Source organism: Anoplolepis gracilipes, chromosome 2 (genome assembly GCF_047496725.1).
Source record: "Anoplolepis gracilipes chromosome 2, ASM4749672v1, whole genome shotgun sequence".
In the NCBI taxonomy this organism is placed as follows: domain Eukaryota; kingdom Metazoa; phylum Arthropoda; class Insecta; order Hymenoptera; family Formicidae; genus Anoplolepis; species Anoplolepis gracilipes.
The window spans coordinates 9,484,541-9,556,629 of NC_132971.1; the positions used below are offsets into that span (position 1 = coordinate 9,484,541).

At 40.9% G+C, this 72,089-nt stretch overlaps 1 protein-coding gene and 1 pseudogene across 1 annotated transcript; both read left to right on the plus strand.

Moving 5' to 3' along the window:
• Nucleotides 1–29,585: 29,585 nt before the first annotated feature.
• On the plus strand, nucleotides 29,586–38,513 carry LOC140674803 (uncharacterized; annotated as a pseudogene).
• A 21,854-nt stretch (nucleotides 38,514–60,367) lies between these two features.
• On the plus strand, nucleotides 60,368–61,090 carry LOC140674807 (uncharacterized). The gene has a single exon (XM_072908610.1). It carries the CDS (start codon nucleotides 60,368–60,370, stop codon nucleotides 61,088–61,090), a length of 723 nt encoding a protein of 240 aa, XP_072764711.1.
• Nucleotides 61,091–72,089: the final 10,999 nt, after the last annotated feature.

A 72,089-nucleotide genomic window follows, 5' to 3' on the forward strand; every position in this document is an offset into this window, starting at 1 on the left:
GGATGGTCCTGTACCCCCGGATGACTCTGATGGCCAGCCGCCTCTGCACGTCCATTAAGACTTTTTTGCAGAGGCGACTCTCTCTGGTCTTTTCAAGCCACACAGGGGCCCCGTACAATGCCATTGATTGGACCACTCCCATGTAGAGACGGTGCACCTTATCCCCAGGTCCCCCGAGATTGGGCATCAGCCTGGCCAAACTGTTGGCCGATGTCCTTACTCGAGGAGCCATCTCTCAAAGTGCGGCACGAAGCTCCAGTGGCTGTCAAGAACGAGATATTTTAACTCCTTTCGGATCTCGACAGCCACTCCGTCTGTGTTCAGCTGAGTCTGTTGTGGTCCTTTTTCCGAGGCTCGGCAAAGCAGACAGCCTCGATTTTCTCCAGGGCCACCTTGAGACCCAGCGTTCGGATGCGAGACATGACATGCCTCACCGCCACCTCCGTAAGGAGGATGGCGCTGCGCCAATCCCTCTCCCGGGCGATCACTAAGGTGTCGTCTGCGTAACAGACCAGCGATACGCGCGGGAGAAAGGCCCCGCGGAGCACCCAGTTATACCCGAGGTTCCACAGGAGTGGTCCTAAGACCGACCCCTGTGGAACCCCCCTGTGGATCTCTTTCCAGCCCACTACTCCATACCGCCCCGGATATGCGATCCATCGGATATCGGTCCCTTAGATAGTCCCAAACCACCTCCCTTATGTACCCGGGGACTCGGTGAAATTCTAGGGCCGCCCGGATACACTCCCACGGGAAGGAGTTAAATGCGATGTCCAGAGACACCGCCAATGCAACCCCCCCTCCCGCGACGTCGCTTCTTCCGAGAGGGCCCGTACCCGCAATATTGCAATAGTGGACCGGCCCTCTCGGAAACCAAATTGACTCTCTGCCAAATCAGGACCATCTCAGGACAAGTGTCTCCTGATATAATCGGCTAGTATTCCTTCAAATACTTTGCCTAATTCGTCCAGGAGACATATGGGGCGGTATACTGAGGGTAGCTCCGCGGGCTTGCCCTCCTTCGGCAACAGCACCATCCTCGCTTCCTTCCATATGGAAGGGAAGCGCCCGCTCCTCAAACAATTGTTAAAAAGTGAGCGAACGCTTCCCCCAAGGACTTCCATAGCCAAGGCCAGAGCCTTCGCAGGGACGCCGTTCGGCCCCGGAGCAGTGTTCTTGCTCCGGAGCCTTCTGGTAACCCTGCCCATCTCAGCCCCCGACACTCCGTGTTGTTCTTCGGATTATTGTACATCCTGAAGTATCGAAGGCTGTCCCAGCTCCCCAACCTCTCCCTCACTCTGTGGAAAGAGGGTTGTTATCCCCTGTTGGAGAAACTGGAATTGGAGACGCTCGGTTAACAATTGACCGCCCCCACTCAGCTTCTTTCTTACGAGCTTATAGGGGCGGCCCTATATATCTCCGTCGATCGTCTCCAATAATTCATCCCAGGCTCTGGCCTTGGCTTTCTTTATAGCCCGCCGGAGGAGCACCTTCTTCTCTCTGTATTCCTCCTCCAGCGGGCCCGCCATCGCTAAACCGCCTCCTCTACCCCCGCGGCGTTTGACATAACGTCGCCTAGCCCTGTTGCACTCCTGACGGAGCGCAGCCAGTTTAGGCGACCACCAGTATGCCGTGGGTTTCCTAAGGGCGTCCTTGCACCGGGGCATTGCCGTATCACAAATCTCTGTCAATACACCCCGGAGCTTGGTAGCCCCCTCGTCTACGCTCCCTAACCTGTCCTCATCTTCGGACCATGTCCAGGCTTTGGCGATGGCGGCTGCAGCTAGAAGATCCTTGTTCAGCTTCTTTCTGGCCCATTTAATGAACCTTTGCTGGCCTCTCCTTTTGCGCACCTCCTTTTTAGTTGACCTCTGGAAGGGTCGGCGATGTCGAATCTTATATACTTATGATCTGATAGTGTCACCTCCTCCTCCAGAACTCACCATTCCCTCACCATGCGTGCGGCCAACGGATTTCCAAGCGTTATGTTAATAATTGACGCTCCGTTGTGCCGCACGCATGTAAAAGTTCTGCCCCGGTTGAGCACCTCAAGGCCGATCTCCTCTGCCCACTCGACCAGGGCCACTCCCATCACATTGGTCACCGGGGAACCCCATTCACCAGATTTAGCATTGGGGTCCCCGGCTATTACGACTGGGCGGTGAAGGGAGCGTCGAACCACTCCCCCCACCTTGTCCAAAAGTCCCTCGAGGACTGGGAGGCCCCGGCTGGGTGAACAGTATATACCCACCACAACCGTCTCCCCCACTCCACTGCCACGTAACCATCCCCCCTTCCAGTAGCGTGAAAGGGGGAGAGTTGGGTCCGCCTCCATTCACGATAGCCACGGAACCCGACCCGTCACCCAGCCAATCGGCACGGCTAGGGACGAAGTACGACTCTGCGACTATCGCCAGACCTATGTCCCACTCCGCCACGTTTTGGCAAAGCAAGTCCTGTGCCGTGGCGTCATGGTTGGCGTTTATCTGAAGGACTCGGAGGGTCATTACTCCATCTCCATGGGCGTGTCCTCCGAGCCTTTCACTTCCTCTGCCCGGTCTGGGGTTGGGGTGATCGGGCTTCTCCTCGGGGTTTCCTCCCTGGAAGATGCTTCAAGGGGGGGAGCGTTTTGGATGCTCCTTCCTGTTTCTTTCTTTTATTCTTTTCCTTCCAAGTCTTGATTTTGGGACTTGGCTGGGAAGGGTTGATTGGCTGGGTTTGGGAGTCCAGTCTTCGTGTCTTCTTCTGCGGAGCTTTTTTGGCCAGAGGGCAGGAGGTCCCACCCATCCTGTGCGCCGCCTTGAGACCCTTATCTGCACATACTGTGCAGTGAGGGTTCCCCTCGCATTCTGCCGCCGGATGACCCTTTTGCCCGCATCGGTAACAGCAGTCACTGCGATCTGTCTCCGACTTACATTCCTGCCTGGTGTACCCGAATTCCAGACATCTATAACATTGGAGTGGGCGGGGCCGAAGGAGCTCAATCCTCGCCCTCACCTACCCCACTTAGGGGTCACCACCTGTACCTCGTCCGCCGTGCAGCCTCCCGCTTTAGCCACTGCGCGTGAGATGGCCTCCGCGTCAACCGACTCGGCATGGGCCCGAGAGTCTTATTTCGGCCATCTTCTTGGGTCTGGAGACTTTGACCCCCAAGCCCTCCAGGAGCTTGGAAAGTTGCCCCGCCAGTTTATCTGCCTTTGGGATACTTTCCTCCCCCGGGATCTCTAATAACAGACCTCCGGTAATGGTTCGCTTGGGGCGGAGATATTCGATGCTCATTTCCCGGAGGGTTGATATTTTTCGTTGCCCGGGACATCACCTCTGTCATGGTGATGTCTTCTTCCCCCGTAGATGGCGGCAGTGTGATGGTCACTGCCGCCGATCTATGGGGGATTTTCCTCTTCCTCTTCCTTTTCCCTTTTCCTAGAGCTGGGGGCTGGGTTTTCTTCCACCTCCAGAGTTTCCCGCCGGCGGTCCAGTCCGAGCTGGATCTCTGGCTGGCTTTTGCTTGGCCACTTCCGCGAAGGTAAGCTTGCTCGGCGGGTTATTCTTGAGGAGCTCCTTATTCTTCACAGGTTTCTTTTCCTGTTTCCTTTCCTTAGAAGGAGGAGGGTTTGGGGGAACAGCCTTGCTGCCCTTCTTCTCCTTTTCGGGTTTAAGGGAAGGCACAAGTGCCGTTGTCTTGGATCCCTTCTTTTTTTTCCCTAGTTGATCCTTTCCTACTTTTTCCTCTCCTTTCCCTTTCTCTTCCTTTCTTTCTCCTTGGAGAGCCCAGTTGAGAAAGTTGAGGCATCCGTCCTGTCCCTGGTCTTCTCATCACGGTCAGGGTCGGTCTTAGAGGTCTCTCTGGGAGGAGAGGGACTCTCTCCTCCAAGATCTCAAACCTTGCAGACACCATCTCCTGTGTCTGCCTGAGGACAGAAACGGTCACACTTTCAATAAGGTCCTTCTTCATCTTCTCCATGACCGATCTTATTATGGCCACCATGTCTGCGTTCCCACCTTTGACAGATGCCATTTTCTCGCCCTCGTTACTATGGGGGGGGGGGGAGAGGAGGAAAAGGCAGCACCCTCTCTACCTCCACCTCCATATTCCCAACCCAGCTCTCATCCTCGTCGCTTGGGAGCGGGACCTGTTGGGGGTTATCCATTTCCCAAGCGATTTGGGATGTGGGGGGGATGCGTCCCTCCGTTTCCCTTCCTTCCTTTTCTTTTTCTCCTCCCTTTCCTTCCTTCTCTTTCCTGGTATCACTAAGGGGTGGGACGAAGAGGCAGCATCAGAAGGGGCGGGAGGGGTTGGAACTGGGAATGAGGCTTGTTTTTGAAGCCTTAGTTCCCTTATTTCCCCCTCCCTCTTTTCCAGCTCTTTTTGGAGGCGGGAGAACCGACTCTTAAGGTTGTTGACTTCTGCCTCCAGTCTCCTTACTTCCTCGCTCGCCACAAGAGAGCCAAGCTCCATGGCCAAGTCTTTTATGGTATTGACCGCATTCTGGAGGGCTTTTTGAAAGGTGCCCTTTAAGTTGCCAGATTTTTTGGCCACTTCTTTGACAGCTTCCACGCTGTCGATCAGCTCCCTCAGGACTATTTGCCTTCTGGCCTCTTTTATCTTCTCGCAACCGGAGGGGGGGACCAACTATTTTTAGTCCCCACTCTCTCTTAAATGGTAGACGAGTCTCCATTCTCCTGCGATCGGACTCGAAGAAGTGCAACTCCGCTTCAACGCGCAACTCTTTCTGGCGCGCCACCGCGAGTTCCTGTTTCGCGCTAGCCAGCTTCGAGTATTCGCCCGTTTTGATTGGGCGCCCTCTTGGCCGGCTAACCTTCCTCCTCTTAACCCTATTCTTTACCGCCACCCTGGGTCTCTTGCATCCCCAAGGGGAAGATGTCCCAGCTCCTTCTACCGAAGGGGACGAGACAAGGCAAAGCAGACAGGAAGGGTTAAAGGAGATGGGGATGGTGTCCCCCATAAACCTTGTCGTCCTCCGAGGAGATGCACCGATCCTCTTTTGGTCGCACTCTCCCTGAATCGACTCGTCCTAGCCGTACGCTGGGTTTCTGGGGACGAATCTCTGGAAAAGTGGTTTGGCCCTTCTCGAGGTCCCGTTTGATCTTGAGGTCTTGTTTTGGACCTAGGACTTGGCTTCCTCAATTTTATGGGAGGATCTACTGTCTCCACTTTGGATACAGTGGGCTTCTCCTTCCCGGCCGGGTTCGTCCCGATGACTAAACTGTCATCCGACGTATTCCCGTTCTTTGGGGCCTCCTTTAACATGGCGCCCGCCAACATCACCTTCTCCACCATCATGTCTATTTGTCTTTGTGCGCAACTCATTTGTGATTGATCTCACGCCCCGCTGCGGCTCCGCCACCCAGGGTGTACTCTTACTCGCCACAAAGTGTCCCGAAACATGACCGGCAACACTCCACGACGGGTCCCCGAGTTCCCCCGGCGAGGTGGCATCCGACACGGGCCGGGGGATGGGCATCCCCGGCACTGGTCCCCAGCCCCTTACTCCCCCGTGGAGGTTTTAACGCCTCCACGAATTTTCGGGGATTTCCGGCCTCCGACCTCCGGGATACCGTAGCGGGTGGTGCCAACCAGGGGGCCCCATGGACGGTTGGGACTGGGTCGCCGCTCCCCGGCCCAGTCTTACCCGCCATGGCAGCCAGCGTACCGTGTTATCGCCCTCTCTGAGATAATCCTCGGAGAGGGTACCGGCGGTGCACCGCTTCAGAAGGGGAAACGGTCCCGATGCACCGTCGGTGGCACCCACATTCGCTGCCAAGTTCTGACCTCGGAATAAATCCGAGCGGCCCTGGCAGCTGGACCGACCCGGAGTCGTTGGGCTATGCCCGTCCACGATCCGCGCCGATCCCTCCGCCGTCCCGACCCCGACCTCGGAATAAGTCCGAACGGCTCGGGACGGCCCAGCCCGGTAGACCTGGGAGTTCCGGAACCATACCGGCCCGTCCGGCCCGATGGGCCCGGGAGTTCCGGGACACCATCGGCCCGCTCAGGCTTCTCCTCGAGACCGCGCATTTAAGGGTAGATCACCCCTAAGCCGCTTGTCTATGAGGGAGGAGCCTCCCCCTTTGTGGGACACCGGCCGAAGCCGGCACCCACATCCCCCCCGAAAGACGCTGAGCGGCGGGAGCACTCACACACTCAGCACCCTCATGGGACCGGAAGCACCCAGCCGTGTCGCGAGCGGGGAGCAAACCTCCCCCAACGGTGCCTCGCCACCGGGCAATTGTACTCAAGGCCGCCTACCCCTACCAGCGATTGGGACGGCACTTTAAACCACCCCGAAGGATGGGCGCAGTCCCTGAGAGAGTCGCTGGGTCTCCCCTTGTACCCTTACTAAGGGTACTGTGCGCTCTTAGTTCCCCTTCCACCCCGGAGGTTCACCCAACTGGCCAAGGCCGTGTGGGTGTTCCATGGGGTTTCAGGGTTAAACCTCCTCACCACGACAAGGTGGCACACGACGAGGAAGTGCACCCCCTGTGGAACAGGGGGCCGATAGATGGCCCCATAGCGGTCCGGCCGCGTACACGGTGGTGCAGGCCTTGCTGTTTGACCGGACCGGGGCGACATCCCTTTTGGCCCTAAACTCGCCCGGGCCAGCCACCTCTTTGGCATCCCCCGGGTGACACCCCTGGCTCACGTTTTTGCTTCCGGTGTCCACCCTCGGAGGGTAGCCATTCGCGTGCGTCTTTCGGTTATTATAGTGGTCAAGATAAATTACCACTAGGCGGACTCCTGTATTGGCGGTCCGGCCGCACTTCATGGATCCCCACCTTGATGAGAACCTTCCACAGGGCCCTGATTTCACAGAACCTCTCCTGGGTTCCATTACTAACAGGTTCCCGCTTCCAGTCCCCGATCAACTCCTTGGACGAGTTCCCAGGGAAGGAGTCGAGACACGTACTAGCCCCAACGGCAGTTGGCCCGGAGGGGTCTTCTGTGCAACGACGCCCCAATTCAGCGCGAACCGGTTTCCTCGGTCACGCACCAGCCATTTCATAGGATGTTATTGCATTGTCGATCAACATCTTGCCCCGAACGCCTCCGTGTTTTGTACAGGGGTTAGGCGCACCCTTGTTCGAGCCGTGTGTAGCATCGGGACGGTAATGTCCTTCAATCCACATCGGGCTTCCTAACCTAACCCGTGTCCCCGCCTCCGCGTTTTTATACGAAGGGGAAGGCGGACCCCTGTACGTACCGTGTATAGCATCGGGACTGCGGTCCTTCAACCTACATCGGGCGACCTGTTAACCGATCCGTCTTTTGAGATTCCTATACAGGGGAAAGAGAACCCCTGTTGCGGTGTTTGGTGACTTTGGGATTCAAATCCAGCCGAAAATCCCTTCATCACCCACCACCAAAACCCGAATCAGGGGGGAGCAACCCCCTGATGCCTTGCCCTGCTGTCAAGCCAACAGGTCGATTTCCTACCCGAACCCTGCATCGTAGGGTGACAATCTACCCTACAACGACCAAAGCGATGCCGGCGAAACCCGCCGCCCCCGAAGAGCCGGCGGATCCCCCGACACCGAGATGGCCCGGAAGCCCCGACCGTCCCAGGAGGCTCGTCGGCACCCGTAGGTCCGCCTCCTCCCAAGAAGCCGTGCCCCGAACGCTCGCTTCCCGTCTTGTTGGGATTTGCGACGCGTAAGCCTTACTTGAGGATCGACACCCGGGGAGCCCGATCAGCATCGGTTGCCTCTCCATCCGATCGGCTCTTCTGAAGAGGACTCCTCCGGAAGGGAGGACGCTCTTCAGGCGGGCACGCTAAGGCCCTCGTCTTCGTTACTCCTCAACCCCCGCACAGCCACGCTCCGGCTTAAGGGCTTTCGCCCCCGGCGTACTATGTGGCGTTCACCATCATTTGGCGGCCTCAACCCTTTTTAACTCTGACCAACCTTTTATATATAATGTGTGCATTCCCCTTGAGGCATGCTTTACTAAATAATTTTTCTTTTCTTTTTCTAATTTTTTTCATTATGATAATTAAGAAAATGCAAAATTTATAATTGATAAATCGATTTTTAGTATGATTTGGTATTGACATACTAATATAATAGTTTTAAAAGTATTATTGTTACGTTCGCATAATTTATTTATTGGATTTTAACGATTCTGATATTATAGTAACATATATTCTTATATATTTTAATAGAGAAAATTTCAACTCTTATTTAGAGAGTCAAATGGTAAAGTAGTCTAATGGTTGCAATTATATGATTTTCTTTACTGATAAGGGTCAGTATTATTCTGTTAACACTATGTAAGCAAGTAATATCCAATTTAATAGCTATATAATATTTTGCTCGATTAAATATTTTATTGCGCGAATTTGAGAGATATACGTATATTTCATATCTTGTGTTCATATTTCTAGCGGTACGTTTATATTTTGAAAATTTTAATTTGAAATTTTTGGCGGGACGTCACAACACCTAGGTAGACGATAACAGTGGGTCACTGCACGTGACACTATAAATTGGATTAAGGTTTCCAATATAACTTCAGGGTCAACAAAGGGTTCTTGTTGAATTTCAGAGTCAGTTGTCTGAGGTCTCATTTATTTTATTTTATTTGGAAAAGAAGAAAAAAAAATTAAGAAAGTTGGAAATAAAGCGACTAAATTTATGGTGTATGTAGTTGAAGATGATTAAGAATATTAATTAGGCGCGTTGAATCCCGTTATTGTATATTTGATATAGCCTGGTAGTCAGAATACAATTCACTCGGCACTAACGAGAGGCTGAGGAAATTTTAGGAACTCCATGACACCATGACAAATATCGCATATGCAATGAACGTGACGCACAATGACACTTGAATCAATTAACGATAAGAAAACAAAATTTATAATTATATCTGCAATAGTTCTGAATTTATTCAATTTTTAAGTTAGAGTAATAATTATGATTAATTAGAAAATTTCAATTTTGAAATAATAAATACATTGTGATTAATTTAACAAATTTTCAACTATATTAGTACTGGGACAAGGATTATGGTGATACGTGATAGTAATTATGAGGGATTACGTACTTACTGTTGTTGTATAGTAGAATTCACCGTCGGAGCAATTTCAAATATATACTGATATTGAAAGTTTTAATCTACGACTTGTATAAAGTAAGAGCAAATTTCTCATTAATTAATGACTGCTTTAATATGAAGAACAAAGTTAAATTGAGAAATTTAAATAATTTGGATTTGTATTAAATGTAGATAAATCTTTTCTTAAGAGAAAGTCAACTGTTGTAATATGATTTTATTTTTCATGAATATCGTTGATGCATCTATTCATGTAATAAGAAAAGATTATTAAAATTGTTATTGCTCTTATGTAGATGTATATTTATATTAATAAGAGTATAGCTCTTTGCAGGTTCAGCACTATATGGTGAGGTGTCATATAAAGAAATGTACACTGGAATATGGTGTGGTGGAGGCCAGCGATATAATTTATTGTTTCAAAATCACTGTCTCCGATGGAAAATAGGAAGAGGAGATTAAGCAAGGGATGCTCCGTTATTTTATTATTAAATTAAGTATAGCGAGTAGTTAATTCTTTAAAGTCTCCTATATTAATAAATCGATAATTTCATTCAAATATTGTAAATTTCTTGATATAGTATTTTAACTTAATAATTCTTGAGGGTAGTATCAGAATGTGAGTCAAATTGCAATTTTATAAGTGTCAATAGCATGAATTGTGAGTTATTCAAAAGAGTGAGATATATATATATATCTATAACTTGTATGTATGTCTAGTTAACTGTATAAAATTTTTATTTTGGAGGGTGGAACAGTTTATTGGATTAATCGTAAAAGCATGCGTCTAGATTGTAATTATAATTGTTTTGCAAAATAAAGGTTGTTAGAGTAATATGGTGTCATATAAATGTCAAGTACGATGTATTATAAATAGTAGTTCAATTCGGAATTCTTTTCCTTTTATTTTCTTAGAAAATGAGTACGTTTTTTAATAATAATACCCTTCTTGATTGGACATATGCGAGTGTGGGTGTGTGTATTTGAAATAGTGACTTACCTTTATTAATTTTTCTAGTTTTGCTGATTTTCCTGGGCCTTTTCCTCATACACTGAACGTCGTGGATCTCCCTCAGAGATGTCAGCGGCAGAGGTTGAGGCAGGATGCAGCTTGATTTCAACCAAAGATCCAGACCAGCCAATAAATTCGAAAGTTCTTCGCGAGATGGGAACTTCTACTGAGTCAGATGCAGGAAACTGATCGAAAAGTTCTACGACAATTCTTTGATTGTCCGGTACGTTAATTGAATTGTCTTTTTCTATTTGGCTGAGACCGTTATCACTGTTCGAAATTTATCTCTGTCGGCGTAAAGCGGCACGTAGTTGTCTATGTCGTTTACCTGCGCGACGGGAACCAGGCATTTACTATAAGTTATAATCAAAATTTTATTCTAATTTGAGAAATTATTATTCATTATAGGCTGACAATCTGGATCAAGCGACATTTAAGCAGCTCATCGACTAAGTCTCAGCTCTGCTCGAACTAACACGAGGGGCACGTCACTCTGCTCTATCCCACGAGTCTTGCTAACGCTCAAGATCCAGACGTACGTTAAATATTTAATTGATATTAAATTAATTATAGTAAATACTGGTTGAGGGTGAAGAAACACTATTTTAAAATAATGAACTTGTGAATATTGTGAAATAAGCAACTATGTATTTTAAAAGCTTGAAAATTTTACAGAGATTGCAAGTAATGATTATAGATGTTGGTCACAATTCGAATGTAAAAGGTACAACCGCACTGTACCAGAAATTGGAAATTAATTAACACTAAAGTAGTAATTCTAAATTATAATGTAGAGTGAGTCGCAGCTCTAAATTATAATATAAGACGAGTCGCGAAGACGAGAAAGTAAAGTATTATTAAAAATCTACCTTGACGACACAAAGTAGCTGACGAAAACTAAGTTAAGATTTGATTTTAGGACGCAGTGAATGTATAAAGACACAGAGACGACTTTTCACGACTTCGGACTAACGTTTCGGAGAGATGTTGAAGTGACTTAACCGTTTGAATATTTAAAAGCGACTTGAGAACTGAACGGTTACAATGGTATTTTGCGACTTGTTGTTTCGGAGGGGTATTGGCGACTGTTCACTTCGGATGTTATTATGCGACTTGTTAAGATGACGGGTTGTTAGCGACTTAACGGTTTGAAGATTGGAAGGCGACTTCTCTTCCCGGTTAACTGTTTAGCTGATGGTGAGCGACTGACTCTGTCCGCAAACTCGACTGACGCCAAAGAACATACACTAAAGAGAAGCGCAAGCTCTATAGTAAACGATAGAAACACGCGAGATCGACGCGACCCTAGTGGCCTGGCCTTGGTACTACGGGATTCTATATATAGTACGCATATATATACATATACATTATGTTTATGACCTGTCTACTTTATTTATTTTCCAAATATTGTTCTTTGATTTGATACTTTTGATAAATTATGCACGTTGTTAAAAAAATATAAGATTATATATATATATGTATATATGTAAAATTACATGAAAGTATATATGATTTTATATTATCATATATTATATAATTTTATATAAAAAAATATATATATATATAATCTTATATTTTTTTATCAACACGCATAATTTATCAAAAAAATGTTGAATCATATAAAACATTTACATAATATTTAAAAATTATGTAAAATATGTTAAAATATTATTTTTGTTAATAAGTGGGAGAATGTTGTACATACACAATTAAGAACAAATTAATTATATAATATAATATAAACATTTTTATTTTATTACCAGTATTGAATAAAAGTAATTTATAATTTTTATTCATAATTAAACTTATTTAATATTGAATGAAAAACAAATTAGTATTCTATAATGTAATTAATCATTTATTTTTACAAGTTGGTACATGTATAATTATTAATTTGTAAGAATAAATTGGTATATAAAATTTTTCGCTGAAAACGGTAGTAATTTTATATATAAGTTTATAAAAATAGAAGAAACTATGGAATGGAAAAAACTAAAGAGAGAAAAAACCGAAAAAAATCATTTAAAATAAAAAATAAGAGCAATCTTTTTCTCTCGAATAAAAAATAATACTGATCGCTATACATATATGTACGAGTTATATTATTAGATTATAAGAAGTACAATCTAATAATATAACAGAAAAGAAATCCGTAAAACTAGATCTTCTAAAACCAAGCATATTTCAGAAAAACAAAATATATTAATAAAATTCAAAATAGATAATGAAACTATAATGATTTAAATTGCTTGGTTTTTTCATAGTGACCCAAAGTTAGTTGTAACGGATTATTCTGAATTTTATTTTTAACATACTTATATATTAGAAAGGCTAAACTATTTTCGACGATCATATTATCACATCTATGATCCAAACAAAATTCACTGTTGTAATTGTTAAAAATATCTTTTTAAAAGTTAATTCTAAGTTTGACTTGTGTCCATTTTCATTCAAAAAATGAAATAATCTATCATGTATTTTTTGTAATAATGTCATAACTTTATTGCTTGCATATGTTAATAAATTTTTGTCGGAATATTCTTTAAAAACCGTGTACAGATGATGCTCTTGTTGCATACAAAACAAATCGGCATGACAATTTGAACAATTTTCATCAGGAAGTTTTAATTTTTTTACAAGATAACCCGACACGTAAGAAAGAGCTTGAGAGGCATCAGTGTTAAATATTTCGAAATCGATCCATGGAAAAGTGCAATCGTTGCTGTTTTCTGATAATTCACTTTCGCCCTCATTAACGCTATCACAAGCATTAGTTAGAAATTGTTTAAAATTGTTCAAATTTTCACAATTGTCGCTTTCACAATTTGCAGATGTAGAGACTGGTGTAACAAGATTATTTAATATTACGGTTTTTAATGCAGCTACAAATTGATGACAATCAATAGGGATTGGAATTTGTAATTCCATGTTGACGAATTTGACAAAACAAATTTTCTAATGGATCTTGATTTAGATTTCTCATATTTAAAAATTTGAAATCGAGAGCTTTTAATTGATGTCACAAATATATGACTGATCTGATTATTATTATCCAACCTTTAATGAAGTGATATTGATTTGTGACATCTTTTCCGGTAGTTAAATCAATTAATTTCCACTTAGTCATTTCTGGTAATAATGCGCTATATAATTCTAAGTGAGGTGAACTGTCTTGCAAACAACATCTGTACTTCTTGCCATCATCTGGGTTTATTGTCGAACCATTTAAAGAATCGAACAGATCATCTATAATTTGTACGAATTCTGCCGTTTGTATTGATTCAACTGAAAATAATCCGTTTAGATTACAAATACTATAAGAATGAATAGCTGCAGCAACCGACTTAATTTACGCGCTGCAGTTTTTACTATCATCTTTATAAAAGAACCTTTAAAATTAAAATCATTTTTCTTTAATTTATAAAAAGTTTAAAGGGAAAATTTTGTTCTACGTCGAAAGCATTTTGAATAAATTTAAATTTTGCTTCTTTATTTTCTGCAAATCTAATCTTGCACCGTAGCAAAGCGTTTCGAGTACATTTCAATAAATAAGGCACATCATAAATAGTTACAATAATTTCAGACTTAACGACAAACGTGTAGCAAGTTGGGTCTTTTTTATTTTCTACGCACAATGCAGAGATAGCTTTTCTCTGAGTTGAACCTTGATCGCAAACAGTTGCTTTTACTTTGAGCCCAATTTCTTGTAATTGTTCAATTACATTTGTTATAATATATTTTTGATTGTTGCCCAAATTGTGTCAGTTGTGAAATAATATGCTATTACTTGCTTCCAAGATTTTCTCAAACCGCGATCATTAAAACGAGAGCATGATTTGCTGCTCTAGAAGTTCGACCCAACTCACCCAAATCTTCAAAACCTGAAATTATTTGTTTATTTGCTTCATAATGAAAACCGCGACTTAATGAATTTTCATCAAAAACTAATGTGCAATATCTATCTAATTCATGCATCTCATTACTTTTTACTTTTAGCTGTTTTATAAGAAATTTATTTACACCAGTATCGAATGGAATTTTTGATAGTATGTACTTCAAAGTACGCGATGATGGTAGCTGGAAATAAGTGGACAGATACTTATAAACTCAAGGATTTCGCTTATAAATAGATAAAGCAAAAGCCTTATCTTCTTCTGTCCATCGTCTTTCACAAGGAGTACAATCTACATTACGTAGTTGTGATCGAATAAAATCATTGGTAACTTCGTTGAGTTTTGTTTCTATGCAGTTAAATATATTCTTATCTGACATATTTTTTAATTTTTTTAAAGAATTTCTTTCGTTATTTAATTTCTTTTTCATTTTATACATTTGTGCAACGGTTTTGCGATGAATTTTGTACATGATACTTTTTCGTGGTGACATGGTCTTCGAAGTTACTCCCGCTTGGGTTAAAAATTCTGATTTTTTTTCTTCTGTAGAAGTTGTAGAAACAGAATGTAATTCTACAATCTTATTTAAAGTGCATTTTTGATCTGTATAATCTCTTTTTTTACAAATGCAAATAGACCTATTTTCTGCATTAAGTCAAATTTTAAGTTATTTCCAGGCAGAGTCTCACTATCATTATTATCACTATTATCAACCTGAACATTTTTAAATATACTATCATAAAAATCCGAAGTTTTCTCAGAAACAGTGTTATTATTTACCAAAGTATCATTAACATTAATATTAATTGCATTATTGTTATTTAAATCATTACAAACGGCAGATTCATAAATTATTGGCTGACAATAATTATTATCTATTGGATCTTTCTTAAAAGCAGCAGATATGTGTATTAGAACTAAATTATCTGGAATTTCGATATATTTTGGTATGACATTCGGCTTTAACAAATATTTTGTAAAATTAACAAAATCTTCTTTTTCAAAATGATCTTCGCAAATGTACATATTCCGACAATTCATGCTAACATCTATACCAGAAATCATTTTCCATTTTGTAGAAATGTCGGGATTCTTTGGAAATCTATAAAAACGTCTATTTATGACTTTATTAACTTCACCTTTTGACCAATAATAACTATTGCCACATTTAGGAAATTTGCAAGAATATTTCTTTCGCGAAGGCATTATCATTATAAAAAAATTATTAATTTATATTAATCTTAACATTTACAAAGTTAGTGAGTAAAATTACAAGAGAAGTGACATTAATTTTATGAAACTGATAGGAACGGGCAGTCCAGTGTACAAAAATTATTAGTTAATCCAATGTTCAAAAAAAAGGAATAGAAAGATATTATTGTCGTATGAGTTTACGATTCTATCCTTTTCTTCAAGATAAGATTTCTTACAAATAATACAAAACACATCGAAATACTTATATGATCGTCGAATCCTATCTTACCTAAGCGTATCACATTATATCACTTATTGTATGACTAGCCTGCAATTTCTCCTCTTTTCGCTCAAATATGCTTCATAATTCTTTCTCTCACATCTCATACTTGCATCTCTACTGGTAGGTTTTTTTCGCTGATTCTTCTTTTCATTACAAATTCTTCTAAGCGTCTTTGATATTGGAAGCTGTATAAAATATTATGACATAATTACAATATTTATCACGTTACCAAATTTGATATACAATCAAGTATGTATATTTATACAATTTCAACTAAGACATACCTTAAATTCTTCAACTGACAGATGTTTCTAACAAAAGACTTTGGATCGGTGTTGACTTTGACATTGTACAAAGTTAAAGACACTAAATTTGGTATTAAATAATAAAATTCAAAAGTGTCAATGTCAAAACTATTAGACAGATCCAAGTGCGTGAGATTGGTTAATCCTTTTAAAAGTACAGCACATATTCAAATGTAGATATTCCCACATAACCTAATGCCAAACGCCTTAAATTTGCAATATCCGATGGCCCTTTTGCAATATCCGATGGCCACATCTTTCCTTTACCGAGATGATGTCGAAGTTCTCACAGATGAGCTTGAAGCACAAATCAGTGAGCCGTTCAGGGCCTATATATTAATCCGTATCTAGCTCGGTCATTCTCTCTCGATTATTTATTAGAAATCATAAGGAAATCACCGAGATGATTGACCAAGATCACGCATGGAAGATGGCCGCGACATATACCTGCACACATGCGCGTGATGCGCGCGCATACTTTTTATCCCCGATTCTACCTGGCCCGTGTTTCCCACTTCTCGATATTACTTTCACTTCCGTGACTGACGCTCCGCGGTCCGTCCTCACTCTGGAGTCACCTCCCTCTAGGCGTCCAGTGGATCCAAGACTTCCCGGGTTGGCTACTCGTCCGGGAGGAGATGGATTCTTGATCTTGGTGAAGGAACTCTCCGCCTTCGAAAACGTCAGAAGCGGCGAGCTCTTCTTAATCTTAAGTTGATATTCAGCGGTGAATATCAAAAGCACGTTGCTGTAATATTTAGTTTCGTCGAATCGCTGCGTCGAGAGATAGGCATAATATTCGGTTTCACTGGTCTCTGCGTTGACATAATATTTAGTCTCACTGAGTCTCTGCGTCAAGAGATAAGAATAATATTCGGTTTCATCGGGTCTCTGCGTCAAGAGATAAGAATAATATTCGATTTCACTGAGTCTTTCTCGCCGCCGCCTATTGTGTCATCATGCGAATGAAAGGCTCTTTGTATTATAAAATAATTTCGCACTCTTATATTATAATTCTTTTTACAGCAAGAGAGACTTATTAATTTAACTATAGCAAGAGTTAATGTTCATTCTCAAAATTATTATATCTCATCATTAATATTTCTTGTTTTCTTTTCACTTATTAATTTATGCTTTTATATTTAAATTTCCTTTAATTTTCTCTCTTGTTGTATCACATATTTCTTATTGACATATCTGCTTTTATAATAGTATCTATATGAAAGATTTAATTAATGCAATTTAGTACTGTTATTTTTAATTTATAATTCCTTTCTATCGTGATTCCTTATGGTTTTACTTTAGCATAGGAGGCTAACTCTCTTTTACATATATATATATATATATAGATATATGTAACGTCGGACACTGCGATCAACTGATTGCTACATGCGATGTGTCTCTCAGCTGAGCCGAAAAATCAATATATCGATCGGTCTGAAATCGCGATGACAATGTCGAAGGAGCGTCGCCGTCGCAGAGATGGTTATTTCTCTCTCTCTTTCAATCAATCTGTCTCTTTCTTTTACGCACACACTCAGACATACACATCGTGTGTAGCAATCAGCTCATTGCAGCGTCCGACGACCGGCGATCCGGAACAACTTTTGGTCATTAAAGTAACGTTATTTTAAGGAACACTTATTCCTGACGTAATTATAAGACATTTTCTTCTTTACCAAAATTTTATTTAAAACATAATTTTATGTTATAAGATAAAATAGTTAGCAACTCATGCGGCGGTAATCACTCGTTGGACGGTCAGCTGCGCCCGCGCTCGCGGTGCGCCGCGCCGCTCCTATCTGCCTTCTGTACTCGACGTGTGATTTGCTAACTATTTTTGCTTATAACTCAAAAACTACGCTTCAAATCAAATTTTGGTAAAGGAAAAATTGTCTTCAAACTGTGCCAGGAATACGTCATTTTACGGAAGGTTGTTCTGGGACACCCTGTATATAATACAGGGTGTCCCCGAATTGGCGGATCAACTCTCGTGGGTAGATAGAACGTGTTAAACTGAAGAGAAAAATCTTATATCATTTTGCTAAATTCGCAATAATTAATGAGATATAAATTAATAAAGATCGGCCAATATGTGCCAGGATAAGCGCGCGGCACGAAGAAGCCTCCTACTTGTTACTTGATACTAGGCGCGCGGCGAGACAGTAAGCGGAGCGCTCTACAAAGGACATACAAAGAACGTACAAAGGGCGTACTTAAAGAGACACGTACAGTGCGTTCTGCGTTTACGTCTTGCCGCGCGCCTAGTATCAAATAACAACTGGGAGGTTTCTTCGCGCCGCACGCTTATATTGGTACCGATCTTTATTAATTTATATCTTATTAATTATTGCGAATTTAGCAAAATGATATAAGATTTTTTTCTTCAGTTTAACACGCTCTATCTACCGACAAGAGTTGATCCGCCAATTCGAGGATACCCTGTATACAGGGTGTCCCAAAACATTTGTACCAAAACGCGTGAGTAAATAGAGAACATTAAACCGAACAGAAAAGTCTTATACCATTTTGCGAAATTAGCAATAATAATGGAGATATTAATTATTAAAGTTAGGCGAATAAAAATGCACCGAGACACAGGAGGCAAGCGCTCGAGCCGCCCGAGCTTGTAGGCCGACCCAGTGTATTCAGCATTGGCCGTCGGCGTGCGGCGAGGGGTGAGATAAGCGCGCCTCTGCCCATGGTTACCGCGTCGTTACCGCGCCTTTCTTACGTCTCGCGACACCGCGCAAGAACTCAATGTCTAATATTATTAATTAATAAACGCAAATAAAAATAATATTTCGATACAACTAATGAGGTAACGATTATAACTTGTAATCGTTATGTTCTACTTGAGATTGTTTTAGTGTCTGTTGTTAAGTTTGCACGACGTGTTTTACGAATTTCGGAAAAATAAGAATTCTACAACTTACAGTTGGCTGCAGTCGGAAATAAAAAAATAACAATAAGAACTCTAATAGTACAAAAGTACTATTAAAAAATAGTCTTACAGTTTCTGACAAAAATTAAAATATTTTTTACATTAAGAAAATCGAAATTAATCGAAAAGATGTGCTATTTTCGCGAAGAAATTTTTAGCACGACACCCTTCTCTCTAAAATATTAAAACTCATTAAATATTACATTTTTGGCAAAAATTCCTAATAGTTCTATTCAACACAAACATACGTATATGCAATTTTAAAACAATATTCCATTAATTTATAATTTTTATTCAATTTTTGAAAAAAAATTGTTAATTGGCGGATTATCAATTTGAAATTGCATTTATGTGCTGAATTTGAACAGAACTATCGGGAACTCTTGCCAAAAATGATAATATTCAACACGTTTTAGTACTTTGTTAGAGGAGAGGATATGTCGTGTTAGATTTGCGAAATTAAAAAACGATATTCTTCAATTTCAATATTTTTAATATAAGAAATGCGAAACTTTATAATTTTTATCAGACATTAGAAAACTATAAAAAGTACTACTAAAACTATTAGTTTGTTTTTTTTTAATTCGTAAAAAGTCGTGTCAACTTTGCAGACAGATTTTATTCACATCTGTAAGAAATAAAAATTATTTTATGTGAAGAAACACTATCGTTTCCACACCACCTTGAGGTAGATAGCTTGGCGCGTTTTTTTACAGTGGTATCCCCAGTAGGCCTAATCCACTCTCATAATTTAATTCAATAATTGTTCGAAGTGCCTTCCTCGTGCTTGTAAGCAGAGATCGGCTCTTCGAACAATTTGTCGCGTCGCACGGTGCGCCATGTTGGGGGTGATTGTGTTGAAGGCTGCTAGAATAGCCTCGTGTACTTCATCTTCGGTACCTTCGCGACAGTATTCTACCGAAGCTTTAATATATCCCCAAACAAAATAGTCCAGCACGTTCAAATCTGGCGAACGTGGCGGCCAATTGATTGGGCCCCCTCGACCTATCCATTTATCTGGATATCGCGCGTCTAAAATTTCCCGTACTCGACGGGAATAATGTGCGGGAGCTCCATCGTGCTGAAAAATCAGCATTTGTCGCGTACGGAGATCAACGTCTTCCAAAAATACCGGCAGTTCATTTTCAATGAATTGTGCATACGTTTGTCCGTTGATATGTGGCGGAAGAAAATAAGATCTGATCTGAAAATCATCAATAGATAATAGATAAATTATGATTACGTTACGGGCGAAAAGATTTTTAATTTATAAGAATATTTACCACTCTGTTAGCGATTACTCCTGCCCATACATTTATCGCCCATCGATATTGGAAAGCGCACGGACGTATGGCGTGAGGATTCTCCTCTTGCCAAAATAAAAAGTTACGAAAATTAAATACGCCATTTGGCGTAAATGTAGCCTCGTCCGTCCACAAAATGTAGTCTGAAAATAAATTATTTCGCCGACATTGTGTTTTGCGGTACATCGTATTTTGAAAGAGAATGGGTTGCATCCATACCACTACCAACGGGTACAAAACTTCTTCCACAAGACGCAATACCACGCGTCCACTTTTGTGAAGGTATATTCATTTTTTTAATTTCAATTTTTTTATATTAAATTTACTGTAACATTCAATAATTATTTTAAAAAATGTGCAGGATTTCTCGCACAATGTCGGCGAAATAATTTATTTTCCGACTACATTTTGTGGACGGACGAGGCTACATTTACACCAAATGGCGTATTTAATTCTCGTAACTTTTTATTTTGGCAAGAGGAGAATCCTCACGCCATACGTCCGTGCGCTTTCCAATATCGATGGGCGATAAATGTATGGGCAGGAGTAATCGCTAACAGAGTGGTAAATATTCTTATAAATTAAAAATCTTTTCGCCCGTAACGTAATCATAATTTATCTATTATCTATTGATGATTTTCAGATCAGATCTTATTTTCTTCCGCCACATATCAACGGACAAACGTATGCACAATTCATTGAAAATGAACTGCCGGTATTTTTGGAAGACGTTGATCTCCGTACGCGACAAATGCTGATTTTTCAGCACGATGGAGCTCCCGCACATTATTCCCGTCGAGTACGGGAAATTTTAGACGCGCGATATCCAGATAAATGGATAGGTCGAGGGGGCCCAATCAATTGGCCGCCACGTTCGCCAGATTTGAACGTGCTGGACTATTTTGTTTGGGGATATATTAAAGCTTCGGTAGAATACTGTCGCGAAGGTACCGAAGATGAAGTACACGAGGCTATTCTAGCAGCCTTCAACACAATCACCCCCCAACATGGCGCACCGTGCGACGCGACAAATTGTTCGAAGAGCCGATCTCTGCTTACAAGCACGAGGAAGGCACTTCGAACAATTATTGAATTAAATTATGAGAGTGGATTAGGCCTACTGGGGATACCACTGTAAAAAAACGCGCCAAGCTATCTACCTCAAGGTGGTGTGGAAACGATAGTGTTTCTTCACATAAAATAATTTTTATTTCTTACAGATGTGAATAAAATCTGTCTGCAAAGTTGACACGACTTTTTACGAATTAAAAAAAAACAAACTAATAGTTTTAGTAGTACTTTTTATAGTTTTCTAATGTCTGATAAAAATTATAAAGTTTCGCATTTCTTATATTAAAAATATTGAAATTGAAGAATATCGTTTTTTAATTTCGCAAATCTAACACGACATATCCTCTCCTCTAACAAAGTACTAAAACGTGTTGAATATTATCATTTTTGGCAAGAGTTCCCGATAGTTCTGTTCAAATTCAGCACATAAATGCAATTTCAAATTGATAATCCGCCAATTAACAATTTTTTTTCAAAAATTGAATAAAAATTATAAATTAATGGAATATTGTTTTAAAATTGCATATACGTATGTTTGTGTTGAATAGAACTATTAGGAATTTTTGCCAAAAATGTAATATTTAATGAGTTTTAATATTTTAGAGAGAAGGGTGTCGTGCTAAAAATTTCTTCGCGAAAATAGCACATCTTTTCGATTAATTTCGATTTTCTTAATGTAAAAAATATTTTAATTTTTGTCAGAAACTGTAAGACTATTTTTTAATAGTACTTTTGTACTATTAGAGTTCTTATTGTTATTTTTTTATTTCCGACTGCAGCCAACTGTAAGTTGTAGAATTCTTATTTTTCCGAAATTCGTAAAACACGTCGTGCAAACTTAACAACAGACACTAAAACAATCTCAAGTAGAACATAACGATTACAAGTTGTAATCGTTATCTCATTAGTTGTATCGAAATATTATTTTTATTTGCGTTTATTAATTAATAATATTAGACATTGAGTTTTTGCGCGGTGTCGCGAGACGTAAGAAAGGCGCGGTAACGACGCGGTAACCATGGGCAGCGGCGCGCTTATCTCTCCCCTCGCCGCACGCCAACGGCCAATGCTGAATACACTGGGTCGGCCTACAAGCTCGGGCGGCTCGAGCGCTTGCCTCCTGTGTCTCGGTGCGTTTTTATTCGCCTAACTTTAATAATTAATATCTCGATTATTACTGCTAATTTCGCAAAATGGTATAAGACTTTTCTGTTCGGTTTAATGTTCTCTATTTGCTCATGCGTTTTGGTACAAGTGTTTTGGGACACCCTGTATATATTATATTATTTGTAAAAATAATTATAATAATTAATAACAATTAATTATAATAATTAATAATAGTGTGTAATGTTTTGTCAATATTCATATTTGTTGTTTATGTCGCATGTTTCGTGTGTTTAGTTATTGTTAAATAGTGTAAAAGAAAAATATTTATTTTTTTAGATGATATATAATTATATTTATTTTACATAAACCGTTAAAAGAAAAGATAAGAAAAGTAGAAAGAAGAGAAAGAGAGAGAGAGAGAGAGTGAGTATTAGATACAAATAATATATATATAATATTAGATAAATAATATTGATATATGTAATATATATATATATATATATATATATATATTATATATATATATATATATATGTATGTTATATATGTGTATATATATTAAATGTTTAAATATTATTAAATTAAATTCTTTAAAGTTAAAGAAGACAAGAAGAATAAGCAATAGAAATAAATAAGGAAAAGAAGAGAGAATATATAGAAAGAAGAAAGTTTTAAAATTAGAGAATACGGAGAAGTTGGAACATAACCGGTTAGAGACTTATATAGGAAAAGAGTGGCAAACTCGATTAATCCCTCATTTCTTCTGATTGGATAGAGGCGTTAAAGCTTTTACTGAGCATTTTATAATGTGCACAAAACATGAAAAACTGAAAATAATATGAATATTTGCAGCTTTATATTTATTTTATATAAAAATCAAATAGAGAGGTTACGTGATTGCGTGAGTTTGCCATTCTCCTAAGAGGCTCTATACGCCCGAAAGATTCGTAAGTTTTGTCGCATGGTGCGCTGGTGTGCGATTTGTAAGAAATGGATGAATGACGAATTTTGCGTTCGTTTCCGTTTTCCGTCCTTGGACGAGTGCGAACGTGTTTCTTCTGCGCTTTTACGCGTTATTTTTTTGGATTAATTGTAAGTAACTCTTATATTTTTTATATTATATAATTCTTCCATCACTATTTCACGTACTTATACATATATTTACTTTCATTATTTTAATTCTCTTATTATTTCAATCTAGCCACAAAGTAGGTAGACCGGCTAAGAGCTATATGCCATAAATCAGTAGAAAAAGAAGAAAATGGTGTGTGTAGGCCTCGCCTGTGTTTGCCGCTGTCTTCTTCTATTGATTTTGGCCCTGACGAATATATGTACGTCTTATAGCTATTAACGGGTGAAAGAAAATTTATATTATATTCTAAATTTTCTTATTTTATATCATCTATATTCTAAAAAATATAATGCGTAACAGCGCAAGACACGTCCAAACTCATCCAAGGACGGCAACGAACTTCGCCGCTGTCTCATCTACTCGCGCATTGTGTCTCGTTCTGAGAGTTTCCACGAGGAGATCCCTGCGTGCGACACTCAAGCCAGGACGGGCGAGTCTCGACGGAGTCGCGTTTCTCAGGAAGCGCGTCGTCCCATGGTAGGTTACAATTCTTTACACTCTTCGAGTCCACCTCGACTCAGGAGAGGTATGTTATTGTTAATATACAGCAATAACTTAAAGTTTATTGTTGTAACAATATTATTAAATAAATTAAGTAGCTTCAAATTTTTGTTAAGGATAATCTTTTGATGTCTTGTATTATTTTTTATATGAAATTAAAGATTATAACATTATTATAGTTACGTTATACATTTGCAGGCATACAAGTAATCTATCCGTCCTTGAAGGCCAGGAGATACCTTCAAATATTAATCAGTTTCATAACTTTTAACAAACCACGTAACTACAATGATAAGTTGAGACAGAATTCTGCGAGTGTTAGCAGTGGAGTAAGTTCCAGCATACAGAACGTAATTCCAAACTTTTAAAATCATAATCCTAATATGCATGGCCAAATTTAACTCATTCCGGATCAAATATACCAAATTTATCATTAAATTAAATTAATTTAGGCAAAAAGGAATATACAACCTAAACGCATATTTCAAAACTTAAAATGTAAATTGTAACATTAGTTTTCTTCTCTTTAAAAAAAAAGTAGGATATATGTTTAACAGATATATAATACATTTATTACATTACATAAATTATAATTAATCTAATGATAATATTTAATTTATAAGATTCAGTTGTGGAAGTATCGAGAAAACATCAAATAAACTAAAATGTGTTATTATACAAATTCATAGCTTTGCCAAGACCGTTGACCCAATTAAGTTGACATAACATTAATAAATATCCTTAGGCTTATAATATGTCTGAAAATTCATCAATTTCCAGTCATATCTAAAAAAACAATGGAAACTTCTAAATCAATGCATATATAATTTATAAAATTCAAGCACGTTATCCATCAATATCAAGAAGATCAAAATCAAAACATGAAGAGTGTCGTTTCATCAGGCTGTTGATACAAGTGAAAATAATATCAACAAGCAAACAGAGCAGAGACTTACGTATCAACAATTTAGGGTTCCTTTACAGGTAGGGGTATGTAGAATTTATTTAATATTATTGTACTATTATTATTATAATATTTAATTTTAGCGAATGTGTATAATTTAAAAAGCATTTATATTTATAATTTTTTTCCATAAATTAATTAAAACATATACAATCTAAACAAATATTTTAAAAATTTTGATGGGAATTGTAACATTAGCTTTCTTCTATTTTAAGAATAGCAGGACATATATTTAACGAATATATGACACATTTATTACATTATATACATTATAATTAATGTAATGACAATATTTAATTTATAGGGTTCAGTTCTAGAGGCATTGAGAAAACATTAAGTGAACCAAAATATGTTATTATACAAGTTCACAGTTTCACAAAGACATATGGCACATGGCAAGTAAAACTGTTAGATTTCGGTTTCTGTGCTAAAGTCTCAAGAATTATCAAAGCGAAAATTTCTTATAGGAACCTTATATTGAATGAGTCTTGAAGTAATTTCAAGGTAATTTATACATTTATATTACTTTTAAGATTGAATGATATAAATTTTATTTTTTTACTCTTTCATTTTTAAATCATTATTAATTAGTAATATATTAGAATTAGTATAAAAAGATTAAATTTTAATGGAATACAAATTATAAAATATAAAAGAATAATTTTGTCATGTTCTATAAAAGTTGACATTTTCTTAAAAACGTGAACTAAAGGATAGTTTCTATCGACTAGCGTTTTAAGTATTATGGTTAATTATATATGTTTAATAAATATATAACACATTTATTTTATTACATAATTAATGTATTGATAATATTTAATTTATAGGGTTCAGTTGTAATGGCATCGAGAAAACATCAAATGAACTAAAATATGTTCTTGCACAAGTTCATAGTCTCGCAAAGACTTATGGCAGAGTAAAACTGTCAGATTTTGATTTTTGTGCTCAAGTCTTAAGAATGACTGAAGTGATAATTTCTTATGAGAACCTTATATCAAATGAGTCCTTAAGTAATTTCAAGGTAATTTACACATTTATATAACTTACTTTCAAGATTGAATGATGTAAACTTTATTTTTTTACTCTTTTTCATTTTTAAATCATTATTAATCAATAATATACTAGAATCACTAGAAAGATTAAATTTTAATGCAACATAGATTATAAATACAAAATGTTGTATAAGATATTCAATTTGATATATATATATAATTCTTAGTTTTATTATTATAAGATAAGGAAGATAAAAAAGAATTAATAAAAATCTTTTAATATGAAAAGTGCATATGTAGTGCATGAAGTTCATCTGTATAGTAATTAATGAAAAATTCGTCATTCTTTTTTTACAGAAGTCTCATAGCAATAAAGTTTCCATAACAACAAAATAAATATTTGTGTATCTAACGTTGATTCATTTTGGTGATGTGAATGTACAGTGACAATAAAAGTATATTGTAAAAGAGTTTCTAAGTATATGAGCGAGAAATGCATCCTTATCACAATTAATTTTTGATATTTTGTGTTTTTGATTGACTCTTGAATCTACAACGAGTTTTGTTGATTAGTTGACATGACAGTACACATATATATTTATATAATTATATTCATAAATTTAAGCAATAAATATATTAAACTTGTATTAAAAAAATTAATTTTAATTTTTACAATTATTTATCATTTCTTGTGCACAAGTTGGATTACATAAAATTCTTTTTGAACAAACATCTGGTATTTTAAGTCGTATAATGATGTCGAAAAATAATTCAAAGCAACTTCAAGGTAAATATATTGAATATATTAATTATTATATTTATATAAAATAATATATTATTAATACATTAACCCTCCAATTAAATACGTGGGTCGTTGGCATCTGACCAAAATAATATTTAAAGTTTGACTTTGCATAGTTGTTAGAAGATCATATAAAGATCACTTTCAATTTTTTTAAAATAAAACCTATTTTTTATTACATGTGCTTGTAACATATCTCGTGAGCTTGTAATAAAATTGTAATAAAATAAATAAAACATTGTAATAAAATATTCTTTTTTGATTATTTTTCGAGTTACAAGAACTTAAAAGTTACAGTATTTGGACAGAATACAAAATATCTTCTAAAACATTCAGTTTTTAGTAATCTTATCTTAATACTTTTATGTAGAATAATAAGACAAATCCATTGATGTATAGAAAACACATCACTTTTAAAAAAAATAAGATTGCATGCTGCCAGTTTTATACTTTTTCTTAAAAGCAATTATACAGGGTGTCCCCAAATTGGCGGATCAACTCTCGTGGGTAGATAGAGCGTGTTAAACTGAAGAAAAAAATCTTATATCATTTTGCTAAATTCGCAATAATTAATGAGATATAAATTAATAAAGATCGGCCAATACTACCAGGATAAGCGTGCGGCACGAAGAAGCCTCCTATTTATTACTTGATACTAGGCGCGCGGCGAGACAGTAGGCGGAGCGCTCTACAAAGGACGTACAAAGGGCGTACTGAAAGAGACATTGTACAGTGCGCTCTGCGTTTATATCTTGCCGCGCGCCTAGTATCAAGTAACAACTGAGAGGTTTCTTCGTGCCGCGCGCTTATACTGGCACGGATTGGCCGATTTTTATTAATTTATATCTCATTAATTATTGCGAATTTAGCAAAATAATATAAGATTTTTTTCTTCAGTTTAACACGCTCTACCCATGAGAGTTGATCCACCAATTCGAGGACACCCTGTATATGTTTTCTTTATATCATTGGATTTGTCTTATTATTTTATGCATAAAAGTATTAAGATTAAATTATTGAAAATTGAATGTTTTATAAGATATTTTGTATTTTTTGTCAAAATACTGTAATTTTGAAGCTCTTGTAACTCAAAAAATAGTTAAAAAAATATTTTATTATAATATTTTGGAAAGCTCACGAGATAAACTACAAGTACATGTAATGAAAAATAAGTTTTATTTAAAAAAATTTAAGGTGATCTTTATATGACTTTCAAACGACTATGCAAAGTCACATTAACAACGTTTATCTTATGTTCCCCTTGAAACTCTATTTTTTTCTAAAATTTTATTATTTCGAGATATTACCCTATTCTAATTAAAATTGGAAATCCTATATATACAATTATATGAATATTATACAAATATAATCCTCACAAACTTATAAATATATAAATTATAAATTTGTATTTAAATTATATAATAAAATGTATGTTATCTTCATTAATATTCTATAAATATTATGAACAGAGATATCATGTAAAATCCTGATGTCAGAATTTTTTATTAAGAAACGGAAAATTTATTAAGAGACGGAAAAATTTACAATTTAATCGTTTGACAAGAGATGATATCAGTGACACTCATATATTGATTTTATGATAAGTGACTGTAATTCAATAATTTTATTGTATAAAAATAATGACAGATGTTTCACAGATGACAATGTGTTGTAGATTTTTAAATTACGTCTACATGAATTATTTACGTATTGTAAACAAATATTAACAATAAATATAAATATGTATATTAATAATATATTAATATTAATTTTACAGATTTATAATATTAATATATTTTTAATATACATTATTTATATTTATTATTATGTGTTTACAATACGTAAACAATTCATGTAGTCGTAATTTTAAAATCTACAGTACTATAGGTCTGTTCGTTTTAATTACACTGGCTGTAGTAGTTCAGAGGTTGTTTTTTTTGCTCGCCATTAGAAGGAAAAAGATAACCTGTGAGCCAGTGTAGTCAAAACGAGCAGACCTTATGTCATCTGTGAAGCATCTGTCATATCATTTTTACACAATAAAAAGATTATTAAATTACGGTCGCGATTCATAAAATTGATACGCAAGTGTCACTGATGTCATCTTTTGTCAAACGATTTAGTTGTACATTTTTTCGACGTTTCTTGAAAAATTCTGACATCAAGGTACTTATTATAAAACTGTTCAAAAACGTTTTCGATCGGAATAATTCCTTTTTTCCCTAAATACATAATAGAAAATTTAGGAAGAAACGAAATTATTTCGATCGGAAACATTTTCGAACAGTTTCATAATAGGTACTCAGGATTTTACATATCTCCGTTCATGATATTTATAGAGTATAAATAAATATCATTTTATTATATAATTATTATATAATTTAAACTCAAATTTTTGATTAAACTTAACAAGAACTCAATCGGCTTGTTATTACCGTACATTTATTTATGAGGACTTACTTATTTTTTAAATGATGAGTGTTAATATATATGTTGTAGTCGTGCGACTGTTGTCTACGTCTCCTTGTGTTTATATCTCGATTCTAGCGGTCGCATGCTCTCGTTCGAACCGATTGTCTCAAGCGTGTGAGTCGAAATGCGGAGGTGTCAACCTCCACCAACGCACTGACATCTAAAATAGATAGGTAATTGGCCCGATTTTTGAAGGGGAGAAAAAGACTAGGATTGTATCATATATAAGGAGGCGATACGCAGAATTCAGGGCTATCTCGCAATTCTTTTGGAGTTAGAAGAAGATTGAGACCATTATTGAATCATCGCACTTGTTTCGCAAATACACATATTATTAAAACGTTGAGAACTAATAAATTTATATTCCCGTACTAAACCCATCCTGACGAGACGGACAAAGACTCCTACTACAGCTTATCAGAAGTGGGATCCGGCCTGGCCTTGCGAATTTTTGTTTGTCGGTTTGTCTGAGGTAAGCGTTTTGAATTTCTAACGGCTCTCGGAGTTATTGACAAGGACGAAAAGAAACGACGTGAGTTATGACATCGTATCAACTAGGTGATTTTACCGTTGCGGAATTGAAAGACGTTCTTCGCGAGAAAGACCTATCCACGAAGAGAACAAAAACTGAACTTATTCAGCTGCTGGATGCACTGAACGACCCGAATGTGTGGAAAGAGCTTAGTGAGCAACTAAGATGAACGGCGGGTTCGCGTGGCGTTTCATTGTCGGCCGGTGTGTGTCCGTCTGGCGAGGAGCGTGATGCCGTCGAGAAAGCGGAGACTGCTGACGGACCGCTGGAACCAGGGAATGGTCCAAGGGCGACAGCGTCTGGATCGGAGGAGTGTGGCGCGTTGCGGACGGAGCTCTCGTTGCTGCGTCGGGAGCGAGAGATCCTGGAGCGGGAGCAGCAGTTGCTCCGACGGAAGATTGAGTAGCTGAGGAGTTCACCCACCATAACGGCGAGTAACAGTGTCATTTCTATGGTTGGCGGCGTAAGAAGCATCAAAGAATTGCTGCCTGAATTTGATGCAACAGACGGTACCTTTTGGAGGTGGAAGCAACAATTTGAACTGCTGAGACGTACGTATCAGTTAGATGACAATTCTGCAAAGATACTAATAAGTTCGAGATTGAAGGGGCGTGCGTTGTCGTGGTTCTATTCTAGAGTGTCCGAAGAGGGATCGGCTTGTGGCGGCTGGAATAAAAGACTCTGCGGAAACTGCGTCGACTAACGTTGTACAACCGACCGTACTATTGAAACCGTATATGGTTAGCGTTAAAATTATAGTTAGGAACGAGACTGGCGGCTTTGATAATTATATTGTTGACGCGATGATCGATTCGGGCTCTCCGATCAGCCTGATTAAAAGTGACGTAATTCCGGGCAAATCGCATTTGCTCGATACTGAGGATGTTAGTCAGTTTTGTGGAATCAACGGTTCGCGGTTAAGAATTAACGGTATCGCTCATGTTGAGTTAGAAGTAAAAGGCGTGCGTATCAAAATCAAATTTTATACGGTGCCACGCGATACAATGGCTTATAGTGTTCTGCTTGGCAGTTAATGTGTGAGCCGTTCCCACGAGTGGGAAAGGCCCGTGCTACCTCGCCCTTTCAGGCATACGCCACATTTTTACATCCACTGTCTATCGGAACCGCCCCGAGACGGGCGATGGAAAAATCCAGTAGCGCCTGCTGGTTCGTGTGTGCAGGATGGACAGTTTGGCCACGACGAATAAGCCCATCCTTCCTTCCTTAGGGTGACATACACTCCGCCGGCTGGCATTCGCCACTATCCGACTCCTTCACCCCGCTATCTTATCCGTCGTGCCCACGGGGACCACGGGGAGGCCTGTCCATTTGCATCCCGACCTGGATGAACGCTTCTGACCCTGTCGGGCGATGGGAATGGTGGGATAGGTGGGCGTTTTAGGGTATATGGAGTCCTACCTAATTTCCTCTAACGCGACGCGAACGCTGCTCGAGAGCGTGGTTGTCCCGAGAAGATTACGGGATCACACCCCCATACCCGAAGGCTCCGACCTCTTCGGTTGAACAACGGACCTACCTAATATATTATCTACGTTTCGTATCCCTTCAGCCAAAGGGATTCGCGGCAAAAATCGATGAATACGGAAAGGGCCTCTGGGTTTGACACGAAGAAGCGTGCCACATCCGGCCACTGCCATTCACCTTCCGGTACGACGCTTCGCAGTATCTCTCTCTGCGCGTCAAAGAGGGGACATTCCAGCAAGAAGTGCTGGACTGAATCAATTCCACCTCCGCAAATGCACACGTCACTTTCTACGAGACCTAACGACGCGAGTCTTTCTCTAAAATCTCCGTGTCCAGTGAGAACCTGTGTGCTCCAATGGTTTATTTCTAGCGAACGCGCAGCTAGTCTATCTCGCACGTCCCTAAAGAAGGCGAACGTGGTACGACCCTTACTTGAAGAGTTCCATCGGGTCTGCCACATATTTATCGCCTCATTTTTAATTCCTACGACCGCGGTTTTTCTTTCGGTTCCGGCGGGGATCTCAATATTACCGATCTTGGCGTCTTTTCCCGACCTAACGTTATATCGCGCGGCACCTTCGCGAAGGACTATATCTACAGGAGTCGCTCCTCCGACAACGCAAAGTGATTCCCACGAAGCCGTGCGGTATGCGCCAGTCATTGAAATTAAGACTCGACGCTGCAGGGCTTTCAGAATTCTAATGTCTCTCTCCGTACACAGGTCGGCCCACCCCGCAGCGGCATAAGCCACTGTCGGTGCGAACACGCCCCGGTAGATTGTGGAGAGTGTCCTAAAACGCAGGCCCCACTGGGCTCTCGCTACTCTACCTAACTTCTCGAACAGCGGCCCGACTTTGCTGTTTAAATATTCGCAGTGCGATCTGACCTTTAAATTTCTATCTAAGTAGACGCCAAGATACCTAACCGTTCGCTTAAATCCTATTTTCGTTTCACCGATTTTAATGATTGGCGGTCTATTCTCGAAGTTGACGGTTTTCTTATTTGTTTTTCGCTTCCTATCCGGTCGTGCTCCTCCCCGTCTACCTATCAGGTTTCTCGCGATCGCGTCGGATTTCAGAAAGATGGCTTCAGTTTTACGCTCGAAAATCTGAAGTTTCGCGGACCTACACCATTCTGTTATTATGTTAACTACACGTTGGCCTTCTGTTTCTAGTTCTCTTCGCGAGTTTCCGTTTATGACGACCACGAGGTCGTCCGCGTACGCGGCGAATCTATCTGGAATCACGTCTTCCAGTAATCTCAATAGGCCATCAAACATGAGGTTCCAGCAGGCCGGGCCCAGAACGGAACCCTGAGGGCACCCCCTCTCGGCCCGCTTGGACACCTCCGCGGAGCTAAGAGAAATTTTTACACTTCGATCGCTGAAGTAACTCCGGAGTACTTCGAAAATATTACGCGGACAATCTCGTTTCTTAAGGCTATCTAGCACAAGGGGCCACCAGACATTGTCAAAAGCCCCGGAAATGTCGAAAAGAAGCGCAACGGCGTACCTCCTTTTGGAGGCAGAGACCATCCGTCGCAACTCCACGACAGCTTCCTCCGTCGACCTTCCGGGCATGAACCCGAATTGTCGATCGGAGACCTTCCCCGGTGCCAGTGACGTGTCTAGCAGACGAGCTTTTATAAGCTTCTCGAAAAGTTTTCCTACTACGGAGAGGAGACAAATGGGTCTGTAGGATTTCGGGTCTCTCTCATCCTTGTCTTCGCCTTTCAGGAGGATTCGGAGTGAACCCTCCTTCCAGACAGAAGGAAAGACGCCCCACTGGAGACACCCGTTAAAAAGCCTAACTAGTTGACCGGGGATTATTTTACAGGCCGCCTTGAGTACGGCGACCTCGACTAGATCTAAACCCGGAGCTTTATTGTTTTTAAAAGTCTTCACCGCGCGAGCCATTTCCGCCTCCGTGAAGAAAGAGGCGTCGGCTGTATCGGGAGCTACCCTGCATGCGTTTCTAATTTCACGCTGTTCGAGCGTGTCTTCTATCTCCCGGTCATCTGGGATGTGCACATCCAGGAGGTAACTAGCGGTCTCCCCTAGTGACTTTGTGGAATATTCGCCACACCGGAGTGTGCTTAGCACCCCCTCAACCTGGAGTTTGCTCGTCTGTTGCTTGTAAACGAAGCCCCAGGGCTCGGCGGTTGCCGTGCGATGTGACGAACTTCCGCCAGCTTGCGAGTTTCGCCTGCCTCACCCTCCTACAGTACTGCCTTTGTGAAGAACGGTACTCCAGCAGCACCCGGAGGTAGGTAGGGTCCTCTCGCCCTTCCTGAAGGGCACGGCGCAGCCTATATACCTTTTTCTTAATTATAGTTAGTTTTTTTGTCCACCACGGGTTGGACTTCCTAAATTTGCGCTTCCTAGGCATTGACGCGACACAGGTCTCCGTGAGCACCACTGTGAGCGTTTCTGCCATTTTCTCTACTTCTATTGTGGAGCACAGATCGATAGCCTCCAGTTGCGATCTTGAAAGATCTGTCAGGGTGACAGAGAACCGTTCCCAGTCGGCCCGACTTGTGTCGAACCTCGTGTTCCCAGCGCCCCAATCGGCACCTGACTCTTTTGGCAATCTCAATCTTATGTCCACGGCCCTGTGGTCACTGGTGGTCCAGTCACACCTTACCTTCCAGTCACAGATGAACTTGTTCATGGAGGGCGACGTCAGGGTTACGTCGATGAACGACGAACCCCTTGTCGTCCAAAAGGTGGGTGGCTGTCCAGCATCGTTGACCACTGACAAGCCAAATGCTCTGATGAGGTCCTCGAATCGGGCACCTCTATCGTCTGTCTCTTGGGGACCCCAGAGTGACGATCGAGCATTGGCGTCTACACCTATAATAAGTTTCTCCCCCCTCAGTGAACGAAGCACCGTTTCGAGGTGGCTGAGGTGCTTCTCAATCTCGTCGCTGTACTGGAAGTAGCACGAGACAACGTAGAAGGAGAAGCTGGGGGCCCGCACTTCCACGCAGACACAATGCGTAGTGCTAAGCTGCGAGACGAAAACTGTATCTAAATTGGGATTGCAGATTACCACTGCTGCCCACGGACATTGTGAGCGCACTGCGGCAACCCTCATCCCTATGCCTAATCCTACGACTTTGTAACCCGAACCTTGTTTCCCGACGTGTGGTTCCTGCAATGCTAAGACGTCAAGTCGCTTTTCGACTACGAGTTGACGTACCTCACCCGTTACTACAGCCGAACGTCGCATGTTCAGCTGCAGCATCCTAACACCCGTGAACGCACTACCTAAGCTAGAGCTTATCCTACCTAATTCCTGTGACGCCGGGCCACTCGCTGTGTGGGGTGGGGTTGGGTCCGCGAATCTAACCGTCTTTCGCACCGTTGTCGCAATGTTCGCGGATCTAAGCGCGGGTCTAATCGCGGGCCTAATCGCGGACTTTTCTATCTCGCGCGCTATTTGTTTTACGCCGGTCTCCGATTCTCGCGCTGAATTTACCGACGTCGACCTAATCGTAGTAATAAAACAACGCTCTAATACTACGTATGCGGATCTAATCCCGGTTGCTTCGCGATTCTCTAACGCGGTTCTAGCGGCAGGAAGGCCGCAATCTCGGGGCTGTGCGCCATCGCGTATTGTGTCACGGGCCCGCCCGCGCACAGCTCGGTGAGGCGCTCTCGAGGAGGCGGAGGCCGCCACCGAGCACGCGGTCGAGCAGACCCGCGACTCAACGACGGAGACACCCCGCGCTTCCCTACTCGCGGCCGCGCCAGACCGGAAGCGGTCGGCCAGGCGGGCACTCCTCCTCACCACGTCGAAAATTTTATTTGTGTACGCCATAACTGTTCCCACGAGTACGGTGGAAGGGGTGGTCGAGCGACGTAGAGCCACCTTTACGCCGCCAAGCCTAGATACTCCGGGAGGACGGCAGGTATCCCGGAGCGGACCGTTCGCGACCGCGACATTTCACGTCTACGCGATCATGCAGACCCTAAGCACGGTTCCTAACACCTTAGTCTTTAGACGTTATGCGGGCCCGACCTCAACGAAAGCGACCGCGACGATAACGACGACCTAACGACCGCCCCAGCCGACGAAGCCACAGACGGCAACATCCGAAACCCGATTGTACCTGAAAGTAAAATTCCTGAAAATAAAGAGAGAATTAGTAGACACGCTCACAGACACACACACACACACTCACACGTGGGAGTCACTGGGATCGGGGTGGTCCCCGCCTCTGGCCCGGCGGGTGACTGAGTCACCCATCCAGTCCTTCGGGCGAGGGTCCCGACCGGCTCCCACTTTTCCCCACTGAGGGACGCTTCACGGCAGGAGCACCCACCGCTCCGCACCCTCATCCCGCGGGAGCACCCGCATGAAATTGGGAGGGAAGAGAAAAAAAAAAAAAAAAAAAAAAAAAAAGGGGAGGGACGGCCGTAGACCGTCTGAACAACGCACGCAGTGCGCTTGCCACATATGAGCCATTCGTTCAGCAAGCTGACACCGACTCGTGGCAATGCTGTTTGGGCACGTTGGCTTCACCTTTCGGTTACTAGGCCCCCTCACCACGTCAAGGTGTGCCCACGAGGGGGTGTTCTGCTTGGCAGGGATTTTTTGAGCTTTCCTTCATTGCATGTGACAATGGGTAAAGATCTCGAGATTGTGGGGGCCGAGGAAGCGCGCGTGATTCGCCAAATGATGCATATCGAATATGATAACAATTTCACTTGTTTAAGCGATGAATTGCAGATCAATTCCGCTGCCGATGAGGATGCGATTGTGAATGTTCGCGAGGCCTTCGAGTCGTGTTATTTAAGTAACCTGCGATCGGAGAAGCGGGTACCGGATTTTGAGATGACCATTGCACTTAAACATGAGCAACCGATTAGTTTGCGACCACGGAGACTATCCTTCGCAGACAAGGAGATTTTACGCGGAATTTTAGATAAACTTTTAGCGCAAGCATTTATTCGACCTAGTAATTCTCCGTATGCTAGTCCGATTGTTCTGGTAAAAAAGAAAGACGGTAGTTCTCGGTTATGTGTTGACTATCGTAAATTGAAAAAAAATCACAATACGTGATAATTTTCCGACGGAGCTAATTGACGATAATATTGATCGGTTGCGGGGTAAGAAATATTTTACTAACTTAGACTTAAAAGATGGTCTTCACCATGTAAAAATGCACGAGGCCTCTGTGAAGTTTACATCGTTTGTAACTCCTCTGGGCCAGTTCGAATATTTGCGTATGCCGTTTGGCCTAATGAACGCGCTGCGTGTATTTCAATGTTATATTCACACCGTATTTGAATTTGATTCGGAAAAACAAGATAATCTTGTATCTGGATGATTTGTTGATCGCGACCGAGAGTATAGGCGAGCATATTAAGATCTTATCCGAGGTTTTCGAGATCGCCGGCGGGTATCATTTACAGTTCCGACTTGATAAGTGTTATTTTGTACAGACCGAAATTAAATATTTGGGATATTGCGTCAACAAACAAGGAATAAGGCCGAGCGACGAAAATATTGAGTCTGTTTTGAATTATCCGGTACCACGCAATGTCAAGGATGTACATAGATTTGTCGGACTTGCGAGTTACTTTCGCCGATTCATTCCCGGGTTTTCGATACTGGCGAAACCATTATATAATTTAATAAAAAAGAACACCTCTTTCAAATTTCAAGCTGAGGAGAATTCTGCATTTGAAGCGCTTAAGCTGTGTTTGTCGAGTAAACCGCTGTTAGCAATATATTCACCACAAGCGGAGACTGAATTGCACTGTGATGCGAGTGCGAGCGGCTTTGGCGGAATTCTTCTCCAAAGGCAGGACGATAAAATGTGGCGTCCGATTTCGTTTTGGAGCCAACGAACAACGCCGACGGAATCAAAATATCATAGTTTCGAGCTAGAGTGTCTTGCTGCCGTGTACGCATTAAAACGATTTCATGTGTATCTCGTGGGCCGTAAATTTAAGATTGTTATTGATTGTGATAGTTTTCGTCTCACTTTGAGTAAGAAGGATGTGAATCCGCGAATTTCGCGATAGGTTCCTTCAGAATTACGATTATGAAATTGTACACCGTCCGGGAAAACGAATGACTCATGTTGATGCGCTTAGTCGCTGCCACAGCGTACTTGTATTAGAAAGCAGTACACTCTAGCGAACCTTATCGATCTGTCAGGACTGCGATGGGGAAATCATTAAAATTCGTAATGAATTGGAAAAGGGTGATGTGAAGTATTATGAATTGCGTGACGAATCTATCGAAAAGATAAAAATAAAAAGTTGTTATTTTGTGTTCCGCGGTCCATGGAGATGAACGTAATTCGAACATGCCACGACGACCTTGGTCATTTGGAGATCGACAAAACAATTGGTAATATAGCGAAAGTCTATTGGTTCCCACGAATGCGTGATAAGGTGCGTGACTATATTGGTAATTGTCTTATTGCATTGAGTTCTCTCCACCGAGTGGTAAGGCGGAAGGATACTTACACAATATACCGAAAGAAAACTTGTCGTTTGCTACTATTCATGTGGATCATTTAGGTCCTTTAGAAAAAACAGGAAAAAGATACCGTCATTTACTTGTGATAATCGACGCGTTTACGAAATTCATTCGACTCTATCCATGTAAATCGACCACGACGGAAGAATCGAAGAAGCACCTCCGAGAGTATTTTCGTGCATATAGTAGGCCGAAGCGCTTAATTTCCGATAGAGGTACTTGTTTTACATCCGATATATTTAAGGAGTATTTGAAGTCCGAAATAGTTGAGCACGTCTTGATTGCGGTAAATACACCTAGAGCGAACGGACAGGTAGAGAGATTCAATAGAGTAATAACTCCGATGTTGGGAAAATTAAGTGAGACACCGTGTAAATGGGAAAATTGGGAAAGTTGTGCCTCGTTGAGGTGGTCGCTTGGCTTGATCGGTGCGGGCCGGTTCTGCGGGCGGCCCCGAGGCAGTGCCGGTGGTCTCCTGAACGGCCTCGTCGGTTTCGGCGAGCCAGGCATTTATTTCGGCTAACACGCTGTCTGCCTCGCTTGACATTTTTGCTCGAAATGAGCTCAATTGTCGTCGGTATCGCTGCCGGCGGCCGTGTCAAGGTTCCCTTCAGGCCAGTCATCTTCGTGTTTGTTTTGGTTGTCAGCGAGTGATGGTTTGATGTTTTTTATGTGTACGTGCCGATGCCAGGCGCCGGTAGGACTGCGCAGGTCGACAATTACTGGCGAGCTAAAGCGTTTGACTTCTAGCGGGCCTGTGTATTTGGTCGCCGGTACTTAATTTCGCAGTCGTATTGCTGCAATTCGAACAGCCATTGGGCCAGCCGACCTGTGGGGGCGTCCAGTTTCTGGAGCCAGCGCAGCGATTGATGGTCGGTTACGACGGTGAAGGCGTACCCCTCGAAGTAGCTCTTCATGCGGCATATACCCCAGATCACGGCCAGGCACTCTAGCTCGGTGGCACTATAGTTACGTTTCGCGGGGTTCAAGGTCCGACTCGCGAAGGCGATGATCCGCTCGCCGTTTTCAAAATGCTGAGTGAGTACCGCCCCGAGCCCCGTCGCGTTGGCGTCGGTTTGTAGTACAAAACGTCGGTTAAAGTGGGGACAAGCTAATACGGGGGCGGAAATGAGGCGCGCTTTTAATTCTCGAAACACGGCTTCCTCTTCGGTGCCTCATGACCACCGGGCGTTTTTCCGAGTCAGCCGGGTGAGTGGTGCGACAATGGTCGAGAAGTTTTTTACGAACCGTCGGTACCACGAGGCCATCCTCACGAACTGTCGTACTTGCCTGATGTTTTGGGGCGCGGGCCATTTCGCGACCGCACTGACTTTTTCGGGGTTGGTCCGGATCCCTTCGCGATCGACGAGATGCCCCAGGTATATGAGTCGGTCCACGCAAAATTTGCACTTGTCAGGGTTCACGCGGAGTCGCGCGTTTCTTAAGCGTCGGAAACCTCGGCAAGCAGTTCGAGATGTTCGCGAAAGGTTCGGCTCACGACGATAATGTCGTCTAGATAGACGAAGACGGCCGGTTCTAATTCGGGGCCTAATATAGAGTCGAGCAGGCGTTGGGAGGTGGTGGGCGCTGAGTGCAACCCGAATAGCATCACGGTAAACTGGAAGAGCCCTCTTCCAGGTACGGTGAAGGCGGTAATTGGGCGGCTGTCTGGGGTCAACGGCACTTGCCAGTACCCGCTCTTTAGGTCGAGGGTTGACAAGTAGCGCGCTTCGCGTAGCTTTTCGAGGGTTGCAGTTATCTGCGGCAACGGGTAGGCGTCTTTCGCTGTGACATCGTTGACTTTCCGGAAGTCATTGCAAAACCGGTGCTTGCCATCCTTCTTTCTTACGACGACCACGGGTGAGCTCCATGCACTCTGGGAAGGCTCGGTGACCCTCGCTTCCTCGATCTCCTTAACTTCCCGGTCGATGATGGCCTGCATGGCGGTGTTGCGTGGTCGATACCGTTGCTTGATAGGCGTGGGGTTTGTCAGGCGAATTTGATGCTGGACGAACGTGGTCGGCCCGGTCACGTCTTGGAACCGCGCGAGTTCTGTAGCGAGGAAGTCCTGTAGTTGTTTCTGTTCGGCGGGGGTCTGGACGGCCAGCCCCCCTACCGCCGGGTCCTCCTCGTGCGGGTTCATTGGTGGCCGAGGCGGAGGCGACAGTTTGAGCCACAATTTTCCCCATAGGTCAATCCCGACGAGGACCTCGTTCGTGAGGGTAGGTAGCACAGTGAACCGGTGTCGCATCGTGCGGTTGTTTGCCCTGACAGTCACGGTGACTTCGCCAGATGTAGAAGCGATGGTTCCGTCGGCCAGGTGGATCTGCCCCGGGCGGGGACGGGCGCGCGCTCCTCGTTGTTGCAGGGTGTCGGCGGTGCGGATGTTAAGAAACGACCTTTCGGACCCGGAATCGAGTAAGGCCAAGAATTCCTGGTCATTGAGGCCAATCTCCATGTGGGGTCGCGGCGTGAAGGCTATTGCGGGCTGACCTCGGGTCGTGGCGCGTCCCCCGTGTCTGCGACCCGTTTGTCGTTTCCCGGCCGTGGGTGGCATTGGGACGTAAGTACGCCATCTCGACCGCACTGGGAGCAGAATTTCTTCCCTGGCCGTTTGCAGTCGAAACGCGTGTGGCCGCGTTGCTTGCAACGCCAGCAACACTCATCGCGGTTATAGGCTGTGACCACGTTAGCTTTGGTGGCGGCGGCTTTGTCGTTTTTCTTAATGTCGGCCTCCTCGTGCTCGATACTCTATTCAGTCGCACGATCCTGTAACTCCTCTATCGTTTGGACATCGTGTACCCGAACGTACAGTTTATACTTTGGTAGCATGTTATCGTAGATTCGATCGAGCTGCTCGTCGCGAGAGAAGCCTCCGGCGCGGCGCATTAATGTCATCATCATCGTGACGTATTGTGCAAAGGTTTCGGTCGGTCGTTGGCGGCGGTCAAAGATTTCTTGGCGGAGGGTGGCTTTATGCCATCGGGGGAGGAATTGGGCGCGGAACAGCGCTTCGAATTCGGCCCAGGAAGCCCATCGGTCACGATTGTTGCGGTATCACAGTAGAACGTCGCCTCGGAGAAAATCCGGGAGTCCCCTCAGTAGCTGGGCCCCGGTGAAGCCGTAGCCGGTACTGAGTTCCTCCAGTCGTTCGAGGAATGCGAGGGGGTCGCGCCCTTCAAAATGACAGCCCCACTTCCGCATCTGGATCAATACTTTCACGTCGTCGAAGACCGTAGGGGGCGGAAAAACGCCTAGTGGGCTCCGTAGGGCACCGGGAGTCGGGGGTGCCAGGAAGTCGTTAGTTGGGTTCGCGAATTGCTCCGGGTTCTCGTCCGCGTATTGGCTCATCCTTCTGCGGAGATTGTCTAACGTCCCGCTCGTATCGAGGTCGAAGGTGCTCATGACCGCGACGAGCTGTTCTTTTCGCAGTGTATATAACCAAGCCTTCATGGTGTCGCAGGTTTCCCTATTGTCTGTGTCTACTTGAACGGGTCGAAACAGGTCCCTGTTCGGGCGCCAATTTATAACGGCCCCCCCTTGTTTACTCGAGGTTTTGACCGGACAGTTCGTCGGGATCAGGGTCCGCGGTTTGAGGGAGGAGAATAGACACTGCGAGCGTGGTTTTGCTGTAAGGTATAATTGTTTATTGTATAGGATATGTACAGAGGTGTGTTTGTGTGCGAGTGTGCGTGTGGGTGAGAGCGCTATGTACAGAGTGTGTTTGTGTGCGGGTGTGCGTGCAGGTGAGAGCGTTATATACAGAGTGATTAGATACAGTGAGTGCTTGCGGAGTGTCGGTCGGCGGGCCGCGTGGGTGTCGGTGCACGGGTGGGCGCGGCGGTAGACGCTATTTTTAGCGGCGCGGCGCGTGCCGGGTTTTTCGGCGGTCGCGTTTTTGCGCTAACGCTTGAGTGTCGGTGTTTTTGCCGCGGGCGTTTTTCTTCCGTAACGCACGTATTGGTTTTTCTTGGCTTTCTGCTGTACGCTGGCGGCGCGCGCCGACCCGTTTCTTCGGGCGGTTTTCGTTTTTCCGTTTGCTGCCTGGCGGGTCGCGATTTAATCGCGAGTCCCCCCACTCCGTGAGCTAGGAAAAGGGTTCGCGGAGGATTCGCGGGGAAAGATCGGGCGACGACGAGAACTCTCGTCGGAGGCGGCTCACTCTCCACCCCGAGACTGTGATTGTCTCCCGTATTTTGGAGGATCTGGCTACGAGGGGATGGATTTGCGGCAGTGGCGATCGTCGAGAACGCTCGACCGAAGCGGAGTACTCTCCACTCCCGCTCGCTCCTGCTACGATTTATAGAGGAAGAGTCGTGGAAGGTGTCGAGAACTCTCGACAGTGGTGGAGTACGCTAGACCGCGGGTGCTTCCGTGATTCATTTCGGGATGCTGGGATGTTCTCTGAGGCGAGACTTGTCTCGGAGAACTGGATTTCTGAGATCTGGTCTGGAGCATGGATGCTGTGCGGGTTTTATACCAGTATGGCTTCCCCTTCTCGCTCGAGGTTCGTGTCGATCGGGCGTCTCCGGGCTCGGCTGCTGGAGCTCGGTTCTTCGGCGGGCTCCGAGATCTCGTCTCGCGCTCGGGCGTTTTCGGCTTCGGTCGGTCGGTGCCCGAGCGGGACTTAATCTCGGGCGCGCCGAGGTTTACCCGTTGCGGATGTTTATGTTTGCGTTAAAAAAAGGGCGCCCTACGCCTCCGCTTGTGCCCGGCCGGTGTTCGCCGGGCAGCGGACTTCCGACGGTCGGACGGTCGGGAACTTAGTAACGGGGTGCCTCGTTACACTATATTAAAAATCTTAATTCTGTAATAGAATATTGTATTATTTTTTATTGATTTTTATGAATTACATATTTATTTTACAGATGATATCTACCTCTCCTTTAGAAGAGCTATTAAAGAGGAAGAGAGAGGAGCCGAGGGAAGAGGAAGGGGAGGAAATATTTAGTAAAAATAGAAAGACAATAAGATCGCCGAAGGAGAGCAGGGAGGAAGGAATAGAGGCAGCGATGGGGAAGTGGAGAGTGGAGATTGAGGAGGTGATGAGGGAAGGTTTTAAGGGAATGAAAGAAGAGATCAAGAAAGAGGTAAAGGAGGGGATTAGGGAGCAAGGGAATTTAATGAGAGAGGAAATAGAAAGGATAAGGACGGAATTTAGAGAGAGGGAAGAGAGATGGAGAGTGGAAAGGGAGGAGATGAAGGGGTGTATAAAGGAATTGGAAGAGGAAGTTAAAGAACTAAAGAATATTAGGGGGAAGAAAGAGGGGGGAGGGGAGGGAGGTAGAGGAAAAAGTGAAAGAGATGGAGAGGAGAATGGAGATGAAGGAGAGAGAGGAGAGGAAGAGGAACATTATAATTAGGGGAGTAAAAGTTAAAGAGGGGAGGAGAGGAAGACAGTTGAGGAAATCATTAGAGTGATAGGAGCAGATGCGAGAGTGAGGGAGGTGAAGAAAATTGGAAGAGAAAGGGAGAAAGGAGGGGAGATGATATGGGCAAGGCTGAAAAATGAAGAACAAAGGAAGTGTTTATGAAAAAAAGGAATCTGAGAAGGAGGAGGGAAAGGATCGCGGAGGACATTGGAGGAAAGCAGAATGAAATGGAACCTGGAGGAGGAGAGAATGGAAAGGAGGGTGTGGGTGGGTTATGGGAGAATGAGAATAGATGGACAATGGTGGCGATGGGATGAGGGAGAGGGGGTGCTGAGGGATGAAGAGGGGAGGTTGAGAGTGGTGGAACAGGAGGTGGAGAGAGGGAGGGGGAAAAGGAGGGAAGAGGATAGAGAGAATGGAATAGGGAAGAGGACAGAAAGGGGGAGGGCAGAAGGAAGGAGAAGGGGGAGGGGAGGAGATGGAAGACAGTGTTTGGGAACGTGGCGGGGCTAGGAGAAAAGGATGAGGAGTTCTGGAGGGGGTTAAGAGAATGGGATGTAGTGATGCTATTGGAGACATGGGTAGATAGGAAGGGGTGGCGAAAGATAAAGGAGAGACTAGCAGGGGAATGGAAATAGGGAGTGCAAGGGAAGAAGGGGCGAGAAAGGTAGGTGGGCGAGAAGGGAACGTAAGAGGGGAAGACCGAAAGGGGGAATGATGATGTGTCTGTGAAATTGGCATACATTTTCCAGCAGATCACACATTAAAGGGAGTTCTTTTCGCATGCAGTCGAGTTTTATAGTTCCTGATAGTTTTTAGTGATAGTTCTGCTGATTTTATCCAAAAAAACATCAATCGAAAAAATGATCTGCTAACTTCCCGTAGCAGATCATTTTCCAGCAGATCACAAATTAAAGGGAGTTCTTTTCGCATGCAGTCGAGTTCTATAGTTCCTGATAGTTTTTAGTGATTGTTCTGCTGATTTTATCCAAAAAAATTAAATTTTTTAAACAATTATTTTATTCGAAAATCTCGTATTTTTGAATATAGAGGTGATATGCTGGCCGTATTTCGATAGTTCTACTGATTCTAATATAGTTCTGTGCATATACATTGCATTTCAAAAAAGCCTTGACGATTAAAATAATTGGAAAATCTATACCCCTTGCCATCGGCACGAAAGAGAGGGATCCGGGCCACTCACTACTCATTATAACTACCGAGCCGCACTTGTCACTCATCTAACAATTTCTATTTGGGGGGACCGACTACGGCAGCAGCACCATCAGATTTTTCTCAATATCTGCATTACCCAAAGCCAACGACGTGGACGTGTTGAGAACTGGCTTCTTCTTTTTTTTTATTTTTTTATTGCTTTTTATTTTATGTTTGTTTTCTTTATTTATTAATTTTTTATTTTTTATTAATTTTATATATATTTTCATATTTTTATTTAATTTTTTAATTTTTTAAGTTTTATTTATTTATTTATTTATTTCTGTATTTTTAAATAATTTTTTTATTTGTTTAATAAAATGATGTATATATATATATATATATATATATATATATATATATATATATATATATATTTATATATAATGAACATATAACATAGTTTATTACTAAAAAGACGATAAAATGAACATATAACATTATTATTAGTAGTGATATAGCAGGGTTTCTAACTCAGGAGCTCGAGGGGGGTGCGGGGGCGGGGGGGGGACCCGCGACCGCAAGGGAGTGACGTCACGCAGGTCCGTGACGCGGTTTGTAGACGCGGAGTACGCGGGGAGGGGGAGAGGTCCGCGACACAGTTGTAGGTCCGCGACGCAGCCGGTAGACGAGGGGATTGCGGAGAGGAGAGAGAGGTCCGCGACGCAGCCGGTTGACGAGGGAATTGCGGAGAGGAGAGAAAGGTCCGCGGCGCGGCCGGTAGACGAGGGGTTTACGGAGAGCGAAGAGAGATCCGCGATGCAGCCGGTAGACGAGGGGATTGCGGAGAGGAGAGAGAGGTCCGCGGCGCGGCCGATAGACGAGGGGTTTGCGGAGAGGGAAGAGAAATCCGCGAGTAGGGAGATGGATAGAGAGAGACAGCGCGATAGGCATTCGCAACGCGGTAGACGGAGACGCGTAGCATAGGATAGGATAAGGAGAGCGCTTTGTGCATTGTACATAGCGTAGGACAATGCGAGCATGATGTGGTGGGAAAAGGAGAAGATTACAATAGGAAGATAGCGTGAGAGAGAAAGAATGAGGCTGAAGGAAAAGGATAGCGGGAGCGCGATAAGACGGAAGCTAAGGCGTACGCGAGAACGCAGATTAAATTTTTTTTTTTTATATTATATTATTATTATTATATATTATATTATTATTACTAATTATATATATATTAAATATAATCTAATCAATACTAAGTGGAGGAAGAAAGGGGATAGATAATGAAGGCGCAAATAAGTAATACACATATTTATCGTAAACAAAATTTTTAATTATAAAAATGTGTATTGTTATACATATAGTGTGTGTGTGCGCGTGCGTGCGTGCGTGCGTGCGTGCGTGCGTGCGTGCGTGCGTGCGTGCGTGTGTGTGTGTGTGTGTGCGTGTGCGTGTGAATGTGCGTGTGCGTGTATGTGTTTTTAAAAATATAAAAGATATAATATAAAAAATATAAAAAAATCTAAAATATAATATAAAATGTAAAAAGATATGAAATATAATATATAAAATATAAAATATAAAAAGATAAAATATAAAGAAGAAAAAACTAAAAATTAGTCGGAGAGAAGCGGAGGGGGAACTCGCGACAGCTGCTTCTGTAACAGAAAAAAATGAACATTTATATTAGTACTTTAAAAAATACCTAAACTTTTGAGTGTATTATATAGAGATACTTATAGTACGAGGGGCTCCTCTCCGAACAATCTGCGGAGACAGAAAATGTCCACGTACAAGGTAAGGGAAGAACCCGTCTAAGAGGCGAGCACGGGGGCCATCGCCCCACAAATCCTCATATTCCGCATATTCGCGGTTGCAGGTCCGCCATCGACGCACCTCTTTCATGTGCGCGATGTTGATATACCCCGGGATGAGGTTGTGGTAACATAGATATTCCTGTAAAAGAAAAAACATATAAATATATTAGAAATAAAAAAGCATATAAAATAATAATAAACATTACTTACATCACCAAGTGGGATGTGGTAGCACCGATATTGGCAACACTGTAAAAGATAAAAGTGTATAAATATAAATATAAATATAGATATATTATAAATAAAAAAGCGTATAAAAATAATAAAAACTACTTACATCCTCGAACAGTACATCCAACAACGCTCGGAATAGGTTGCGAGCCAAATTTTTAACCCAGCGAAGTGCACGGCGATGGCTTCGCCTGCCAACCCCTTCGGAAAGCCGAAGGCGACAGTACCCCGTCTCGAACATCGCGTCAAGAAATGCCATAACTTGCGACATTTTTTAAATTTTTATAAAATAAACTGCACTTCACAAATCATCTCATAGGATCACAGTCAGATACTTTATGCTAGCTCCAGCGAGAGCTAGGTAACGTCTCGATGAAAAAATGGGTAGGGGATCTGCATGACATAAGAGTTAGCAACAAATGCTTACTCTTCACAACTGACAAAAAAATTAAAAGCTGACGCGGACTGTCGCTCCACACAGCATTCATACAGATAATTATAATTATAATTAAATAGCGACACAATCAAATAAGTATCAGACATCTATTGAAACATTGATCAACATGGATCTAAACATTGATCAACATCGATCTAAACATGTTTAAACCTTATTATACATCAAATAAATATATTAATATCATGACTTGAAATATAATACCAGATGCAGCTGCACCATGAAATGTAATATTCACCACACAGATGTATACATGGCTAAGAGATATAATACTTGCTACAGATTGATCCAACCACTATCATACATCAAACAAATATCTATCGAACCACTATCGAACCACTATCGTACATCAAACGAACATCTATCGAACATCAAACGAACATCTATCGAACCACTATCGAACCACTATCATACATCAAACGAACATCTATCGAACCGCGATGAACATCTATCGTACATCAAACGAACGTCGATCAACATCAAACAAACATCTATCGTACATCAAACGAACGTCGATCAACATCAAGCGAACCATGAACGACATGAATTTTAATATTTTTTCGCGTTTAAAGATGTCAAATATTCCACGCCCATTGTCTGCTAAAATGCAGACTAATAGAAAAATGCATCACGTACTGTAATATGATACATGCTACAAGGAGAGGATAAAAAAGATAATAACACACATGTATTGTAACAATAGTTTATTATAAATATGGATTGATCGAACCTTTATAATGATGATTCGACCACCAATTGAATAATTTAAATACATTTTGTAAAGCACAATTTCGTACATGTCTATCGCAACGCAGAGTAGCATCTAATTTATCTAAAGCAGGAATGTCATCATAGTCGTTATCCAATGTCTCGATAATAAGACCGATTCTCTCATCGTCTTCCAGGAAATTTGGCAACCATTCTCGTTTTTTATGTCTTTTGACATACACTCGAGAAGATGCATCTTTCAACGTCACGGCGTCAGTGATTAAACGTTTGGCTCTGTAGTACGGAATTTTCCCATTGCAGATTGTGATGTTTTCCAATCAACCATGCAACTTGAGATCTCTCAGATCTCGTGAGCAAACGGAATGGTGTAAGACTCGTAAAAATATAATGAGAGAGTACAGAGCCCTTTGTCAGAATCGCAATTTCTTTCACGATAAACTTTCCTCCAACGATAAATCCTTGGAGATCCACAAACGTTGGCACAACCATAATGAAATGATATTGGCGAGAACTATGACGGACAACTAATGTCGATCATCGAGTATCGCCAGTTTTATAATGTTATAATGTTATAACATTGGAGGGGATTATTCCTGATTCATGTAATTTTGCGGACAACATTTGTCAACGGGTTATATTCGACAATGCGATTGTGCAAGATGAGGCAATATGCGGTAGTATTTGCGGGTACATCTAGCTTACATTCAAATTCTATTCTTACGTCCACGGTAGCATTTTTGACAGACTCGTTTTGTCGCGAGCAGTCAATGACTGTGTGAGGACCGCACTCTAGAAATTTTGCCATGATAAATAATACATTATCATTATTGCAGCCGTAATAAGATTTACGAAAACGCGCATTCATGTCGAATAGGATAGCGTATCTCTTTTTATCAAAATCCAAATTTAAATCATCATACGGATAAAAATCAGAGTTTAGATAGAGTTTAACGTTTGTCAATTTGCAGTCGTTAAATTTGGTAATATCTTTTGACGCGACATTTTTTCTATCAGTCTGTAGTGCAAAGATTACGTATCGCGGTTTCTTCAGCTGAGAGGCAGTTTTCACAGTTCACGAATGCTTAATCGTACTGTGTAGCAAAGGAAATTCGTATAGATCCCACGAGCGGAAACTCATGTTCAAGTATCTACCGCTCTCCAACGCTCGTAGCAAGGACAGTTCACTAATTTCGTATAAATTTCATATAAATCATGGATTTGCTGATAAATTTCACTTTGATGTGTGCGCACCACATCACTCCCAATCTGTGACCTTTCCGGTAATAGCATGAAACACGATATACAATGTTTAACAGAAATCCCAGGTTTATAATAAAAAGATATAATGCACACCCGTTTCATTTCATTATATGTACGAACTTGTACATCGTCTAACGTATGAATAATAGGTTCCACAACATCATTGAAATCACTAGAATTACCGTCAAGAACACTATCGTGTAAGGATTCTACATCCGAATCAGAATGCTCGGACGAAAAGTCCATCGAATCGGACGACTCGGCAAACTCGAACGAATCGGATGAAATGTTCACCAAGAGTGAATCAGGCGACTCGGAAGAATCGGACGACTCGGACGAATCGGATGAAATGTCCATGAAGTCATCCATAAGCACACAGTTTTTATCAGATATAAAAAAAATGTCACAAGGATGACCGCAAACTCGCGTTTTCTTCCAAACTCGCTTTATCAGATGCGACAAGATTGTCACAAGGATAGTCGCAAAATCTTTTATAGCACACGCTCCTCCCAAATATATATATATATTTTAATGTCACATCTCTCATCTCCGTCTAACTCGAGTATCACGTCTTATCTCCCTCTAACTCGAGTATCACGTCTCATCTACATCAGCATTTTCAACATCTTTAGCAGAATGAATGTAGATCCAACTATATACATCATACGTTTTATAAAGAATAGGCGAAGAAAGAAATAATAAAAATTAGTAATAAAAATGGTAATTTATTTATTGCAAACATCATAGAGTAAAAATCATTTACAGCACATGTTAACAATTCACAATCTACGAGTGATTTACCATCAAACGCGTCACTCTCACGTATCATTTTTATCGCATCGTAAACATTAGTGATATTGTTACGTTGCAAAACGCTAACAAATTGTTTAAACTTTTCATTAACAATATATGTATTCTGACACAGCCAGAAATGCATATGATCGATACAGTCCTCAAAATCGAATAAATGCACCAATGTTTGCGGATGCATATACAAAGAATTATTAGACAATGTTAATTTAACAATCTTGGAATCAGTTAATCTAATCATTTGGATAGATAGATCGCAGATCCATAATAGCTCACTTTCAGTCGATTGTACATGTCGTTCAATATCGGCATGTTTCTGCATTAATGAGTGCCAGGTAACGATAGACAATACTATTTGATTGCCTCGGTTATCACCAACAAGTAATTCAACATATGACATAGCTCCGACGCTTATTCCAATCTCCAAGTATTTGTATGATGTCGGGGTTAGAGCATATCTTCTTCCCAAGATACAACTCGCGCGACGAGACTCGGATGAAATGCTACAAAATTTTAGAAAATTGTTATTAAAAATAATATATATATATATATATATATAAATATTAAAAATATTATTTAAAACTAATATAAATAATAAAAATATTATTTAAAAAAAATAAAACTTACTCTTTCTTTGGCAGAGTGTCTATAATCGGGACGTAATAATTCATGTTGCTTCCTTTAGCGGAGACCACAAACGATTGACACGATACTAAATTATTTTAAGTATTAAAACACAATTTAGCACTACACACTGCAATGTGGAGGGGGTTATTGTTCACAATTTAGCACTACAAATTGTAATGTGGAGGGAGTGATTGTTGATACAGCAAGTTTTTTTTTCTCCAAGCATCTATATACAGCTGCTAATTAATAATTACATCTCCAAAGATTTTAGCTGAATGCGCTTAAAATTTTCCATGCGTCGAGGTGCGACAACATTTTCTGATGAAATCACACCTGAATATTCTAAATGTATGTGACAAATTATCAAAAAGTAACTCGCAGCTGCATGTAATTTGAAACTTCAAATTATCCATGCGCTAACGAATCTTACTAAAATGTTTAAAGTGTGCGTGACAAATCCGCAACTGCATGTAATTTGAAACTGTAAAACTTTCGAGCGCTGATGTGCAGCTGCTAATTTTCGAAATACAGCAAAAAAATTTTTTCGACATAACGTCATCGTTAGATGATAAATCCACAGCTGCATGTAATTTGAAACTACAAATTATCCATGCTAACGAATCTTACTAAAATGTTTAAAGTGTGTATGACAAATCGCGAAATGACAACTATATGTAATTTGAAGCCGCGGATCTTCCGAGCGCCGATATACGGCTGCTAATATTCGAAATATGACAAATCTTTGAGATGACGTGACCTATAGATGACAATCCAACGAGATATGACAAATCCGCAGCTGCATAATTTTTGAAATACAGCAAAAAATTTTTTCGACATAACGTCATCGTTAGATGACAAATCGCGACATGCGTGATAGAAACGTCTATGAATCGCGATATAAAATCGCTGCAAAGAGGTGCACCTCCATTATTTTCGAGTCGTGCATCTTGTTCGGTCTGAATAAAAACGGTCGGAAAAAACATGGCAGAGTAAATTGCGTGGGAGCAATCCATCCAGGTAAATTCAGTGGAGGAGTACATTGCGTGGGAGGCGCAATGTAACGAATGTATTGAGTCGTTGGAAGAACAAAGTCGAATTAAACGACCACGATTATCGATTGGAAATCGACAATCGCTGATTGCTCGAATCGCGCGACTCGAAGGATTGAAAAATGTGTTGCGCAGGCATTTCGTACACGCGGGTGCAGGATGCAGTTCGCGAGAAAATGGATTGATTTGGCGAGAGATCGATACGGCGTTCGAAGGTCGTATCATGACTGGTGCGGTTATAAATTATAATCACATCGAACCTCATCAATTTTTGGAAGACGCGAGTGACATTGTGCTCGAGCATGTGCGAGACGTTATACAAAAACACAACAGTGTGAAAGTGAATACAGCGTTTAACGGCGAGTTTGTGGCGGGCGATAAGCGCGCCAATAAATCAATCAATACGAGAAATTTTGAACTCTTTCGTACATCCGATTTACGCGAGTGGTATGAGCGGCGAGTCATCGAGCCCACCCTTACATCGCTCGAAGAATTTCAGGAACGCGATAGCGGATGGGCATTATCGCGTATAATGAACTAAATTTGACTGTAAATATAAATAAATATAATCCTATGCGCGTCGGATGTTGCGTGCAATTACCGCGAAAGATAATAATGAAACGAGCAGTGGTTAACGTGCAATCTCAAGACAATGCATGTTTTGCGTGGGCGGTGGTGGCTGCTCTGTATCCAGTTGAAAGAAACACAGACCGCCAATCGTCGTATCCGCATTATACAACAGTACTGAATCTACAAGATATTGAGTTTCCAGTCACTCTTAATCAAATTAAAAAATTTGAAATTTATAATGACATTTCAATCAATGTGTACACCATCGAGAATGAAAACATTATCCCGTTACGCCTTACGGAGCAAAAGAGGGACAAACACGTCAACTTGCTCTACGTGCAAGATGCGTGAGATATCGGACATTTCGCGTGGATCAAGAATTTATCCAGGCTCGTGAGTCCGCAACTCAGTAAATACAAGGTTAAAAAATATATCTGCGATCGGTATGTATATTTAATAAAACTATCTAAAAATATTTAAAACAAGGATATAAAAAAATTTTAACTTTTATTTTACAGATGCATGCACTATTTTCACTCGGACGAGAAACTACAGTCGCATACAGTAGACTATGGAAAGATGAACGATTGCGCTATCCGGTTACCGAGCAATAAGGACAGGCGGCTCGCATTCGCCAACTACAACAGGAAGGAGCGACTACCTTTCGTCGTGTATGCCGACCTGGAGTGCGTTTTGATGAAAAAAGAAGAAAATTTTTATCAACATCACCAAGTATTTAGTATCGCTTATTATGTACATTGCTCGTACGATAATTCATTATCCGCGTATCATTCTCGTCGCGAAGCTAATTGCGTTGCGTGGTTCGCCGACGAACTTAAAAATTTGGCGCAACGTGTAGAAAATATTTTAACAACCAATGTCCCCATGGTAAATTTAACGCAAGATGAATGGAAAGAATTTCGAAGCGCGACTCAGTGTCATATATGTGAGAAACCATTCGTGGAAGATGATGATACGCGCGTACGCGATCATTGTCATTTGACCGGATGATACAGAGGTCCCGCGCATTCAAATTGCAATCTAAATTACAAAGAATCTTTTTGCATTCCAATAGTATTTCATAATTTATCCGGTTATGATTCTCATTTTATAATCGAGGAAATAGCCACAGCGTTCCAAGGGGAAATCGATTTACTTCCGATAACAAAAGAAAAATATATTTCATTTACAAAACATGTTAAGGGTACGAAAGACAAACCGGGAAATCACATTAAATTACGTTTCATAGATTCATATAAATTTCTCACAACAAGTCTCGACAAATTGGCATCTTTTCTGAGCAAGCATAAACTCAAAATTTTACAAATGGAATTTAAAAATTTATCCGCCGAAGATTTCAATTTACTGATAAGAAAAGGCGTCTTCCCGTACGAATACATTGACTGCGTAGATAAATTGCAAGATGCGTGTTTATCATCGCGAGAATCATTTTACAGCTCCTTGACAGGTAACACAGTATCCGAGAGCGATTACACGCACGCTGAAATTGTGTGGAAGCGATTCTCAATTCGAACGCTAGGCGAATATAGCGATTTATACCTCAAAACTGATGTCTTGTTACTAGCCGACATTTTTGAAAATTTCCGCGAGAGTTATATCAAGAGTTATGGACTTGACCCCGCGTATTATTATACTCTTCCCGGCTACACGTGGGACGCCATGTTAAAGCATACGAAAATTATATTTGAATTACTCACAGACATTGACATGGTTATGTTTATCGAACGAGGTATACGTGGTGGTCTGAGTCAATGTTTCAACAGGTACGCGCGTGCTAATAACAAGTACATGCAATCGTATGACTCATCGAAACCATCAACGTACTTGATGTATTTCGATGTTAATAATTTATACGGATGAGCAATGTGTCAACCATTGCCCTATGCCAATTTTCAATGAGTCGATAATGTTTCCAATTTTGATGTATCATCGATCGCGCTCGATTCGTCTACAGGCTACATCCTCGAAGTCGATCTCGAGTATTCGCAACATCTTTACGATTCGCACACTGATCTACCGTTTTGTCCGACACGCGACAAACCACCTGGCAAGCGCGAGGACAAGCTTCTCGCAACCTTATACGATAAGAAGCGTTACGTGATATACTACTGCAATCTGCAGCAATGTTCCCGTCACGGTCTTCGTATTGCAAAAATTCATCGTATATTACAATTCACTCAATCTCCGTGGCTCCGTACTTATGTAGAACTTAACACAAATTTTAGAACACTGGCGAAAAATGAATTTGAAAAAAATTTGTACAAACTAATGAATAATGCCGTGTTTGGCAAAACGATTGAAAATGTGCGCAATCGCGTAGATGTTAAACTTTTAATAAACTAGGATGGAAGGTACGACGCAAAGGCATTAATTGCAAAACCAAATTTTCATAGTAGGAGCGTTTTTTCGGAAAACCTAATCGCTGTGGAATTACGTAAACTCGAGGTGAAATTCTACAAACCAATTTACGTGGTTATGTGTATTCTCGATATATCCAAGACATGTTTATACGAATTTCACCACGATTATATGGTACCAATGTATTGGGAGAGATGCAAAGTCATGTACACTGACACAGATAGTCTTATATATCACATTGAGTGCAACGATGTGTACGAGAATATGAAACACGATATCAGCAGATTTGATACGAGCGACTATGCGATAGACAATATGTACGATATATCGCTCGTGAATAAAAAGATACCGGGTCTAATGAAGGATGAAAACAATGGTACCATAATGACTGAATTTGTCGGGCTTAGAGCAAAAATGTGTTGCGCGTGGATGGTAAGAAGGATACGAAAAAGGTAAAAGGTGTCAAGAGTAACGTTGTCGCGAGAACGATAACGTTTGACGATTACACGCGGTGTTTGAACGAAGAGATTGAAATGACGCGTAGTCAATCGTGTATAAGATCAAAATTGCACGAGGTATACACCATTCGCGAAACAAAAATTGCTCTAAGTCCGTACGACGACAAGTGGTATATCGTATCTACAACTACTGATACGTTACTGTGGGGACATTATAAAATACCATTGTAAATAATTGTATGTATTTATTGTAAATGATTGTATTTATTTATTGTAAATATAAATTATATATATATATATATATATATTCATTTATGTAAATTTATGTATATTTTTATTATGTTATATGTTTATAATAAATTATTTTTATGTATTCAAGAGTTATGCGATTTATCAAGTTCCAGCCATTTCACACAAACTTCATCTCCTTTTTTACGTATCACCTTTTTCATAAGATACACGTCGGAATTAGCAACGCGTTGTAGTTCGTATTCGTAGAATCCTCCGGCTACTGGATTTCCGCGCGAATCTTCGAGTAGATATGTCGCGGGATTAGTATTCTGTATTTTGACAATTTTAAACACTTCGGCCGACCAATTTGGTGTGTAACCTTTATCAAAAATGGTCTTGAATTTACTCACACATATCGAATCACCCACTTTGATCTCGCTGGAGCAGCAATTTTTACATTGTTGTATACTGTATTTAAAAGTCTATCAGTGATTGTAGGAGTGACATCGATAGGTCTCATATTGATAGTGCGATGTTTTTGCGCGTTATATTCTGCAATGAGTTGGGATAAAGCGTCGATCCACTTGTAATTACCATTTAGCGTAAACAATTTCCACATATTGTTCTTTAAAGTGCGGTTGAATCGTTCCATGATCGAGGCTTTCATGATGGAATACGTTGAATAATGATTAATGTTATGTTTCTTCATGAGTTTTTGCACATTTGCATTATAAAATTCCTTTCCTTTGTCTGTTTGAAAATTTTTCGGACATCTTCCACCATCTCGAATTAGTTTCGCAATCGTTTCAGACATTTCGTTTCCGCTCTTACTTTTGAGCGGTATGGCCCACGCATACTTGCTCAGCACATCGATAACAGTGAGTATGTAATTGAAACCTTTGTTGACTCGTGCATAAGGACGCATCTCAACCACGCCTGCTACAGATCATCGTATCCGCGTACTATGACGCGTCTACGCGGAAAATTTCTTCTCACCGGAGCGTGCAATTCTTTCACGAGCAGTCGCTTTTCAGAGTTGTTTTTCTTTTTTTGCATGTTTGATCGTGGCATATTTCATAATAATGTAAAAGTTCATGTATAATTCTTTATGTATCTTTTCCTGAGTCGGATGTAGTTTGCACACGTGTCTGAAGCATTTTCTGCATTTCATGCATCATTATCTGAAGCGTTTGCACGCGCGTTTCGAACACAATAATTGTTTCCTCAATTTCTTTCTGCCTATTCCTCAAAAGTTCAATACTTGTTTCAACGTACCGTTTGTTAGCAGCATCGTTATCATCTTCCGGTTGCGCTACACGTCGTATCTTGTGCAACCTTGCGTCAAAGCCGGCGCTAGTCAGACACAGAGCATTATCTCGCACATATGTTCTTAGTAATCCGTTCCATTCATAGTATGCATTATTCGACATACCGAGCGATACTCCAAATTTATTAATTAATTTATTAATTAACATTTCAATACGAAATTTTTGACAGAATGACTAGTATCGTCAACATGTTGTTTAATTTATAATAAGACCCGCCTCGCGAAGCTCTTCGATAATTGACATGATTTCATTGCCGTGAGCATTGTTACCTCGACGCGAAGCTTCCAGCAGCCGCAAACGATCTCGAACGATCGCAAACGAACCATTCGTTGGGATCGTTCCAATGCACGTATTCAATTTTATTCTCACTCAGTGTCATAGTGCGTGGTAGGTTCATACCTTTCTCAATTTTTCTTTTGATAGGAAGTAATGAAGCGATTATATATTTATATTTGTATCCTTTGTTACCTAATACTGGATTACGCACATTACTATCACGTCTATGCGCGTTTGTCGCCAGTAATATACTTTTATATTTATGCATATCGTTCTCTGTATAAACAGCATCGTCGGAAATTCTCTTGAAAATTAGTTCGTAGAGACCCGGCGTCCCCGCATATTTCACTCCATTGATGATTATATTATCATTCTTATCCACTTCGAAATGTTTATCGCCGAGCATCATTCCTTTGTCGGAAAATTTAACATCGTATACCTAATCCATCTCGTTATTTACATCTTGGCCCAAAATTGCTCCGATATATCTTTGTCCGAGCGGACCAAAATGTTCTCGCAACATATTCTGACCCTCGGATGTTTGTAATTGACGTTGAACCGACGTCACAACCGCTTTGGGTGTGGTCTCAAAAATTTCTTCAACGAAAGGAGACGAGATTATTTGAAGTTGTTGTACAGCTTTTATCGGAGTCGATTGTTTCATTCGCTTTGATTGATTTGGTGTAGAAGTTATCAATGAATCGTTTGATCGTTTCCGTCCCCCATTTGATATTTTTTTATAAGTCAGTGAAATGTTTGATCGTTTCTGCTTTATGCTCTCTTGTTCTTCTCTGGGTATACCAAACGACTCCACTTTCGATGCATCAGATTCTACATCGATGGCATTCTCAATAATTTGTTTTAGAGGTTCAGTGATTGGCTTAAAATGTCTCTCCAAAGCGACGTCTTCTTCAATTTTACCAGTTTTTAAAGCGTGATATTTTTTACGAATTGATTTGCTCGTTTTTGTAATCTCTCTCACAATCTTTTCACGTTCATCATCAGCATCATTGTTGTTTATCATGATGGATATTTTGTAGACGTTGTTAGACTGATGTGTCGACAGCGACTAACCTCTCTACGGTATCGCAAATTCATTAAATCCTTTTCTATATCGTCCTTTTCTATATTGGTCAGCGAGCTGTCTTTATCAATAACTACGAATCCATACTTGTGCTGCCAGCATTTCTGGCATAATGCGTGAAAATCGTTGTATGACATGTCAGTATTTACATGATCGTTGTACACATGTTTCAGGTTTGTACTATTCTGTTGAAATAAAATCAACAGATTCGCATTGTCGCGTATAAGATGCTTGGGTATCTTGGCATACGTTTGACAAAGATAGAAACAGTCGACGCTCGAGTGTCGACCCATTGCAAAGTACTCTCTTATCGTATCTTGTTTATCGCACGCCACGTCATCAAAGATAAAAATGGAATTCGGAAGCGCCTCGCTTGGAGCAACAACTTCACTATTATTAGAGAATGTGAAATAACCAATTTCGTCTATCGGTGTCAATAAATTTTCCAAATATTGATATTTCGGTTGTTGAAGCGATTTTGAGTATACGTACAGGTTCTCAAAGCGAACACCGTACGGACTTTCAATTAGACTTATCAATACATTAGTCTTACCACAATTTGAAGGACCGCAAATAATACCGCGTATAGTAATTGGTAACATGTTTCCATGCTTGCGTATTTTTTTTTCAAGCATTAGTCTATTATCAAAGTTTGTAACTTTGTTTATCGTCGCTTGCCGCACAAACCGCATTTTGAGAATGAGTCATGGGAGGACCTATTTATAGATCGAATCGAAACCGCTCAGTATTGAAAATGTTTTTTCATCTGTCGAACGACTGTCATATTCTCGAGTTTACCTCTGAACAGTTGTAATATATACCAAAGATTATTTTATTGAGACAATTTAGCCGCTACGTGGAACGACTGTGGGACAAACTTCCCGAACATATAAAGGTTGATTCTGAAGTACAACGGTATCGTAGATGTTTGCGACATTATAATTTACCATGGCAGCAAACACATATCGACGGTCCAGCACCATTTATTAAAGATTGCTACGAATGTCAGCGAGAATTATAAGAGGTAGCGGTCTATTGAATCGTGCGATAAACGCGCTTCCTATCGAATTACATATTCCTGGATATCAGTTTTGCGGACCGGGAACTCGGTTAAAAGAACGATTGGCTAGAGGTGATCGAGGTATCAATCCATTAGACGTTGCGTGTCGCGACCACGATATAGCTTACTCGCGAAGCAACGACCTCGGCGAACGACACGTTGCGGATCGTATACTAGCTATGAAAGCGTGGGAACGTATTACCGCGAGGGATTCGACTCTTGGTGAAAGAGCGGCTGCTACGGCTGTTTGGACGGCCATGAAGGCAAAAACGAAATTTGGTATGGGAATGAAGATGAAAAAATCACCGAAAAAGAAAAAGATGTTAAAAAAACGAATAGTTCCAGTAGCGAAGCGTGATGGTATTTTATCGATTTTACCATTGTTGGGAGTAGTCGGTTTTTTGGCTGGTGGAGCAGCGAGAATCGCAAAGGCTGTAAACGATAGCAAGGCCGCGCAACGCCAATTCGAAGAATTGCAACGTCACAATTGTGCTATGGAAGGTCGTGGACTTTATCTCGCTCCATACAAGCGTGGACGGGTTCTCAACGACTGCTAAGAAAAAAAAACATTAAAAAAACGTTAAAATTGCTTGCGGGTGTAACAACTAACGTATAATTGGAACAACTTGCAAGACGTATGCGCATACCTTTCTTTAGAGGCGTTTCCATGCGCAATAATTTACCGATAAGCGGCGTGCAACGAAAAAAACGAGAGCTGCATTGTCAATTAGGACGACGTTGAGAGTCCTGGTACTCATTGGGTAGCATACGCAAAGAGGGGAGATGATGTTGTGTATTTTGACAGTTTTGGAAATCATCGACCGCCCGAGGAATTGGTGCAATATTTTGGACAGAATGTAACAAAAATTGAATACAATCATGCGTCTTATCAAAATTATAATCAGAGTATTTGCGGACAATTGTGTCTACAATTTCTTTAAACGATTAAATTTAAAGCTTAACAGTCTACTGTCGTGACTCAGTATTCGACATGTCACTGACACTTACGTTGACTGGTAAGAGTAGCGTTCTTGCCGTAAGCTACTTTCCAACCATAGATTTGAACGATGATGATTACGAACTTGGTTTAACGGATTTTGAAACTTATTGTACGATACCGAACGTGAATTCCTCGAATAATAAATTTTACTTTGACAACGACGACAAGGAAATTACGATTCCCGAAGGATCGTACGAATTGTATGGTATAAATGAATATCTAACGCATGCAATTTTACAATACGATTCCCACAACATTGTTAATAACAATGATGAGAAATATTCAATAGTGATTCGCGCTAATCATAATACGTTGAAAAGTGAAATTAAATGCATATACAGAATAAATTTTAATAAGCCCAACAACATAGGATCGTTGTTGGGATTCTCGAATCGTGTATTGCAGCCGCGGAAATGGTACGAATCAGATGTGCCGATAAATATTATTAACGTAAACATTATTCGAATAGAATGCAGTGTGACCGCTGGTGCATATAGCAATAGTAAGCGCGTACACACGATACATGAATTTTCTTCGAGCGTACCACCGGGATATAAGGTGATCGATAAGATATCGGAAACGCCTGCGCAAATCATTTATCTACCGATCGTCGTGCGAAGCATTACTGACTTAACGATACGTGTTGTGGATCAGGAGGGTCGATTGCTCGATTTTCGAGGAGAGGAAATTACCGTACGATTGCACGTACGACGACGTCAAAAATAGTATGCTCGTGTTGAATGAAACGGAGCACGCGAGAGACAATATCTTTACGAGGGACAATACTTTTGCGAAGAGACGAGCGGTGTCTGGTGACAATAATCAGGTGTCTGGTTACGCTAAAAAGAAGCTCAGCGTGTTGAATCGTGAATTTTTAAAGTCTTTGGGATTTGTCGTACGAAATAATTGAAAGAATGATTGACATTTTGAATATTGGAAGCGAACCGATCTTTGACGACCGTATAGTAAAGATTGAAACTCATACGTATAATCCATACGCAAATACAACACTTGGATATAGCGATGAGATACGGATACCTATACAGCATCAGGATTTGTACACGTTACCGTGCGAAAGCTTCCTTTACGTCGAAGGAAAATTGACGATAAGAAAAAAGGATGAACTAATGATATTGGGAAATAATTGCGTTGCATTCATGTTTGATGAACTTCGATATGAACTCAACGGTGTGGAAATTGATCGCAACAGAAACGTTGGAATAACTTGCACGATTAAAAATTACATTTCTTTTACACACGAGAGAAGTAAAATCTTGCACAATGCTGCGTGGAATATAGTTGAAAATAATGGTGCTGAAGGTTACTTCAATTTTTGCGAGCCGCTCAACATGTTGCTTGGATTTTGCGAGGATTATAAGCGCGTTGTGATTAACGCTCATGAGTTGATTTTAATACGTTCACGCAACGACTACAATTGTCTATTTGGAGCTCAGGCTGCTGAAGCTGAGATTGAATTACACAAAATACAATGGCGTATGCCTCACGTAATATTGAACGAAATTAGTAAATTGTCCTTGCTACGAGCGTTGGAGAGCGGTAGATACTTGAACATGAGTTTCCGCTCGTGGGATCTATACGAATTTCCTTTGCTACACAGTACAACTAAGCATTCGTAAACTGTGAAAACTGTCTCTCAGCTGGAGAAACCGCGATATGTAATCTTCACTACAGACTGATAGAAAAAATGTCGCGTCGAAAGATATTACCAAATTTAACGACTGCAAATTGACAAACGTTAAACTCTATCTAAACTCTGATTTTTATCCGTATGATGATTTAAATTTGGATTTTGATAAAAAGAGATACGCTATCCTATTCGACATGTATGCGCGTTTTCGTAAATCTTATTACGGCTGCAATAATGATAATGTATTATTTATCATGGCAAAATTTCTAGAGTGCGGTCCTCTCACTGTCATTGACTGCTCGCGACAAAACGAGTCTGTCAAAAATGCTACCGTGGACGTAAGAATAGAATTTGAATGTAAGCTAGATGTACCCACAAATACTACCGCATATTGCCTCATCTTGCACAATCGCATTGTCGAATATAACCCGTTGACAAATGTTGTCCGCAAAATTACATGAATCAGGAATAATCCCCTCCAATGTTATAACATTATAACATTATAAAACTGGCGATACTCGATGATCGACATTAGTTGTCCGTCATAGTTCTCGCCAATATCATTTCATTATGGTTGTGTCAACGTTTGTGGATCTCCAAGGATTTATCGTTGGAGGAAAGTTTATCGTGAAAGAAATTGCGATTCTAACAAAGGGCTCTGTACTCTCTCATTATATTTTTACGAGTCTTACACCATTCCGTTTGCTCACGAGATCTGAGAGATCTCAAGTTGCATGGTTGATTGGAAAACATCACAATCTGCAATGGGAAAATTCCGTACTACAGAGCCAAACGTTTAATCACTAACGCCGTGACGTTGAAAGATGCATCTTCTCGAGTGTATGTCAAAAGACATAAAAAACGAGAATGGTTGGCAAATTTCCTGGAAGACGATGAGAGAATCGGTCTTATTATCGAGACATTGGATAACGACTATGATGACATTCCTGCTTTAGATAAATTAGATGCTACTCTGCGTTGCGATAAACATGTACGAAATTGTGCTTTACAAAATGTATTTAAATTATTCAATTGGTGGTCGAATCATCATTATAAAGGTTCGATCAATCCATATTTATAATAAACTATTGTTACAATACATGTATGTTATTATCTTTTTTATCCTCTCCTTGTAGCATGTATTATATTACAGTACGTGATGCATTTTTCTATTAGTCTGCATTTTAGCAGACAATGGACGTAGAATATTTGACATCTTTAAACGCGAAAAAATATTAAAATTCATGTCGTTCATGGTTCGCTTGATGTTGATCGACGTTCGTTTGATGTACGATAGATGTTTGTTTAATGTTGATCGACGTTCGTTTGATGTACGATAGATGTTCATCGCGGTTCGATAGATGTTCGTTTGATGTATGATAGTGGTTCGATAGTGGTTCGATAGATGTTCGTTTGATGTACGATAGTGGTTCGATAGTGGTTCGATAGATATTTGTTTGATGTATGATAGTGGTTGGATCAATCTGTAGCAAGTATTATATCTCTTAGCCATGTATACATCTGTGTGGTGAATATTACATTTCATGGTGCAGCTGCATCTGGTATTAAATTTCAAGTCATGATATTAATATATTTATTTGATGTATAATAAGGTTTAAACATGTTTAGATCGATGTTGATCAATGTTTAGATCCATGTTGATCAATGTTTCAATAGATGTCTGATACTTATTTGATTGTGTCGCTATTTAATTATAATTATCTGTATGAATGCTGTGTGGAGCGACAGTCCGCGTCAGCTTTTAATTTTTTTGTCAGTTGTGAAGAGTAAGCATTTGTTGCTAACTCTTATGTCATGCAGATCCCCTACCCATTTTTTCACCGAGACGTTACCTAGCTCTCGCTGGAGCTAGCATAAAGTATCTGACTGTGATCCTATAAGTTGATTTGTGAAGTGCAGTTTATTTTATAAAAATTTAAAAAATGTCGCAAGTTATGGCATTTCTTGACGCGATGTTCGAGACGGAGTATCGTCGCCTTCGGCTTTCCGAAGGGGTTGGCAGGCGAAGCCATCGCCATGCACTTCGCTGGGTTAAAAATTTGGCTCGCAACCTATTCCGAGCGTTGTTGAATGTACTGTTCGAGGATGTAAGTAGTTTTTATTATTTTTATACGCTTTTTTATTTATAATATATCTATATTTATATTTATATTTATACACTTTTATCTTTTACAGTGTTACAAAATCGGTGCTACCACATCCCACTTGGTGATGTAAGTAATGTTTATTATTATTTTATATGCTTTTTTATTTATAATATATTTATATGTTTTTTCTTTTACAGGAATATCTATGTTACCATAACCTCATCCCGGGGTATATCAACATCGCGCACATGAAAGAGGTGCGTCGATGACGGACTTTCAACCGCGAATATGCGGAATATGAGGATTTGTGGGGCGATGGCCCCCGTGCTCGCCTCTTAGACGGGTTCTTCCCTTATCTGTACGTGGACATTTTCTGTCTCCGCAGATTGTTCGGAGAGGAGCCCCTCGTACTGTAAGTATCTCTATATAATACGCTCAAAAGTTTGTGTATTTTTTAAGGTACTATAATATAAATGTTCATTTTTTTCTGTTACAGAAGCAGCTGTCGCGAGTTCCCCCTCCGCTTCTCTCCGACTAATTTTTAGTTTTTTCTTCTTTATATTTTATCTTTTTATATTTTATATTTTATATATTATATTTCATATCTTTTTATATTTTATATTTTATATTATATTTTAGATTTTTTTATATTTTTTATATTATATCTTTTATATTTTTAAAAACACACACACACACGCACACGCACACGCACATTTACACGCACACGCACACGCACACGCACACTATATGTATAACAATACACATTTTTATAATTAAAAATTTTGTTTACGATAAATATGTGTATTACTTATTTGCGCCTTCATTATCTATCCCATCCTTCTTCCTCCACTTAGTATTGATTAGATTATATTTAATATATGTATAATTAGTAATAATAATATAATATATAATAATAATAATATAATAATATAAAAAAAAAATTTAATCTGCGTTCTCGCGTATGCCTTAGCCTCCGTCTTATCGCGTTCCCGCTATCCCTTTCCTTCAGCCTCATTCTTTTTCTTTCACGTTATCTTCCTATTGTAATCTTCTCCTTTTCCCACCACATCATGCTCTCATTGTCCTACGCTATGTACAATGCACATAACGCTTTCCTTATCCTATCCTATACCACGCGTCTCCGTCTACCGCGTTGCGAACGCCTATCGCGCTGGCTCTCTCTATCCATCTCCCTACTCGCGGATTTCTCTTCCCTCTCCGCAAACCCCTCGTCTACCGGCCGCGCCGCGGACCTCTTTCTCCTCTCCGCAAACCCCTCGTCTACCGGCCGCGCCGCGGACCTCTTTCTCCTCTCCGCAATCCCCTCGTCTACCGGCTGCATCGCGGACCTCTCTTCGCTCTCCGTAAACCCCTCGTCTACCGGCTGCGTCGCGGACCTCTCTCTCCTCTCCGCAATCCCCTCGTCTACCGGCTGCGTCGCGGATCTACAGCTGTGTCGCGTACCTCTTCCCCTCCCCGCGTACTCCGCGTCTACAAACCGCGTCGCGGACCTGCGGCTGTGTCGCGGACCTGCGTGACGTCACTCCCCCGCGCCCGTGGGTCTCCCCTGCCCCCGTACCCCCCTTGAGCTCCTGAGTTAGAAACTCTGCTATATTACTACTATTATTTATTATAATTATTACAAATAAAATAATAAATCCATCAAATTCAAAATAAAATTTTTCATTTATATAACGTTATTATAATAGAATTAAATAATAATAATAAGATTAAATTATATCGCAAACTCGTCATTTTATTGCAGTTTGTGAAACTGTTATATTATTGAGTATGTATATGTTCGTAAAAGATTATTCTGTCTTATCGCATATTGCGTATGCGATTAGATGTGGACGTATAATAGTCTTTGAATTAATTGTTTCACGTTTTTTAATCAAGCTATCATATTTAAACCAAAATTCACCTGCTAATGCATACGCGACATAGTGCTTTTTCTCTACACTATAATCGACTATATCGATTAACATGTACATTTTCCCACCAATCTTCACGATTTTTTTAAGCGAATTTAATTTGTGGGTAATGATTTTATCTCTGTTCGAATAATTAGTATTAGTCACAATAGAAGTGTCGATTATCAGGTGCGGCCCATATTCTGTCAAACTCGCTGTTTTCTTTTTGCAGTTAAAGCAAGTCTTTTCAACTGTTATACAATCATCAATTGTTTCTTGTATTAGATGTAGACCACCGCAAAGAATTATATCAACGTCTATTAATTGGAATTTTCTGCCATTAACATATCCGCAAGAACATTGAATCTGATAAGAATGACTTGGTTCTTTTTCAAAAAGAAACTGAGCTAAGTGAGCAGCATTGCATTCAGCAACAAGACGTTTTATATTCCTCATGTAGGTCGTGACAGTATTTTGAAAAATTGAAGTCGTTAGTAATATCTTAGCTCTTTGAACATAATTTTCTTTTGTTATCTTTTGTTATCTTTTTTTTATTGCTGACATTCTGAGCAAGATTTATAATTGGACATTCGGATGACTGTAAATTTTCGTAATAGATTTTATTTACTAAAAGCCCGCTGACAACGACCTGAAAAATCGAATCAAAAGCACACGTTTGCATTACATTTAAATTGTAGTCATTTATACGCACTGGTCCTGAAATGTTTCCGTTTAAAAGAACTGGGATTTGATCTATCTTTGAATCTTTAATATAGTCCCATTCAGGACAATCATCTAAACACGTCGGTTTGGCACGTTTTCGTTTCGATCATCACTTTGATTGTTAGGTTTTATGTTTTTATTTAAACTTCTCCATTCTTCTTGAACATTCCATTCATTGTCAGCTGGAATATTTTCGTCCGTTGTAAATAGATTTTCTTTATAAGTTGTCATTTATTACTTTCGATGAATCAAAAATATCATTACTATCGTTTATAGTGGAATTTTGAGTATCGTCGAAACTGCTCTGTAAGGTGTACCATTAGAATCCTCTGTCTTTCTCCTATGTTATTGGCGATACGAATTTTGCTGAAGTCTCCTCTGATATTAAATTATTAGACTTATCTTTCGTATTCTTAATTGGAGTACTACATACATTTTTCAGAGTTATATCAAACGAGATTTCAACATTTTTATTAGTTGCGTGCTGAAAATCGTTTACCTCTATGATATCTTGGAACTCTGTAGCTTCAAAATCACGTTCTGCTTTTGGGAATTCATAAACATCGGTGATATTTTGCTCTTCTGATTTTTCATTTGTATTATTTGGCAGAGCCAAATAGTCCGATTCTTTGCAACGGACTTTCCTTTAATTTATCATCAATACGCTGTAGATGTTGCAACACGAATCTATCTATCCGCATCGGAATTTCATCTCTAAAATCATGATTTTTTAAATCGGAAAATTCTGACTCAACTACAGCTGAGGTAGCGGTTACCGAGCCTCTCTGGAAGATGGGCACCATAATGTTGGTCCATAGTGGTACATATGGAAGCAAGTATCTTTTCAGCTTTTTCGCGAAGTCTACATTATAGCACGCGTTGATAATATCCACCATCAGTCGACTGATCAGCAATATCCAGTGCTGCGTTATATAAATGATCACTCCACAATTTCCAGCCTACTTTCCCGACTTTATTTTCTTCAGGGTTCTCTTCTGCATCAAATTCTTTTTCTCCATCGTTTTCGGCATTAATCTCATCATCATCATCATTTTTCAGTTGTACTCCTTTTATTTTATCGTTTAAAAATCTTAGTCGTTCAACAGATGGTAGAGGCTCGTTATTTACATTTGATCCGATACATTTGTTGAGGGAAACAACGAGAATCGATTCTATATAAAGTATGACAAATCTTCTAAGTTTGAAATTTGAGTAGCTTTTCCAATGCATTTTTTATAAAATCGCCGTACTAAGCACTTATATTTTCCTTTCAGACTTGGCCATAGCGTAATCATTGCCGAGAGGTGACATATGTCTAATCTCATAAAAGTAGATGGCAATGAAGTCGATTTGTTTACAATAGCATTATAACACTTTTGTAAGTAATCATTAAAGCTTGAGCATCTGCCAAATATTTCTGCAACTGCAATCAATAGTGACCAACCAAAATCAGTAACGACGATAGGTGGGATTGGTGCGTTCGTAGCAAGAATTAGGCGCAAAAAATTAGCTACAATGAGAGATTGTTGATCGGCTGAAACTATCTGGAACGTGAGCATGCTACCTTCTTTTGTCACAAGTACACACTGATAAAGGAAAATGTGTGGCTCATGTGATTTATCACGCTTCGCAATACCGCCTGTAGCATCAATAGCTAATATTGCATTTGGATCTTTACGACACCGGGATATATATATCTGCAATTGTTCGGGTCGCCAATAAACACAGTTAAATTTTAGTTATGCGACGTAATGTATGCATCCAACAAACATACCGTGTTCAGCACTTTTCAATAAATTCAATGTAGGGTTTGCAAATTTCAAACCGTATTTATCCAAAAGTCGCTGTTCTTTGGCTTTTCGGACAAAAACAACTTCATTACTTGCCAAGATCGGTGGGTTTTTATCTCCAAATTTCTTTATACGTTCAGTTTCTTTTCGACGCCAAGTCACAGCATCTGCACGCCTATTAATGAGAAAGTTAGCAACTTGGAGACGAAGTGAGCCTCTCAATTGCCTCCGTTTTTTTCTACAATGAGCTTTTGGTCTAATGCCATTAATATGACATTTGAGAATAACATCGACGTTTTTTGCCGGTTCTTTTATCAAATTATCGCAAATTTTCGCGCTACATTCGCAACAAAATCCTTCAAATGTCAAAAAATGTTTTGCAATTGCACTTCAGTAGACACTATTATTTTTAAAAACAAACACGCAATTAAGATGGTGCTGTATCCAAATTGCTTCAGCAACTATGTCTGCCCACCCTTCTCGCAATTTCCAATACGTACGTTTACCATATATTTTCTTTTGTGGTCGGATGAGGAGCCATTTCTCTTGTGATATTACAAGATTAATATTAATCGAGATAAAACTAGTTTGAGTATCTGTACTCTGATGTACACATTCTGTTAAATTAAAATCGTTATTGCTTATAAAGGTAGTCAATTCTTGCATTCGAATATTAAATGTTTGTAAAATAAAATCTGGAAAACCATGACGATTATTATTAACGATCGTATGAATATGTTTTGGCGTGATTCTCGATTCTTTATCTGCCATCAATTCTGAAATTCTCTTATAAATTTTATCAGAAGGTGGAAAAACGCACTCTTTTTTATTAATAGTACAATACTTAACATCCGACAAAATTTGTTGTAAAATAATTTTATCATATGATAATTTGCCCATTTTTAAAAAGAATTTTTGTTTCCATGTTCTTTCCTTTTTATTATTCGTAAATATTGGAAAGTTTTGTAAAAACGATGTAAATTTGCCGAAACAAAGAATCGCAAAAAAATTCAATTACGCGAATGACAAACGCGTTCAAATAAAAAACGAAAACCTTATAATTAAAGGCCATATATGAAAAAAGATCTGTTAAATAAGAAAAGATAAAACTATGCAGAATAAAATTATTGCAGTGTCAAAAGAGAATTTCGACAAATACAATACAAGAGCGCAGTTGATATCTTCAAGCATATAGGCGCAGTCTCATACGCTACGTGTACTTTATACCAAGCGAGAAATGGTCGCAAGCGAGAAACAATGCCTACGTCTTCCCACTTCCCACTCAATATCCCACTACCTAGCAAAACCAAAGCGCATGCGTCGCTGTCGCTACAGTGATGCCAGACCGGGGACGCGGCTCACGGTTTACATGACGCACACACAAGCGCGAGCTGTGATATATGTGGCGCCGTGCATGCGCAGAACTCACATCTACACGGTTCGCGCTTGTGTGTGCGTCATGTGACCCGTGTCCCCGTTCTGGCATCGCTACCATTTCTAACTTTTTTCCAATTATTTTAATCGTCAGGACTCTTTTGAAATGCAATGTATATGCAAAGAAATACACATAAACTATTTCATAATAAACAGAACTATTGAAATACGGCTAGCATATCACCTCTATATTCAAAAATACGAGATTTTCAAGTAAAATAATTGTTTAAAAAATTTAATTTTTTTGAATAAAATCAGCAAAACAATCACTAAAAACTATCAGGAACTATAGAACTCGACTACATGCGAAAAGAACTCCCTTTAATTTGTGATCTACTGGAAAATGATATGCCAACTTCATAGACACAATGATGATGGGCATCAGGAGGGAGCTAATAGAGGAAGAGTGTGGAATAGAAAGTAAAGAGGAGGGTGTGATGGTGGGAAGGGTAAAGGAAGAGAGATGGAGGGTGATCGGGGTTTACAGGAATGGAGGGATGGAAAATATGTTAGAGAGGTTGGAAAAGTGGGTGAGCCAAAGAGAGGAGGGGATAAAAACAATAATCGGAGGAGACTTCAATGCAAGGACAGCGAATGAGGGAGGAGGAATAGAAAAGAAGGGGGAGAAGCGGAGGGAAGGGAGAGAAAGAGGAAGGAGGTCGAACGATAAAAAGATAAATAGGGAAGGTAGATTATTAGTGAGTTTTGTGGAAGAATGGGGGCTAAGGATACTTAATGGCATGGTCAGGGGAGAGATGAAGAGGGAGAATTTACAAGGGGGAAGGGGAAATAGGTGACTACGTGATTGGGGATGAAGAAGTGGAGGAAAGGATAAAGAGGATGAGTAGGGGATAGTGTAGACTCAGACCATCAGCCGGTGGAGATGTGGGTAAGAGGGAAATGGGGAGGAAGTAAGAGTGCAGAAAGAGAGAGAAAAGGGGGAGAGGGATATGGGATATGGAAGAAAGAAAGCAGTTCAATGAGAGGATGAGGAAGGTGAAGTGTGGAAGGAAAAGCGGGGAAAAAGAATGGAAAGAGATAAAAGGGAGGATTAGAAAAGGAATAAAAGAGGTGGAGAAGAAAAGGAAAGGGAGAGGAATAGATACAGTGTGGTGGGACAGGGAGTGTAGAGAGAAAAAAAAGAAGTGAAGAGAGAGCTGAGGAGATGGAGGAAGGTAGGAGGGGATGGAGAGGAGTATAGAAGAGAGAAGAGGGAATACAAGAACATGTGCGAAGGGAAGAAGAAAGAGGAGAATGAGAGATGGGAAAGGAAGGCAATGGAGGCTAGAAGAGAAAGTGAGGTGTGGGAGATTGTAAATAGGGAAAGGAAGAGGAGGAAAGAGATAAATGAGCGTATTAGGATCGAGGAGTGGAAGAAGTATTTTATGGAGATACTGGGGGGGTGGAACACAGGGTGGTTAGGGGGATTAGGAACAGGGAGCGAGGGGAGGACGAAGAGAAGGAACTAGGAATGAAGAAAGTGAAGAGGGCGGTAAGAAAACTGAAGAATGGGAAGGCAATGGGAATAGACGGGATAGCAGAGGAGATATGGAAGTACGGGGGAGAGGGACTTGGTAATTGGGTATGGGAGTTTTGTAGAAGGGTATGGAGGGGAGAGAGGTGGCCGGAGGAATGGAGAGAAGAAATAATAGTGCCGATAGTAAAGAAGGGAGAAGGAGAGGTAGTGAGGGAGTACAGGGGAGTGACGCTGATGCTCACCTTATACAAGGTTTACATGGCGGTGTTGAAGGAAAGGCTGAGGAGAAGGGTATTATACCACCAAATCAGACGGGATTTAAGGGGATGGGGACGATAGATAACATATACATCCTAAATTATTTAATAGGAAGGCTGGTGGAAAGAAAAGGAGGAGGGATGATAGCGTTATTTGTGACTTGAAGGCGGCTTTTAAATCAGTAGACAGGGAGGTATTGTTTAGGATGATGAGAAAGAGGGGAGTGAGGGCGGGGCTGGTGAGGAGGACAAAAGAAGCGATGAGAGAAACGAAGGGAAGAGTAAAGGTAGGGAAGATGTTAGGAGAAAGTTTCTGGACGGCAAAGGGGGTGAGACAAGGATGCCCTTTAAGCCCAATATTATTTAACATATTAATAGCGGATTTGGAGGAAGCGAGGGAAAGGTGAAATGGGGGGGGGGGGGTAAGATTGGGGGGCGGAAGGGTGTATACCTTAGCGCCGACGATATGGTATTAATGGCGGAGGAGGAAGGGGAAATGAGGAGTTTGATAGAGAGGTTGGAAAATTATATGGATGAGAAGAGGCTAGAGGTGAATGCGGCGAAGGCGAAAAATAATGAGGTTTAGGAAGGAATGGAGAAGGATAGCGAGGAGGAACTGGAGATGAAAAGGGAGAGAAATAGAGGAGGTAAAGGAATTTAAATACCTAGGGTATATGATACGGAGGAATGGGGGACAGGAAACACAGGTTAGGGAAAGGATAAGGAGGGCGTCGACAGTAATGGGACAGGTGTGGAGGATAGGGAAGAGGAGGTTTGGAGGAGACTGGGGAAGAAGATTGTGGTTGTTTGACAGACTGGCGTGGACGGTCATGGGATATGGGGTGGAAATATGGGGTTGGAAGGAAAGGGAGGAAATAGAAAGGATAGAGGAGAAGTATTTGAGATGGGTGCTGGGGATAGAGAGGAGAACGCCGGGGTACCTAGTAAGAGAGGAATTGCAGAGGGAAAAGTTAAGAATAAGAACAGGAAGGAGGGCATGATGTTTTGAGTAAAGGTTAAGGGAGGGGAAGTGTAGTGAGCTAGCGAGACGGTGTCTGGAGGAGATAGAAGAGAGAGGAAAGAGAGAAGGGGAGGGATTCGGGTAGGAGAGGGAAAGAAAAGGGTTTTTTGAGGAAAGAGGGTTGAAGCTGGAGGAGATAGAGAGAAAAGAGGAGGAGAGAGAGGATTGGTATGGGGAAGTAGAAGAGAGAAATAGAGAAATACAGAGGAGAGAGAGATGGGATAAAATTAAGGACTCGAGATACAACAGGTGGTACGGGGAGATG

Coding starts and splice junctions, on each gene's coding strand:
- LOC140674807 (XM_072908610.1), top strand. CDS start 60,368: ATGATTGACATTTTGAATATTGGAAGCGAACCGATCTTTGACGACCGT.